Source organism: Lutjanus erythropterus, chromosome 14 (assembly GCF_056507025.1).
Source record: "Lutjanus erythropterus isolate fLutEry1 chromosome 14, fLutEry1.hap2, whole genome shotgun sequence".
Taxonomy (NCBI): Eukaryota; Metazoa; Chordata; class Actinopteri; order Lutjaniformes; family Lutjanidae; genus Lutjanus; species Lutjanus erythropterus.
The window spans coordinates 25,533,880-25,605,968 of NC_139330.1; the positions used below are offsets into that span (position 1 = coordinate 25,533,880).

The 72,089-nt window shown below is 38.1% G+C and overlaps 4 protein-coding genes across 6 annotated transcripts; 1 reads left to right on the forward strand and 3 right to left on the reverse strand.

The window, feature by feature from the left end:
* Positions 1-3,827: 3,827 nt before the first annotated feature.
* Positions 3,828-17,142, reverse strand: LOC146315641 (monocarboxylate transporter 12-B-like). Of its 2 annotated transcripts, XM_084736287.1 has the most exons (10): positions 17,003-17,131; positions 14,133-14,227; positions 13,146-13,499; positions 8,868-8,971; positions 8,327-8,470; positions 7,827-7,922; positions 7,441-7,597; positions 5,991-6,767; positions 5,643-5,902; positions 3,828-4,536 (listed from the first exon to the last, which is right to left on the reverse strand). In XM_084736287.1, the coding sequence occupies exons 3-10, from the start codon at positions 13,280-13,282 to the stop codon at positions 4,367-4,369; spliced, it is 1,845 nt and encodes a 614-aa protein (XP_084592413.1). In that variant the 5' UTR covers positions 13,283-13,499; positions 14,133-14,227; positions 17,003-17,131; the 3' UTR covers positions 3,828-4,366. The 2 variants fall into 2 exon arrangements, with proteins under 2 accessions (XP_084592413.1, XP_084592412.1); XM_084736286.1 differs by lacking the exon at positions 14,133-14,227 and having other exon boundaries at positions 17,003-17,142.
* Positions 17,143-28,695: 11,553 nt separating this feature from the next.
* On the reverse strand, positions 28,696-52,668 carry pank1a (pantothenate kinase 1a). Of its 2 annotated transcripts, none has more exons than XM_084736465.1 (8): positions 51,895-52,668; positions 38,483-38,629; positions 37,982-38,187; positions 37,173-37,426; positions 34,649-34,825; positions 32,791-32,914; positions 30,450-30,575; positions 28,696-29,498 (listed from the first exon to the last, which is right to left on the reverse strand). In XM_084736465.1, exons 1-8 carry the CDS (start codon positions 52,175-52,177, stop codon positions 29,439-29,441), a joined length of 1,377 nt encoding a protein of 458 aa, XP_084592591.1. In that variant the 5' UTR covers positions 52,178-52,668; the 3' UTR covers positions 28,696-29,438. The 2 variants fall into 2 exon arrangements, with proteins under 2 accessions (XP_084592591.1, XP_084592592.1); XM_084736466.1 differs by lacking the exon at positions 51,895-52,668 and adding an exon at positions 51,123-51,337.
* Positions 52,669-55,511: 2,843 nt separating this feature from the next.
* On the reverse strand, positions 55,512-58,491 carry LOC146315643 (uncharacterized). Its single transcript, XM_084735928.1, has 4 exons — positions 58,139-58,491; positions 56,237-56,414; positions 55,968-56,062; positions 55,512-55,887 (listed from the first exon to the last, which is right to left on the reverse strand). Exons 1-4 carry the CDS (start codon positions 58,484-58,486, stop codon positions 55,696-55,698), a joined length of 813 nt encoding a protein of 270 aa, XP_084592054.1. The 5' UTR covers positions 58,487-58,491; the 3' UTR covers positions 55,512-55,695.
* A 1,013-nt stretch (positions 58,492-59,504) lies between these two features.
* Positions 59,505-68,043, forward strand: nphp1 (nephronophthisis 1). The gene is made up of 20 exons (XM_084735875.1): positions 59,505-59,649; positions 60,291-60,352; positions 60,586-60,646; positions 61,021-61,154; positions 61,461-61,650; positions 62,011-62,112; positions 62,543-62,661; positions 62,822-62,870; positions 62,985-63,072; positions 63,372-63,466; positions 63,572-63,700; positions 64,877-64,951; positions 65,165-65,275; positions 65,429-65,511; positions 65,821-65,897; positions 66,105-66,204; positions 66,347-66,459; positions 66,544-66,617; positions 67,223-67,267; positions 67,531-68,043. Exons 1-20 carry the CDS (start codon positions 59,584-59,586, stop codon positions 67,807-67,809), a joined length of 2,052 nt encoding a protein of 683 aa, XP_084592001.1. The 5' UTR covers positions 59,505-59,583; the 3' UTR covers positions 67,810-68,043.
* Positions 68,044-72,089: the final 4,046 nt, after the last annotated feature.

Sequence of the window (72,089 nt, forward strand, 5' to 3'; positions counted from 1 at the left end):
CACAGTCACGTGCCATCACAGTGAGGCAGGGGCTTACTGCCATCACAGATTAGCTGGTAACTAATCACTGATGATATATGTGTGCACTGTGTGCATCAGTGTGACTGCATATCAGGCTGACGCAGTATTGTTATTATTATGTGTATTAGTATGTTATTATCACTAGTACCATAATTTGGAAATCTAGGGGTTTGAGGAAAAATATGTATTTTTGATTTTGGGGTGAACTGTCCCTTTAATTAATACCACACAAAAATCCTTCATAACTGGGATTTAAAAAAAAACAAAAAAAAACAAAAAAAAAACACTTTTAATGTTTTATATAAGAACATATTTATAATTTATACTTCTTTTTTTCTCATTTCAGTTACAGATGCTAATGATTGGTCATAAACTGATCAATTGCCATTAAGAATTTCACAGATTAAAAACTATTAATAATTTACTGAAAGACTGGAAATGGCAGTAATTGCACCTCATTTGTCATCATATTGTCTGGTAGAGCCATGTTTTTTTTAATTAAGGAAATGTAAACATGAACTTAAGACAAGAAAAGAGAAAAAACAAGAAAAATAAAAAGCAGAAAAACTGAGAAAAAAATCTTATTAATAATTTTAATATTGTCAACATTTTCAACTATTGGTTAATGAAAATGCACAGGATTTGCAACCCTGGTTTTACTATGACTGGTCTGACAATATATAATACTAAAATATATATAAAATATATATATATACAATATATAAGACTAAAATCATGATGTATAATTACACTAATTTTGCAGTTCAATTATACAATCACAGTTTAGATCAATCAGTCCAGTAAAGAAATTCTGGCAGTGCATTTTTGTCATTTTCTCTGTTCATTTTCAACCCAGTTTTGTTATTTTAATTTCATCAAGCAGCATTTTCACTTCCTCACAGTCCCAGTCTGCTGGTAAGCCTTGTGTTTTGAATAAACTTCAAATGCTTTTTTTTTTTTTTTTTTAATGTATGAAACCAGTAACTGATGGACTTCACACTCTGAATCTGCAGACATGAATCTACTGCCCCCTAGTGGCTAAAAACACCCACTTCACCCTGTTGTCCCTTCATGGCAGTTTGAGCAGTGGGCCCCAGTCTGGAGGGTGTGAAGGCTACCAGCAGGACGGGGACTGGACAGTGCTTTTTGGGAGAGGACAACACACAGTGACTGCAGCCGTCCTGCCAGATCTGTAACACACATGTACACAAAAAGAAGAAGAAGAAAGAAGAACTACTTTATTAATTTAATCTGCAAAGTGGATATTGGTACTTCCATTTTTAATCACCTGCAACAACAACAAGAAAATAAAACACTTGAACAGTTGTGTCTTTTCCTCTGTATGACCATTGAATGATAACAATGTCACAGCAAATGTTAGCTCTGGAAACATCACACAGCTGCAGCTAAAATTATCTTCATGTGACAATTCTTGTCACAATGACACAGTGACATTGTGACATTGTCAACAGGAAACTAAGTGACACCAGAAATGCTAAGCACATCTCTAAAAGCTGTTTTAATCACTGATAATTAAACAGGGAGATCAATCTGATACATCTTACTTTTTAGGTCAGGTGAGAAGTTTTTTTTTTTCAATGCTGAGAAACTGTAGAATAGAATTCAATACAATAGAAAAAACAGAATAGAACAGAAATGAACAGACCAGAATAGAAAATAATCAGTTCACCAAAACCGAACAGAATGGAGTAGAATCAACAGAAAATGATAAAATGATAACAATAATACAATAGAGCCAACAAAACACAACTGAACAGAGCAAAATATAACAGAACAGATTCAAACAAACAGGAGAGAATGAATAAGAATGGAATAGATTCAATAAAGTACAACTGAATCACCAGAACTGAACAGAACAGAGTAGAATAAAATGGATCAACCAAACAAATTAGAATACAGCCGTCAGAACATAACTAAATAAAGCGCAATACAATAGAGCTAGGAACAAATAGAAGAGAATCAATGGAATAGATTGAACAAAATATAATAGAATCAACAAAACAACAGAATCAACACAACACAATACAATAGAGTCAACAGAGCATAACAGGAATAGAATCAATAGAACAGAACAAAACAGAAGATTTAAAAGAGCAGAGTAGACTAGACTACAATAGAAAACAACAGAATAGAGTAGAATCAACAGAACAGAATAGAGACAACAGAACAGAATGGGATAGACCAGAACAGAACAGGTTATTATTAACACTACAGAAATCCAGAAAAGAATCATGAAAAGAAAAAAACATTTCTGATTAATGTGAAGGTATAGAATAAAACAGAAAATCTCCAAACTTTAACTCTCCACAAATGATGAGCTGAATGAAGATGCTGCTGTGTTTGTCCTTCGTGGGGTTGTTGCTCCTACACCTTCAGGACATCAACACTGGGAGTGTTGATGACAAACACAGGTAACATTGGCACTCCAGTGCAAAATGTAGCAGAAAAATCAAACAGTTATTTTTCTTAACCTGTTCTCCAGCAGCAAGGGGCGTCTTCAAATCAAGGTTCATGATCTTACAGAGCTACAGTAAGGCATCTGACTGGGGTAATAAAATACAGGTGCTGCACAAAACATTTAATATTTCTAACATTTCCACAGACAGCGCCACAACAGCCACAACTGACTTGTTCCTTCCCGTGTCCGCTGACGTCACTGTAAAACCGCTTTATTGGCTAAATGGTTAGTATTATTATATTTTGTTTCATATAATTTGGTTCGATGTAGAACATTTATTTAAAACATTAACAGGTCCAACTGTTTATTAAGAAAGAAAATATTTACAACCAGAATGAAATAGATTTTACAAAACAATTTACAATTTTTAAATATTTCTATTTTAAATGGGAAATTTATAAATACAAACGTAAATGGACTAAAAAGAAACAAGAGATAAAATAATTCAAGGTAGAAATCCCATATTATATTGGAACATTACATGGGCTGAAAAATGGTTATAGCAGGAAACAGAATAGAAATTAATAAAGTAAAAACTTGCATTTTTTTTATTTAATACTTTTATTGATACTTGATCAAAACCAAAATACATCAAACTGCAGTGCCTATAACATGAAACTTACAAGTAATGCAGGCTAAATATGGCTTCCAGTCCGGTGTTTACTCTGTCCAGCTTTCCAGGTATAAGAGAACTGCAGCCATTTCCCCTTGCCTGTAAACTTTAGTTTTTTGTGATGTTTTCAAATAGATTACAAAACATGTAGGGTTAGCGCTGCCCTGACATAAATATGATGCTTTTTTCAGCTTGTCCCTTATGTTTTGGTATTTGTAAATCTGTGAATAACAACAAGAGACATATGGTATATCACAGGTAGGTGAATCGGGACATGAATCATACTCAGCATCAAAATGATAAAATTAAATCACAAGTATACAGAATGTGTGAGAGTTCCAGTTATAAATTCAGTTTTATTTTTCCAGAAACTCACTGATAGTTACCTACATTTTATTTTTTTAGAAAAAGGCAAGATTCTTGTAATGTCCTTTAAGTATACAGCATCACTAATCACTGCATGAATTACTTTTTCCCAGTATTTAGAGACCAGCTCCAGTGTTGCAGGCAAAAAGACAGTTTCATATTGTTACCACTACAAGTTGTGCAATCTGAGGTACTGAAATGATCATTTTATCACATTAATACAGTAAAGCATGTTGGTGAGCAAACATGGTGAAAAATATCCATTATAGATTGTTCATGACTGATCGGTTTATGGTTAATTGAGTATACATACCCAGATATCGTCATCAAATAAAAGGTAAAAGGTCCATTAAAAGTGTGCAGTATGCCTTGTTTATTCTCACTCTGCAGTGTTTTCGTCTTGTGTACCTGCCACTAAGACTTGGCGGTGCAGAAGTGTTAACATTTTCTTACGTGTTCATGAAGCATGCAAATAAATCACATTCCTCTGCTTCTTATAATGGCAACACTTCTATAAATCTGTAATAAATTGATGTGAGCAGTTTGTACAAAACACACAAGAATTCTAATGGCAACCTGCTTGTAAATGTTGGTTTCCATGAAGTGAGAAATCCCTTTGGTTTTCTACATGAAACAATAAGCAGAAAACTCTTTCTGAAAAAATAAGTCACTGTTACATAATCTGTATGTCCCAGAGTCACGTTTAAAAAGAAGGCACAGGTTCAGTTCAGCTTTATTTCTTCTGGGCTCTGACCTTGTTGAACCTGAGTTCAGAGTTTTTTGTCAAAATCAGCGGCATATGATGCACATCAAAATAGCACCTTTTACTATATTCTTTGTAAACCCACATACCAGCAGTGGGAGGAGCAGTATATCGACTGACACGGTCATATGACGTTCTGCTGCTGCTGTGGACTTAATTGTACAGCCGAGTTAGATTTGGACCTCCAGCAGCGTCTGACTAACATGGCTGCCAGGACCACAGAGCTGAACATGAAGGACGCCCCACACAGGAAGAAGGTTGCTTCGTAGTTTCCTGTCTTGTCTACTAACCAACCTGGAGACAAAGAAACAGGAAAGATGTGTTACACCTCAGTGGAAAAAAAAAATCCTACATGATAAATGTAATAACCAGCTTTCTAAAACAAAAACAGCAGATGGAAGAGGAGAAAGAGGACAATGTAATAATCATAACATTTTGTCCTTTTCAGTAAAGAAGTCAAAAGTAGGGTGCCTTTGGTCAAGATGAGAAGATGAGAAACTAGAGCTAACATTAGCTCTGAAATGAGACCGAAGCCACCAATCATCTCAACCCTAGTCTCATTTGTTAATATGTCAGTGATGTCAGTGTTTATATGTTATAATAGTTGACTGAGCTTCTGGGTGTGAAAAATTAAGTCAAAGTAGAAGTGCCTAAAACCTGCATTCCTTCTAATTTCCAGCAGAGGGCGACTCCATTGGTTGGTCGCCTAGAGTATTATGAGAAAATGACTATTTCTCACCTGATTTATGACCTCAGTAAACAGTTTCATAATGAGTTTATTGTCTCAAATGCTAATTTTAAGTGTTCTTCCACATAAAATGATGTTTATTTTGTAAATTCCACATAAAACAGACAATAAAGCAGGGTATACTTCAGAGTGGGGCTAATGTGTGATTGACAAATCATTCTCAGTGAGTCTGTCCAGTGCAACACACAGGGCTCACAAAACTCATGTTAAACTAAAATAGACAGTATTGATCAAACATGGGACAAGATTATGTTACTACATTGCCTATTTCTCACTTATAATGTTTTTGGAAACATAATTTAGTGTACAGTTTGGTTTTAATACAAGAAAGACCACGACCAGGCAGTTTAGTCGTGTCTAGAAGAGAACCCAAGATTTGTGAAACTCTTGCAAGATTCATATGCGTTGTCTCTTCATTGTACATGTTGCACAAAGTAACTGTTTTATAATGTAAAAATGTGCTCCAGTTGCAAAAAAACCCAAGAAGGTAACCTCCATAATCTACTCAAGGCTTCAGACAACAATGTGTGATGTCACAGTTGGTTCACGCTTGGTCAAGATCTAAAATTAATGTAACAGTGGTACCTATAAGAATTTTACAGGATACCTTTAACCACTGCAACAGTTGTTGTATAAATTCATGAACACTTACCTCCAATAGGTGGGCTGACCAGGTAGGGGATGGCATGGAGGAAGTAGACCACACCCAGAGCAGAGGTCAGGTAGGTGGAGCCCGCAACATCAGAAGTGACCACTGGGATGAGCGCTACATACGCCCCGTCAAAGTACCCGTAGACTACGGAAAAAAGCACCAGGAGGGGGAAGGACTGAAGCAGGGGTATGAACATACAGCAGAGGCCCTCCATTCCTATCGCCATCATGTAGCTCAGCATGCGATACCTCTTCAGACACCTAGAGGGTTGGAGATCTGTCAGTGTTGGGCTTAAATGAAATGTCTTCCATTTCTTTCAAACATAGCACACCTCCAGTCTCTACTTACTTCCTGTCTGTGATCCATCCAAAGGTAATGTTGCCCACAATGCCACTAACTCCAAATATGGACATGAGGAAGGCAGCCTGCTGCTTCCCCACCCCCACACTACGGGCATAAGGAACCAGGTAAACTACTGGAGCGCTGCAGCCATATGCCATAAACAGAATGGAAACAGACAGAATCAAGAAGTCGGGTAACATCAGAAATCCAATCTCCTCCCTGGACTTCAGAGGAAAACAGCCTCTGGCTGAAGTCTTTGTGGTCACTACAGGTTCTGGAGGAGAGCTAACACTGTTATCTAAGTGATCTGCACCAACAACATCTGTTGGTTTGGCTTCAATGAGTTTGGAGTCTTCCATCTTTGCATCCTTTTCAATTGCCTTGTTCTTCAAATTCATGATTTCCACCAATTTCAAGTCCTCAATTGTGGTTCCATTTTCTAAGTTATGATCTGGAAATTTGATCTTCCCTAGCACTGTCTCTGTTAGCTTGTTGCTAAATAAAATGCATTCAGCTATCTTCCGATCTGTTAAACTTGGATCGGGCAGGCTCGGGCTTGATAACAGCGCCATGTTCCCCTGACCTAGTTTGTTGTTTTCAAGTACGAAGTTTTTGAGCGCTCTGTTGGCTATGAGAAGCCCTTGGGTATCCTTTAAGTGGTTTATTTCCAGCTGCTTTGACTCCACTTGGCTGCAATCAACCGGTTCTTGTTCAGTGTCTGTGGAATCCAGTTCTGTTGTCACGCAGTCTTTCCCCAGGTTTGCCATGTTGTTCTCCCATATCCTTCAGATGGAACAACAACAGAAAAGAAGAATGAGAAAGAAAGAAGGATTGAGAATCAGTATATTTTAGTTTATAAAGGATTACTTATTACTTATTGTAGTTGTGTGTCATCTTAATTTTAAATTAATCATTATGATTCTTATCATTGATCCTTAGCAGAAGTCAGTCACAATTGGGAGTGCTGAGACAACGTCATAGGGGAGGATGTCATACTAAATAGTGCACAATATTCATGTTTCTTGTACTGATTTGATGGCCAAGATAACTTAAATCTATAGTTATTTACAACAGCTTATAACAATTTGACATAATTTTACTCTATAGCAGACAGGAACACCAACACATTGTATGTCAAAGCAGCCACAGCAGCTACAGTAAAACAGTTAAAACGATCCCTTTTGCAAAGGGAGGTTTAGCAGGTTTAGCAGGTTTGGGGTTCCATTCTAGACACCACTGATATGTGAGACGTTTCATAGAGGAGCACATACAACACTATTCTGTCTGCTTGTTAGTGTTAAGAGAGACTCAGTGTGGTTGTAGAGTTAGGCTTTTTCATTATGTTAATCTAATCTAAAATAAAATAATATTTAATTGCAGTCCTAGTATAAGTCTAATCTCAACTTGATAGACATCACCAATTAGTGGGTCCTTAGCAGTGGAGCTGAGGACTTACCTTTCACCAACTCTTGGTTCCAGCGGCCTCATCAGAGCACCACAGACACACAGGTTGGAAACAAAACCTCCCAGGACGAGCAGAGCTCCTCTCCAGGAGTAATGCTCTATAAGCATTTGGACTGCGGGAGCCAGGATGAAGGTCCCAATGCCACTACCTGAAGATGAGGTGAAACTGGATTTGATGGGATGAAATGAGGCAAAGAGAGTAGAGGAGAAGCACGGGTAGAGGAACTTCAAAACAGACTAGAGAAAAGCGCAGAGGAAAAAGGTAAAGGAAGTAAGATGAAAAGTGAAAAAAGAAGAATGAAGGGGTAGAAGAGAGGATGGGAAAGTAAGGTATGAATGACAAGAAAACAAAGTAACAGTAAGTAAAGATGTCACTACCAGACATGGCGATGCCATAGGCCAGAGCTTTCCTCTCACTGAAGTACCTCCCAACCATCGCTATGGCTGGTGTGTAGCTGAGAGCAAAGCCAAGACCTGTAGAGGATGGATAAAAGGGCTTGGAGTTTGGCAAAATCTGTCAAGTGTTGCCAGATCTGAACCAATCTGATACAGCCTACAATATGACATAAGGAATGCAGAGGTTCAGCTCAATCTGCGTCACTTTCCAAACTGATTGAAGGTGTTAAGGTAGCACAGAGGCACATCCCTGACATCTTGGTTGATTTTTAAAATTAGCTCAACAATGAACAGTGAACCTCTCGCTGCAGGTAATACAGTCAATGTCTGGCTCAAGCTTCATAAGCCATTTAAACTTAGATGAAGATTTAACACAGTTTTTTGCTCAAGTCACCATCAGATCTTATGCTTTAGAAGTTAGATATTTTGATAACAGCATCACAGAGTGCTCGGGTATAATGAGAGGTGAAGTTGTTGTGTACCTGTGAGGATGCCCATGCAGACATACAGATGTTCCAGACTGTTAGCGAAGGAGCTGATGACCAGACCAACAGAAGCCAGCAGACCTCCTAGCATCACTGTAGCTCTGCAGGAGATGCGGTTCCCAAGGAAACCACCAAGAGGAGCTGGAAACACAGTTTGAGCAGATTACTGTTATTTCACTGACTGATGATTGATCACTTGTCCGTATGATCCATGGCAATGTATACGCCTTTCTCTTTTTTAAAATGCACCATTTTGTGTGGAATTTGAATTTGGGTTTTGATGTACTCATTTCCTGTGATTTAATTAATGTTTTATCAGTTCTTATACCCTGTTACTTATGAAACAATATTTAACTATTTTCTAATAGTTAGAATAATAAGTATCGGTGCAGATTAGAGAAAATGCTAAAAAAAATTCACTCTTCAATCACTGGAACCTTTCCTGAACCTGTCGCTGGTTTAAGTTAAATCTGGTAACCTAAATCTGGTTTAAGTGCAGCATTGATCTGCCTTCAGATGCTGATACAGGTGGTCTTACCACAGAGCATGGTGGTGGAGTCGATCAGACTGTGGATCCAGGCGGTGGTGGAATAATCCCTCTCAAAGTGCAGCTGGAACTCCACAAAGAACATGGAAACGCATCTGGACACAGAGACAGGCGGCAATTTGGTTAAGTGAATGTTTATATGTTTAAAGGACCAGTGCGTTGGATTTTGTGGCATGTAGCTGTAAGCTCGCAGATTACCAACACCTCACTTCACCCTCCCTTTCTAAGTTTGAAGGACATAATGTGTCAAACTCAAGGCCTGCGGGCCAAATCCAGCCTGGCACAGTGTCCATTATCTGCATGTCCCAGAATGCAACCCAGCAATAGTAAACTGCTACTATTGATGTTACCTGCAGTAAGCTAGCAACCTTAATATTAGCAGCCTATCAAAACGTCCAAGAAAAGAAACGTTGATGCAGAGGGAAGGCAATTTAATGAGAGACGGGGAAGCGAAAACATGTTTGTGCTTAATTGAGACAAGCAAGTAAGCCCATGTATTCTTTGTAAGGAAATGAATACAGATTTACACTACATTTAATTTAATTTATATTTTGGATTTGAAACCTTGCTTGTAGGCCATACAGACTTAAAACAACCCTTACTGTTATTTTGGTTTTATTACTTATACTACTTCATAAATGACATTTTCTTAAATACACTGTATAATAGTAGTTTTTTTAGTACAATAATAGTACACTCAAATGTCTGCCTGCCATTATTTTCCCGAGACGTCTGCTCTTAGAGCTAGTCACTACTGACGTCAATACTATTCAAATGCAGAGACTATTATGTAATATGATAACAGGTTATACATTTTTATGGTCTTACTTTTACAACCAACCCTTTGACGGCTACCATAATGCTGGCTCTGGATGAAACTGAGTTTCCCACCCCTGGTGTAGAAGAACCTACAGTGGCCGTGAAACTCCTTCATACTTCATACTGTAAAAACCTGTCAGTGCAACATGGCGGCTTCCATGAAAACCTCATTCTAAGGTAACGAAAATGCAATGATTTTTATTTTCAGGTGACACTAATGAAATTAAATATATAGACTAATGATAACATACTTTTCTGCAAATAAATGACCAATAAATCCACATAAATTTTACACACTGGATCTTAACCAGTCTGCAAAAATGTCAGATTGATAAATGATTTTTTAATTACTTTTGCCTATGGCTGACTGATGCAACACAAGAGTTACACCTACTGTACAATCTCTTCATAAAAGCTTTTAAAATAGCTGTTGAAATGCTGTCACGATCTGGAGGCTCTTTTCAGAAAAACACCCCTGCTTTACAAACGTAAGTCACAAGTCAGGCGAGTTTGTCTGGAATAAACAGAAGGAGAGTTAGAGAGGTTAGCATAAGCAGCTGAAACAAAACTTCAGGACAGTACCACTTTAAATGAGGTGATAAACTGGTGACACTAGGTTTTGCAAGACTATGGCATTGCCTCCTTTATGCAACTCTGAAACAATGAGGAAGTCATTAAAGCTAAAGAAGTTGAGAGCTGATATCACAAAGAGTGGATGAAAGTTAATCAATCTGGTTGACTTGGCATTTGACAGCAGGTCAGGAAGAAAAAGTGTCTCATATCAGGAAAGTCGCAATCAAAATGACTGTCAGCCAGTCTGAGGCAATAATTATTGGATAACCTATAGTAATAAACTGGAATGATAAAACCTTGCAACATACTAAATATTCATAAGCGTTTTTTCAGTGTAATTAGGGACACATTCCAACAGAACTGTACTGTCAACTAAGTGAAATCACATCTCATATCTAGACCAATGCTTTCATCTTTGATCAAATCACATTGCCTGCCACTGTATGACAGTAAGTCTGCAGTCATCCACAGACAAAATGTTCCTCTACCACTAAAATTTTGTCCTTTACTGGGTAGATGTGACTCACATATTGTTTTTAAATGGTTAAATAGCAGATGAATGATTTTATTTTAGTTTATAGTACAGTTCTGTTGTAATGCGTCCCAAATTAACTTCTAATAAAGTCTAATAAGGGTCTGATTTCTGAACAAGAAAGAGGCAAAAAGAGTCTAATACTGTCTCATATTATTTCTAGTTTTAATCTCATCTGATACAATGTAGTTTGTTATATGTTATTAGTGTACTGTAAAATAAAATGCAACCTGCTTTTCTATATAAGAAAGCTTTAAGAGGGTTTATAAATGACAGTAATGATGTAGCCTGTCTGACCTCAATAGATGAGGTGTTCAAGGTCTTATTAGGTGTCAGCATCATGTCAGAGCTGATAAACTACAGTTGAGTGTGTTTATCAGTTTATGGCTGTCAATCATGTCCACCATTCTGATGGCTCTGCACTCACTGACCCATTTTTTACAACTCTCATTGTCTATTATATAACCTCAGAGAGAAGTCGCAGGTCCCTTGGCATCCGAACAGAGCAGATCAGAGCTTTGTGAAAGCTAGGCCAACTGGGTAAAAAAGCCACCCACTCATTGCTTCCCATAGTTCACATTAATTTGCAAAAATGACTACAGCCATCGTTTTACTTTACTTACTTTTTAATATCTTTTCTTCATCTTATGCAAACCTGCTCACTCTAACACTTACACACAAACACACACAAACACACACAAATACACACAGACATATAAAGAAAATGTGCCAGAGATGTTGATTCTCCCTCTTACAGTAAGCAGGAGTAAAGACCAGCAAGTGAAAGTGAATGTAGGGGTTTTCTGGCCTAATAAACAAGATTTTATTTCTTTATTGATCAAGGATTATGTTATAAAGAGTTAAAAGGGTATATCAGATTTAGCATCACGTGTATAATGGTCAGACGTGTCATATTTTTTGATAATGATTGGGACATTCCCAATGAATGGTCAGAAAGAATGCTTTTACACTTCTGAAATTCAGGAGAAGAAACTGCACCACAATACATTATCAAAGAATAAAGGATGCCCTTCACACCATTTATCGACCAACTAAAATTAAATTGCTTCCTGTTGGTCTGATCCAGCATATACATATATATATATACTTGTCCTATGTTATCCTATGTCAGAAACTATTATATTTTATGTCTTTAGGTTTCATGATGGCGCCCCCATGTTTCCAGTGGGAACATGGCATATTTTCCCAAAGACAATTAACTCACATTTACATACTTTTGAGAACAAAAAGGGATGATGAAATGTGATTTCAGTTGGCTTTTTAACCTTTGTCACTCTGTTCACCAGCCATTGGTCGCCTGTTTCAGGCAGTGACACAGCACCCACTATCTGCATTTTCAAAGTCACCTGTCGCTACAGGACGCAACAGCAACTTACATGCTGAAAATGGTAAATTAGCACCTGGGAAGTTAACAGCACATAGCTAGCAGCTGTTACCTTTTCGTTTGATGCAACTTAAGTCATTTTAATGCCATGATTTGCCTATTCTGCAGGGGTACTGTCACTGCATCCGGGGTTTAGCATTACTCAAGATGAATGTGATTGGTTTAGGTAAATACAAACATGTCAGACTGATTTCTCGCCTATAGCAGAATAATATAGGTACGGATACCACAACTGGAATTGCAACCATGTTTGTTTCTGCGGAAAAAGCCATACACCTACATCACTGACTACATCTGATGCCAAAAATGATACTTCATAGATCTACTGAATGTACATTATGATATATTTAAATCTAATCTTTTTCTTGTCCTACTAATTTTTCAATGTTCACGTATTAAAATGGTCATGGCAGTGGAAATCAAATGTCAGCTAACAATTCAGTTGTAAAGGCAATGTGCTGACTGTGCAAAGTTGCAAAATAGAAATGTCTCAGCAGGAATTCTTAGCAGTAAGTCTTAGTGGAAAAAATAAAATATTGCCACTGACGCAGGTTAGTGGCTTAAACAATATGAGCTGAGTGGAACTGGAATCATGCCAAGTAATAACATAGAAGCATTAATGATCAAAGCTGAGAACATTTAGGCTTGTTGAGAACAGCTACAGAACTGTGTACCACACAATACTGCAAATCCAGAAGCTACAAATGTCTCTGTTCAGTCAAGACACGTTCAGTAACACGCAGAAACAGACGAGTTCAGCGACAGCAAATGCTGCTGCCTCATGGTGTCATGTTGTTGTTAAATATTATGTTTATGTTTGTTTGAATGTTCCTCTGACAGAGAAAATGCTCACTTCCGTAAGCATCATAAAATGTCAGTGCAACACACACACACACACACACACACACACACACACACACACACACACACGCACAGTCACCTGGTCACTGCCCGGATGCAGATGGTGGCGAGGAAACAGCCGGCAACGACCATCCAACCCCAGCCACCTTCCGGCGGGGTCGTGACCCTCGGCTCCCTCTTGCCTCCCTCGAGCTTCCCCTCCTTGTTGACTGCCATCGCTCCAGCCAATCAAAAGGCAGACTGACATCAGTGTCTCCTCCCTCTTTTACAAGGGGCGTTGGAGGTCAAAGCTCCACTCCTCAGTGTTCTCTTTTTGCCTCTTAACATACAGCAAGTATTCATTAGCTGGGCTTGATCTGTCAGATTCACAGTCGCTTGCTTCAAGAGCTTCAGAAACCTTAAAGGCACTTCTTCTCCTCCTCTTCTTCAGTCACTGAGAAAGCACAGGAAATACAACAGGCAGAAATTAACCCACAAATGTCAGCATCACTTAGAGTTAAAGCCACTTTCCTGTTCATTCATCTACTTTATTTTTCTCTACACCGCATAAGACTACATTTCTGTGTGTTTCTGAGTTGAAGTACAAACCTCATCCAATCTAGCTTAAAAAACTGTAAACTGCTACTGCAAAGTAGTTGTGGGTATGAACATCATAGAATACACTGTAATCATGGTAGAAACTCATAATGGGGGTTTCCAGCTCACCAAAGGCAACCAAATACTGGAACACCAGTATACACACAGACTCTGAATACACAATTGCAACTTGTATCGTTTGTAATAAATGATGTGAAGGTCACAAGCTCATAAGATAAAAAAAAAAAAAAAATCACATGACAATTTGAAGTTTGCTGATAAAGAGGCAATTTTAGAAGAGTCTCATTCAAAAACTTGATATCTGCTGCTCAGAAACACAAACACATTTGTTTGGATTAGTAGAAGAAGTTAGTATGAGCAGTAATGACGTGATTAAAGTAGACAAATCTTCATTTTCACAATCATCCTGCTTCATGTCAGCTGGTTTGCATACACTTCTTGCTGCAAGATAAAAGTAATTTACTGCTACCGATAGTGTGAGCGCACATATCTGTGCTCCTGGTTTTCCTCATTCACATCTGTGGCTGAAACAGTAGAGAGCAGCTTTGGTTGGACATAAGCCTGCTGCATAACAACAGGCAAGAGACACGTGTGGATGTCAGGGTTCAGCATTAATTAGGGCTGAACAATTAATAGAAATTTTATCAAAATTGCAGTATGGCTTTTTGCAATTTCCAAATCACAGGAAAAAGACATCTTCATTTGGGACAGATTCCTACCAAAAATCTCATCATAGTCGTCTTTCACATTTTTTCAATCAAAGTAAGAATAATGATGTAAAATTGATCAAAACCTCTAATATCGCAAATCATACCATAGTGCAGCATCAGTCAAAATAATCATAATTAGATATTTTTGTTCAGCCCTAATGTTAATGTTCTATACATTCAGAAATCTACGTACTCACCTGAAGTCAATTTTTACTTGCCCCTGTACATATTGGCTCATTTATTAATGGTTATCAAATAACAAAGAATAAGATAGACTTAGGTCCATCACAGTGTTTTTAAGTCTAAGATGGTACCTTTAAATGTCTTGTTTTGTTTGTCAATACCAAAGATAATCAGTTTAATATGATGATAATGAAGAAAACAGGGAAATCTCCACATGTGAGAGCCAGGAAACAGCAGTGTCTGCCAATTTTGGAAAAAATACTTTAACAATTACGAGATAATAAAAATAATTTAATAACTCAATTCTCTTATACCACTTGCCTGGTCAGACAAGTGAGTTGGTAGATTGGCTAGGCTGACATTGCAAGTTAGTTGCCTCAAGCAAACAGGCAATCCTTATTATTGAGCCCTGGATGTAATTAAATGCTTGTACAGAACATAAGACAACATACTGGCTTTAAACAATAGCCAGCAGAACCAATAAACAGTAGATATTAATCCTAGACAGCTTGTTCAACACCTTCTGATCCCATCCACTTATTTGCATCTCAAAAAGCTCTCACTGCCTGCTAAAAGTGTCGTTTTTCACTGTTCCCATTTTGAAACAACACCAAACAATTACCATAACAGTGATTAGTTAAATCTCACAAAATACCAGAGAAAAGTTCTGCCTGTACCCCCCACCCCACACATCTTTCACAAAGTCAGACCATCTAGCATCTAACCTGTTTAAAGTTAACCTGCATGTTCTGTGTAAAGCCTTTATCGAGTGTTCATCCTGTATTAACAAAAACAGTATTGTTCAAAACAGTTTACATGAGACAGATAAGGCCACAGTGCTTGAGTTAAATGAAGTTTTAGTATACAAATTAGCTAACTTCCAAACTTCCAAGAAAAGAAGGTCAAGGAAGTCAAACCAACCAGCAGTGATGGGAACACTAATATTCTGGACACACACATACTGTTTTATGGCACTACTTTTTTGCACACATATTGCTATTGCTGTTGTAAGTGCAACAACCGCTATGTTCATGACTTTTTGCATAAGGCCAGGCCCTTCTTGTTTTACACTTAAATGCATGCTGAATTAATCAATACTTCAAAAAATTTGACAAAAGACTCTTTCATAACCATATAAAAACTTCTCGTAGTAGCTTTAATTTCAGTAAAAGCCACATTTCTGCCACAGTTTCTTCATGTGCCTCATCCTCATGCGTGACGATGCAGTGCAGCAGCCATGTGATAATCTTATGGTTAATGGGATTATCGCATGGCTGCTGTGGTAATCTTCTGCTATGGCTAACAAAAGGCTTAAATAGCAGATGAGAAGTCAGGGGTCAGCTAGTTTCCCTGGAGCTGGTATACTGGTTCAGTGTGTCTGAGGTGGGATGTTTCAGTGGTTTAAATGCGAAGAGTTGAATCCTGGTTGTTTGCATTCAGTAATCATGTTCTGGGGCTAAGCTCCACGCTCTTGGTTCATCCCTTTAATGTGACATCACTGGTGTAAACCAGTTGCAGTGAAGCAGGACATGTTGTTTCCATTTGAAAAGCTCCGGCCCACACACCAGCTGTGCAGCTTTTGCATTTCAGGTTACTCTGGTTTAGGCCATAACAAAGGTTCAAGCTGGACTAATCCGGACAAGCAAACTGCATATGTGTGTGTTCTGAAAAGAAGGTTGACCTCAAGGACAGCAAACCTTCAAGCAGGGAACAAAACAATAAAAGGAACAATTAAAACTTTCAGATGAAGACTGATGTATGTGGTTTCACCTCGGGCACCCGTCCAAAGGTTTCCGGCTGCTATTTTTGCTTTGTCATCCGTTGCTCAAAGAAAAGCCTTATCTTGACAAACTAACAGGTTGTAAACTTAGCATTTGTGTGCCTGTGTGTTTGCATCACCAACAGCAGGACCCCCTCCTCCTACAAAGTAAACTGAGCCGTGAGAACAGTTTACTCAGATTCACTGAAGCTGTTGAGCCTCAAGCATTAAGATCCAGTTCAAACAGTCAGAACTGTTTATCAATGATAATCAATTTCATTCAGAGAGTCATAAATAAATGTAAAGCTTGACACAAAAAATGGCCAAAATCTTTAAAACTGGTACTGTAGATATAAAAGCATTAATTACTAATTTATAACTGAAAGAAATGTCTATAAAATATAGGATTTACAATGCACGGCATCCACATGCACATTTTACTTGTATTTAAGACATTTTGTATAATTGAACACATGAATGATATATAAAAAAAATGTACCAATAGTTCTGTTGAAATGTGGCAAGTTATTATTGGAGAAACAAAAATGTTGATAAAGTGACGAAGGCAGACGGGGAGAAAGACAGACACTTCAGTGACAAAAAAAGAGAATAAAAGTCGCACGATCATTGCAGGTCAAACGATAAAAACACAACAAAGAGGTGTACAGAAAGAGCGTGTTGACTTACATCAGCTTGCAGCCAGTGTCTGCTCCTCTGTGCCACCGTTTCATTACTCCAAACACACAGCAGACAACAACTAAATGTTAACAAAGGGAAGCTCTCCTGCTGCTGCTCCTCCTGCAAACACCATGAAGGTGCTCTGCAACTCAAAGTGAGCCCGCAAAGTGAAGATAAGAGGGGAGGGAAGAGGAGGAGGAGGAGGAGGAAGAGGAGGAGGAGGTGGAAAACTTCCCTTAAATATTCACGCAGCCACGGCAAGTGTGAACGTGTAGTAACTCTGGCCCTTTGTTTATGGAGTTATTGCTACAAGTTTTAGTAATGCCGTAATTTCGGTTGAACTGCCAGGCACCATAGAGTCATTTACAGACTTTATCAGGGTTTTGAATTGTTTTATCTCCCGTGGTAAAGATACATTGTGTGGCTGTTTTCTGTTTTGACGTGATAGGCAGTAAATGTTTATCGGACAAGTCAAAAATAGAAGTGACTCTCCTGCACAGATAAAGTACGGTTATTTAAAATGAAGTGTAGAAAGAAATGAGGGTTAATTTCCTTTGGCTTTCATAAAACAGAAAACACTTTTATTTAGCCTGTTTTTCTAGTTTATAAAGGTGAATAAAAACAAAAACAAATTTTAGTTTATATTTGTGTTCTGTGGGTTAATGTTCAGCTCCCAAGAGTTCTCAGAAGGAGTTAGAAAATCTAGTCATATGTCAGGTGACTCTAATGTAAATCTAGCTAACTAGCTGAGGCTAAAATATATCTGGCTACCTAGCTGAAGCTAACATCTAGCTACCTAGCTCTGGCTAACATAAACCTAGATACCTGTCTGAGGCTAACATAAACCTAGATACCTGTCTGAGGCTAATATGAACCAAGATACCTGTCTGAGGCTAACATAAACCTAGATACCTGTCTGAGGCTAACATAAACCTAGATTCCTGTCTGAGGCTAATATGAACCAAGATACCTGTCTGAGGCTAACATAAACCTAGATACCTGTCTGAGGCTAACATAAACCAAGATACCTGTCTGAGGCTAACATAAACCTAGATACCTGTCTGAGGCTAACATAAACCTAGATACCTGTCTGAGGCTAACATAAACCTAGATACCTGTCTGAGGCTAACACAAATCTACTTAGCTGAGGCTAACACAAATCTAGAAGCTAACACAGCTCTACCTAACTGAGGCCCATGCACTGCTCACTCCATTTCAATGAGTAAATTATAGTCAAGTCATAATCCTATTTTGTTTGTTTTCATATAATTATTTTGTTAATATAGTTTTCAACTTAAGTGTATTTATAATTTGGCAATAGACATCACATTTTTATTTAATAAAAATGACGAGTTTATGTGTGTCCTGTAAATTAAATGTGGGTTGTTAACACCCACAAACACAAGAACACACTACTCATGATCAGTGACCTCTACAATCATGATGTTGTCTACCAAAAGTATCACAACAGGGCTGACTCAGTCCTGTGTAAAGACAAAAACATGTTTACAGTGAGTGTAGCGAGTTCCTCCTCAATGCATCCAACCCCATACATGACCTGGGGAAGCAGAGGTTTGTGTGGCCCAGTGGACCACATGAAGGATCAATAAAAAAAAGAAAAATCCTCCATGATCACAGGCAAACAGGATCTCAGAACAACAAGGTCTGGCCTGTTTGATCATTTCGTGGAAACCTCAGTAGTTTTAAGCGATACATTTTCAGTATCAGATGGCAATAAAAAGCCTACAGGCAGATCAGGGAGACCCTAAAATCAGATGAATGCATGCTGTACATTGGTTTTATAGAAAATAACTTAACACTGCTGGACACCCGCCATCTCTTGCTTTCTGCTGCCCCAAATCAAGGTCATGACCAGTGGTGGACAGTAACAAAGTAAATTTACTTGAATACTGTACTTAAGTACATTTTTTGAGTATCTTTACTTGAGTATTTGTTTTTATTAATCTTATGACTTTCACTCCACTACATTTCAAAGACAAATATTGTACTTTTGACTCCACTACACTTTTAGGAAGGTTGTTGTTACTCGTTACTTTTAAGCTAAGCACAGCTTTGAAGTCAGCTGCTGCTGTTTTTTCTTTTCTAAAATGCAAATGGCCACATGCTGTGTTCCTCACAGAAAGAAACCAATCACAGTACCCGCTCTCAAATTCACCATCCAGACACGCTCTGTAACAAACACAAGCAAGCCCTCCCTCTTTCAGTCAAACAAAACTCAGTAACTGTGATAGACCAGTAGTATCTATACTATATATGTACTTTATTCGTTTGTGTGAAGCTCTTATACCATAGAATTTGAAAAGTGTTCTATAAATAAGGATTTTATTTTTCTCATTATTATTATTATTATTATTATTATTATTATTATTATTATCATAATCATCATCGTTATTATTATCACTTATTAATGCTGAAATTAGATTCAGAATAAATGACCTAGCTTTATTTAGATCTGTTACACATTGACTTACCTACTTATCTTTATATTTACCTAGTCAGATAAACTTACATGCAGTACAGTATATACTGTACATATCAATATCTGCAGAAAAAATAAGGGGTGAATTACCTGTACAATGCTTATCTGTGTACAACTATTGACATAAAATAGAATGTAAAGATTAACCTATGCACTGACAGAGTTTGATATCATTCATTTACAGTAATGTTAAGTTGATGCTCCTCCCTCTGTCTGTCTGATGTTAGCTGTGCTGCAGTCTGTCTGTCTGTCTGTCTGTCTGTGTCCTGCTTACAGACACATCCAGGGCTCCTCTGTGACTTTGTGTCTGACAGAAGTGAGAATCAAATAAAACTATTTTATCATGTTTAATAAGCGCCAACCTGCAGCAGCCTGTCTGTCCAGATAATATATGACATGATGTTACTCCTGGGCAGAAGTATTCAGATCATTTACTATTGCAAAACTATTTATATCGCACTGTAAAAATACTTCACTACGAGTAAAAGTCCTGCAATCACAAAACCTTACTGAAGTAAAAGTATATAAATATTATCTGATAAATATACTTAAAGTAAGAGTATTCATGTTGCAGTAAAATGTCCCCTGTCAGTGTTATCATGTCTGATGTGTTTGGATTAATATTATTGCTTTAATATTAGTGCTGTTTACTGCTGTAGATGTTTAAGGTTGAGCTGATTTTAACTACTTTCTAGGCCACTGTTGGCGAGTTTAATCTACAGCAATGCATTGAAACCTAAACATTTTAGTTGCAAGCAATTAGTGCATGAATTTTTCTGAAAATGCATTAAATCATCTCATGTAACAGTTTTCCCAGAATGTGCTGTTTGTTTTTTTCACATTGAATCAAAAGATCAGGAAGATTAACCACTCCTTTCTTTGAAGGTCAACTTTGGGATGTTTCATGTGTTTATCCAGTCAGTCAGGTCAGGTCAGTATGGTGCTCACAAAAAATGAAAACATCAGTACTGGAATCTTGATTAGAATTGATTTCAACAGCTTAATGAGATTGAAAAATGTTTCTAAAACAAATTGTCTCAAATCATCTAGTTATTGAAAGTAAAAAATAAACTCATGTGGCCTCTCTAGTACCTGTTGGTCTTTATTTAGATCAGGGCTGCCCAAAGTGGGGCGCTCAGACCAATGTTGGCAGGATGTTCCTATTTTTAACTTAAAAATATATATGAATTGTTATTGATGTTGTTTTGCACCCATGCGGGGGAATGACCTTTTAAATCTCAAACAGGAAATAGTTTTGTGAAATTGTGAAAGTGAAATGTTTTGCTGACAATCAGTGCATCATAATGATTTTGGAGAATGGTGAGCCATGGTGGAAGTAATGAATGACAACTACTGACATTACCATGTTCTTAACATGCTTTCATAGACTAGGTCTCATTCAACAGAGGTTTTTTTTCTCTCAATTTGAAATATAGTTGCCCACATCCATCTTTTTAGACATGTTTTCTACCTTCATTTTCTCTTCTTTCAGCTGATTTGTGCTGCAGGCATCGTCCAGCTCAGTTCATCACTCAAGAATCTTGTGGGCCTCCTTCTTTTGCAAAGGTAGGCTCTTTTTAATACTATGAGAGACTTAGTTATTGTAGGGCAAGGTAATTATTGTGGTTGGTATTATTTTCAAACCTTTATGTGCATTCTGTGTATAGTCAATCCTTATATCTTAGATCATGTTTCTTATATACATGTTTTTTGCTCTATTTGCATTTTTAATGCATAGTTATTTATAAATACTAAAAATACTTGATAAAGTTTATGGTTTCATTGCCTTCATAATTTCGGACAATAAAGTAAAATGTAATGCCTCCATTACTTGTCACAAATGTTAACTGCTTTTGAGGGATCAGTGCAAAAAAAAATGTTTGTCATTAATCCAGTAGATATATGTGTATATAAAATGGATTCATTATTGTTTATTTTTATCAGTTTACAATTTTGAAGGAACTCGTCATGTCGGCATCGAAGGGCTCTGGCTGAAGTATTCCAATGTTCTGGAAAACTTTTTTGCAACAGCTGCTCATACTCCAAACAACAGTGCATACATTTCTTCATCGTTTAAACTTCATTGAATACAGTTACCAGTTATTTTTGGCCTGTACATGTATTTACAAGGCTGTTAATTACTCTTCGTTACATAGGATTGTTGTGACTAGATTTTGTGCTGACTCACTCCTACACTTCCTACAGCAACGCCATACAGAATAATATTTAGGGCTGAGATGATCTCCTCATCTCTCCAGTCAGTACTACCACAATATTTTGGCCGGGTCATTTTAGTGATTTGGCCAGTGTGAGGCCCCTCACCATTTTGCTCAATGAAATGTTTTAAAAAGTTTTTTTTTTTTTTTTTTTTTATGTATTTAAGTATTTAAAAGTTCAATGAATTGATGAAACAAATTAATTTTAGAAAGTGTTTATAACTTGTAATTACAGTTTCGACGGCATTGTACAGTTATTAATTTATTGTATTAAAAATAACACAGTGATGTCTTTTACATTAGTTGAATTAGTGTTGTGATAAACAATACAGCATGCTGATCACTACTGTGATAACAATTACAGTACTGTGATTATTACTTTACTAACAATTACAATACTGTAGTACTGTGATTAGATTTACAGTAATAATACTGTTACAGTGTAATATTGCCTATTTAAGGAGTAATGGTTGACAACATGTCAATTATCAGAAAATGACATTTTGTACTAATGTACTTTTACTAGTGTAACATATTCAAGCAAGACTTTTACAGTGTGACACTGCTATGCATTTACATAAAGGATCTCAATGCTATCAAGGTTCAAGGTTCATTATTTATAATACTACAACACCCCGCTTTGCACAATGATAGACAAGTTTTACTTCTTTTATACTACAATCTATTTTTTATGATGGACTGCAGAGGATGTATGAAGGAGTCTTACAAACTGAGGAAGCTGGCCATTATTTATGGCAGTAATGATGTTGGTAATGTTAGCTAGGATGTGGTTGAATGCTAACACAATATCAAATTTAGCTTTAGCTTGAAATATGTCCTGATGTCCCTTCAGATGGCCACTATCCATTATCTCTAGAGTTCCTAATTAGTAGTGAAGCGGTGAAATGATAATGATTTGTCAGATTTCCAACGTTTATACGACCTACAACAGGAAACAGAAGTACATTTGAACTTGTGACAGAGGAAAATGGCCAGCCTCGACATATTCATGTAGTCTTTTATAGTGATATTCTAAATCTCAAGTGTTAAACTTTATTTGATATTTAATATTGGATACTGCTAATGGATGTTACTTGGGACAAATTTGAAACCAATGTTGAGTCAGCAGTCACAATTTCTTATTTCCATCATTCTGTGGGATTTTAAACTGCCACAAACCTAAAAATTTCACCTAATGATGTTAAATCCATTTAAGGAAATGCTATTTTGTGTTTTTCCTTTCTCAGCTTTTTTTCTGTCTGTCTTCCTGTCTTTTCATTTCAAACACAGGTGAGTAAAGAAACATACAGAGCACAAGTTTATCATCCAGTTTTAGTTTAATTCCTTTTTAGAAAAAAAAAAAATCTCTTCACTTCAGTACATACGCATTGCACAAGGCAGGGAGCCATTTTTAATTGTCATTTTTTTTTCCTTTTTAACCCTTTCTTTTTTCAACCCAGAGTTAAAAGCAGCAGCAGAACTGACGCCAACAACCAGCACTGGGCTTCCCAAAACCTCCACACCCAAATCCAGATCATAGAGGACGAGATGTGAACAACTGGCACTGAAATCCAGCAGACAGAAAACAGATACCCAGACCTCATGTGAGTTAAACACTGAAACGTCGAATTCAACTTACCACATTCCTCCTTCAGTTCTCCATCATCGTTCAGAATAAGTATGACTTATTTAGTTAGGTCATTTTATCAAAGGAAGATGGACCTGAATGGAATTGAGAAAATGATATTCAAGTGACACATATAGGGTTACAATGAAAGCCAGAAATTTTAGAAAATCACAGAAGAAAGATCTCAAAATGTGTCTAGTCCTCATGAGGAATATCTCATCAATCATTTACCACCACAAATAGTTTAACACGGACTCCTAAAAGTATTTGCAAATACTGTTTATCACAGCTCTGGTTAAGGTGATAACACTGCAGAGGAAAGTGGTTTGTCTTGATGCGTCTTCTGTCTGCTTTTGGATTATAAATCAAGTGCCGAGTTGCGTTTGGGAAACCTGACCCTGAACAGTTGAAACAACTTAATCAACAGACAGATTGCTGGTGAAGAATATATCATATTAATATTATTTACAAACTCTCTGTACAATCAAATACACAAGGGTGAAAAGGTCTGTTCTGCCAGTCAAGCATGTCAGAAGACAGTTTAAAGGCCGGACGTGTTCACGCAACGGGATGTTTGACCAGATTAAGAATCTCTGAGGAAATCACAGGGGGTAAAACATTTGACAAACAAAAGGTCAGAAGGTCACAGGGGTCATTATCTCACTTTGACTCTTATCCAACTTGAGGTGAGACAACAACAAGGTGTTTACAGCTTGATATCTCTCCTAAACATACACAGCTTGGATAAAACAAGGGTCTGTCATGACAGAACCGTTCAGAAATAATGAATAGATTGATGTGTCAGTAACCTTACAATGCCACAGTGCTTGCAACATGCTTGCTCATTCTGGTTCATAATTTGGCCTAAAACATCCCTGTTGCGAGCATCCACCTTAATTAGTGTTAACAACTAAATCAGCAGGACAAACTTCAGGAGGAGAAAATCTCCTTCAAGATTCAAACAGGATCTCTATGATGGGGAGAACTAACAGGGTTGCATATATATTTTTTTAAGAACATTTACAAACAAGTCAAATCAACTCTGGTAGCTTTAGAGAAGAGGTGAGTGTGTTGAAAGGGACAAAGATTTCCAATGGATGAGTTACTGCATAGCCTGTTGGTTTTAGATTTCACTATGGTTGACATAACATTTGTCATTCGGTGAGCGATTTAAACCAAATCTCCCTACAGTACTGAGAAATACATATTGATGTGAGAACAGGTGGTCCCATTGGGAAATGAACGCCAAACAAGTGAGGTTCAAACCCTGAACTCTAAAATCATAACTCAGATTGTTATCAAAGCAGACAAACACTCACATTAACTAAGAAGAGCAGAGCAACTGCTGCGTAATAACAAATTTTTAAGTGACTGAATTCTTGCTTCATATCTGTATATCCGTATGTATCTGCACTGTAACTGACCCTTCCAAAGTCCCGCCTCTTTGCATTCTGTGCTCCAATAACAGTTGAGCAACCTTGGTACCTTGGCACTTTGATCCCTAGTCAATTTTTTTCCTTTACGGATTCTTCTGTTTAGATATGCTATGTGCTAGGCTTGTCTGTGTAACTGTAAAAGTATATATTCAAATCCTAGGTTAGCCAATGTTAGCACAACACAAGCTAGCTTATCTACGTCAATCATTATCAAGCTAGTTAGCTGGTGTTTTACTGACAGTAGCTAACTTAAGATGAGGCTCTATATGTCGCTTTTACAGGAAAACGTGCCCAGGATACTAAACTTCTTCTACGGTTATTGCAGCAAAGGGGTGGGACTTAGGAAGGGACAATTACAGAAAATGTGTGAAACACTTTTAAAATGGTCAAAATGTCACAAAAATGCCAACTACAGTGTAAGATATGACACTACTTAGAATGATGGATTTCATGAGTGTTGTTGCCAGAAACATAATTACAGTTTATGTGAAGAATTTTAACTCCTTCGAGTGTCATTGATTTGGTTGACAGTTTTAGATTAGCTGACTGTGAGAACTATGCTATAACTTGCACTTATAACATCACTGAAAACATACAGGTACACTTTAAAATGAACAACTTTAAAACACATGTTATCTATATTATGCAGAGACCAATGCACCAGCTTGAAAATGTTCCTGTGTACAGAATGTCTTCATTCGTCTAAGGACTGAGCAGCAGATTGTAAAATGTTAAAACTGTTCATGTCTGCTCCTCTACTTGCTCATTCACCTGTTTGGAGATTTCAAGTTCTGCAAGACAATGGTAGCATGTGTTTAAAAGGTACAACTTGTAGTGAGACACTATTGTAAGTGCTGCAAATCACAGCATGTTTGAAAAGGCATCCTCAGCCTGACAGACCATGATGGCAGGGATTTACACTTCAAGAAACAATCACACTGGTTCTTTTGTGCCAAACAAAAACAATAAAAAATCATGAAAAAAGAAATTCAATAACAGAACTTTCAAATCACAAGGGAAAAAAACTCACATTCTTACTCACTACTGGCCACAAAAAACAAAAAACAAAAGAAAAAACAAACAAACAAAAAAGAAAAACAAGCAAGTTAACACTAATATAGGACACACCTTTAAAAATGTTCCCAAGCCAAACTGTTGCCCAAAAATGAAAAGAAAAGGTTAGGGAAACAACAGTTTTCCAAATCCCAGATCCAAATACATTTTATTACCAAGACCGTTGCAGTGGTAGTGGAAGGTAATGTTGTTTTTGTCCTATTACACACTTGGGACCAACAGGTGAGTTGGGAATGCTGAACAGTGTGTTGGTTCAGCGGGTAAGCAGGTAAGAAATTGAAATTAAACCACAGAGGAAACGGAAGGGCACAAACATGCTGTAACACAGTGAAGGCAACTGATCGGGGTTTTCAGATTAAAAGACGGGGTGGCACGAGATAACCAACAGCAGCCTCATTTTAAAGCTGAGTGGCACCTGACAGGTCGAGGCCACTATTAACATCCAAACATCAGTTGGAACAAGGCAAATAAAAAACAAAAACAGAACCAAAAACACCTGAAAAGAACATTTGCAGTGTCGTCACACCTGAAAACAAGCAGGATCGAACATACTGATCATTCCATGTTTTCAGAGGAAATGGTTGCAAAACTCCAAAACACTATTACTCAAATAGTATTTCACCACAGTTTTAGTTTTAACACTTGAATAAGTGTTTACATTTGGATTACTGAAGCAAATAGGTGGTTAATGAATGTTTCACTCCATGTATCCACAATAGAAAAATACTATTTTTTCATTTTTAGTATGCACGAACTACAGAGATTACCACTCTGTAAATATCTAATTATTCTGTTACTTGGTGAGTTAAAACTGTTCATTAAAAAGGACCCTCATCTATTTTCATTCTGTTCAATCGATAATTTGCAAACATTTGCTTAAAATGGTGCATATTCGATTTCACAGCAAAACTTTTTAAATGTTAGTATATTGTGAGTTGCTGTGGATAAAAACAGCCTAAAACAACTTCTTAACAACTATGTGGCCTATAATCCAACTGCTCTATGTTATGTCTTTACAAATGAACAAAAAAAGAACTGCATAGCAGCAAACTGGTTATTCGTCTGGGTCAAAGTACAGTCGTTCCACGGGTGCGTTAGACGGTGAAGAGGAGATAACTGCAATCACTTAATTCTGTCAATAAGATGTTCATAATACTTGCATAACATTCAACTAGCTGATAAGGATTTTACAGTTGTTATTATACTATAGGTGACATTTAAAAAATTGCAAGGTCCTGTCAAGAAAATCCCCAGTGCTGAACTAACACTTGTACACCAGGCTCAGAAACACAGAGAACTAACTGACCTGAAAGTGTTGGTAGTGATGGTATGGAGGTATTTTAACAACAAATAGTCCAGTACAAAAACTGAGAGATGGAAGTAAACTACACAAAGAGTGGTTCCAAAAAGGAAAAAGAGCACAGTTTCTCTGATGGAGAGTAAAGGCATGTAGAAAGTGGTACTAAATCTATACAGCAGTAGACAGTGGAGACTGTTTCAACTGCTTTGACATTAAACAGAGTTGAAAGGCTGTAAAGGTCCAGGCTGAGAGAGGGGGTACCATTACAAGAAACTATACACTTGTGGTCCATGTTTCTCCGAAGCAGCTATGATCTAATCACTGACAGTGTCATGCATAATAAATTAGAGTTATAGGATGAGATCTGCATGTAATTTACAATTCCAACTTTCCCCAAATTAATGCAGATCAGGTAATACTCCTTCAAGTGTCAGAAAGAGGCAATTCAGGCAAGTAAGACCTCATCCTAGGTGACAGACAGAGGCTTGCAAACTGCACAACTGAGCGATAAATGAGGCCCATTTGTGCTTGTGCCACAACTTGGGTACAAGTGTGGTTAATTCTGATCAATTCTTCCAATTTGCCCTTTAAACATAAGCTTCCACAAGGTTTCATGGTTGCTTGAAATAAAGCAGAACATATCTAAAAAAGTCTCAGAGGAGTAAAAAGTGATTATCAGCATTATAGCAGGGGGATGTTGGCCAACTAATATAACATATATTTCACTGATTTGTGAGAACAAAGTGGGGGGGGGGGGCTTCACCTACCCGGCAGAACTTTGAGAACAAATAATTGAATAAATAACCATTAGACTGTAAAAGCAGAGTCAAATCTGCAGAAGATGAACTGATTCTGCTGCTAGCAATTTTGCATTAATGTATTTTACATGAGAGGTGACTCTTGGCTAAAAGCATCTTGGTCCATCCTTATAATGCCAGGACTCACATGGAGCAGATTAAATCACAGCCTGCATTAGCTTAGCCAGAACACCTTATTCAATCACACTGCAACATCCAAACAAGGTGGCAGGGTGGCAGAAGAATCAGAGGGTGAGGAGACCGGCTTCCACCCTGCTAAAGTGTCCTAAAGCTCGACACTGGCAGACAGGGAGGGGCAAAGGAAAAGTTGATTCCCTAAAGAGATTTAAAAAAAAAAACAACAAAAAAAAAACATCCTGTAGTATTTCACAAATCACACAGGTTACCAAGCCAGACCGAACAGTAGTTGTAGTGATGCTAGTCAACAGAAATCAACAATGCAGACATGGCTGTAGCACTATCTGTTGGAAGACAATGTCTTGGTCCCATCATCTAACACTAAAGTCACAAAACACTGCATGCGTGGCAATATGGTGTTGTTAATGTTGTTTACATGTAGGCAGACGGAGGAAAGACAAACAAAAAGCAAAAGGCCATGAGCAGTGGAGCAACAGAAAGAATTAAAGACTGTTTTTCTGCTTCCCATCTGAGTTGAAGGAGGCAGGTATTGTACGAATCTCAACTGGATTTGGCTTCAGTGCACTCCTTAGAAGACTGGAGCGTGGTGGGCAACTTTTGTGCAACAAAACAGGCAACAGAACACCTCCCACACCTCAGCTACTGCCACAGCTGCTGTCCAGCTGCAGTTTTGGAGCTGTACTGACTGAGACTAGCTGTAGTCTCAAGTTAACATCAGCTACAGCTGCCTGTATGCACTAACAGATGAAGGCAGGAGGTGTTGGTGGTCACATGATGTTTCTGTGGTCACAGAAAAGGAATTATCTTGAGTCCCTGCTGGTAAAAAAAAATGACTCATTCAAGAGTAAGGTCATTTCTGTGCAGACATCCTATCTCAGAACTGTTGCACAAACAGTCACCCGGGGCAACACAGCCTCCAGGACATAATGCTACAGTAGCTATTCACACAAAAACACACACTAACAAAAAACACTAAAATACTCTGTCTCTGTGCTTCCTGACACAGGACCGATTACAAGAATCGACAGACGCGATTACAGGAAACCATAAATTAAAGATTACAATATTAAAACCTCTATGATAGGGGGACTCTGTTTGGGAAATTTAGGAGATGAATGTTAGAGGTTATTATTATTTACAAGAGTTAAATTATTAAAATGGCTTTTCTCAGTTTCTGTGTCTCTCTCAGTGTTCCTTTAGCGGCCTCTTGTCAACGAGACCTTTCAGCAGCGTCAAAGTTTGATGACGTCACAGCATTGAGAGTTGATGACATCACAGCGTTCAGGGTTGTGTGACATCTTGTCGAGGGGTTGATGATGTCACAGCGTTATTTCCTTCATGGGTCCTCTGTTGTCTTGAGCAGCTCCATCAGTGCCCCGACAGCTCCGAAATAACCCTGGTGCAAACACACACACACACTTTTTACACAGACTGCGTGTCATATCCAGTCCAACACTAAGATCAATCTCTAGAAACAAGAAGTTTTCCCCGTCTTCCTACAGGTCTAAGTAGAGGCTTACACCTTAGTTAAAGGAATAGACTGAATTATTTGTAGTGGGTTTGTACTTACTACCTAAAGCAGATGGAGGTCAACATGTCCTCAGTTTGGAGAAGCAGAGACTAGTACCACCATGGAAGCTAAGCAATGAACTACTATAGACAGGATTAGCAGCAAAACATACATTAGCCTCTTAAAAAAAAGGTCCAGGTCAATATATTTACAATATTTTAATTTAACTTTAATTTTCTCTGCTACCAGACAGCCTTTTCCGATGGGAAACTGCAGCCCTTATATAAGCCCAATATCACTCTCTCGCTCAACCAGACTACAGAGGCGAAATCAGTCATTTTACCCCACAGAACACAAGAGTTGCTGGTCTACTGCTGCTCTGTTTGTCAAATTTTGTGACTCTGGTGAATCTGAACCTTTTTTAACACAGAAGACACACAATAACACAAACAAACGAAAAGATGGAGGCAGTGGTAGACCAGCAACTCTCATTTTCTATGAGGTAAAATGACTGTTTTTGCTTAAGGAGTCTGGTTGCTTTGCTTTCAAAAAAGGCTGAGTGATGGCAAAGAGAAGTAGTGAAAATATTCTACACAGTGTACACTTAAAATGATATATATTTTTTGAGTAGACTCTTTTTTTAAGTGGCTAAAATACATCTTCCATATGACACTGTCCACAGTACATTGCTTAGGTCCCTTCTCTGGTAGGGCGTGTTAACTACCACCTACTGTAAGTAATAGATTGACTATGGGTAAGTGCCTCATACAACCGCACTTCAAATAATTTGAACTATCCCTTTAAATTAATCCTACAATTTATTAGTCGAGCTCTCACCTCATGTTCCAGGAAGAGCGCCCTTAGCTGTCCTTTAGACCAGAAGTCCATGGCATAGGCTAGCAGTTTTGTGGACACTGTGTTGATACGAAGGAAGTTCCCAACAAACACCACACGCTCGATTTTCTGATATGAAGAGAGACAGAGAGAAAATTAAGAGAAACCAAGCTCCACTATGTGTGTGACAACTATGTCAAATGCAACAACAATAACATAGATCCTCATTTGAAAATATGAAAGATTGGGGTGCCCTAATTGCAACACTCTGACCCTAAAAGGCACACAATGCCCCAAGAAAAGGTGAAAGACCAAATGTTGGACCACATATTTACACTCTACTGATCACACCAGATTGTGCTCACTGCTCTTTCTATTAAACAGAGAATGCAAATGTCTGTTTATAAAAGTTTGTGAGAATTTTGATCTGTTCACAAACACAAATATAAAAATGAATAAATAAATTAATAAAAATAATTCCAAGCATATACATATATAAGTGCTTGACAGATGCACTCTTATTTAATCTGAAACATATCAGAAATTGTAATTAAAAATACAAACCACATGGTGGTGCTACAGAACTGATAAACTGATTACCAGTCAATCTCTGGCTTTACATTTACTTGGCTTTGACACTTTTATCCAAAGCAACTTACAATAAGACCATTCAGCCATGTGGATTCAAGCGAACAAATTGCATGATCAAGGCAAATACATCAACTTCATCAATTAAGCTGAAGTTGCTACATTTAGAAACAATAAGAGACAGAAAAAGTTGTTTCTCTTTTGCTCTACAATGGAAAAGGTAAATGGTCAGCAGTACAGACCATCTTATCTTATCTTGATCATTGTATGTTTTTCATTACTGATGGGGTAACCTCAGAGCGCTAATAAATCAGCTGTCAACCAAATAGTGATACATTTGGTATTAAATCAAAAACCGCAAAGGTTTAACAAATTTATACCTTCAGTTTAACATCCACAGTGTACAAATATAACATTTGGCAAAAGCATTTTTGCAAAATTATAGTAAACAGCCACAGTGTTTGGTGAATTTGGGGAAACCGTGAATAGATAAACCACCATGACCAGAATTATAAAAAGGTTTTCTGCTGTTAAGGAGATGATTATTTGTGCCATATGTTATCTTCATGCTGTAAAATGTATTATGCAATTTAATACTCCTGACTGTACACTTAGAACAGGGTAAGTGTACATTTGTGTGTTTATGTGCGTGTGTGTGTGCGTGTGTGCTAAAGCTTGGCTAGACATTGATATTATGCCTTTATAATGGGCAAGTACAGGACACTGATATCCAATTATCAGGTCATCTACCCCTGATAGGATGGAAGTCCCTTCCTCTCCACAGCCAGAGGAAAACACTGATAGAAAATACTTTTTCTCATGTATTTATTTGTTTAACAGCTCAATGATGATGGAAACTTAATATTTTTTAAAGTCCTAATGTATATTTACCAAAATTGCAGAAAATTGTAATTGTAATGGTTATTTCCAAACAAAAATATGAATATCAACCCTAAAAAACCCACGGTCACGTGCACGACTTCGCTGCAGCTCTGTGTGCAGTGATAGCCCTGTACAATGCTGCTTGATCGCCATGCCACAAGGCAACACTGTAAAGAAGCTCACAGCACACAGAAAGACTCCAGGCTGATCCCGCACTCCAGAAAATAACAAGTTTGAATTTGTCTTTTGCTACTAAAAAGACTTTCAAATCCTGCCTTAGCTCCTGTTTTGTTTCATTTAACTATTTACTCATTAATGTCGGAGTGTTATTATACTACATTAAAGTATTTTTCACTGTTTGTTATGTCTCTGTGATACACACTGATTTTACTGTGGCACCAATTAGCACTCATTCAATCACACTCAATTGCCTGGAACCTCACAGTTCATTCATCAAACATCAACAACAGCAAGCTGGTAGGAAGAATTTAAGGATTTTTGGGGGGCTGTAACACAATCTGTGTATTTTTCCCTCTAATTTCTCAGATTCACTTTATGTTGTTAGTCATGCTAAGTGGCTAAAAAAGCTCTAAACCCTGGTTTGTGTGTGTGTGATTATAAGTATTTCAACACCAACATGTGCTAATGGAGCATATCACTGATGAAAGTGTACTATAATCACTCATGTGTTTGTCTGTAAGTATAACATAAACCATACATTCCTGGTTAATAAGTGGATATTAGTGACCAGGATCTGTGTGTGTGTGTGTGTGTGTGTGTGTGTGTGTGTGTGTGTACGTGTGTGTGTGTGTGTGTGTGTGTGTGTGTGTGTGTGTGTGTGTGTGTGTGTGTGTGTGTGTGTACGTGTGTGTACCTCGTTGACAGCACACATCCGTGCTATTGATCCTATGTTATTAGTGATGGTGACCAGTGTGGCTCTGGCCAGGTCTTCCTTACTGATGCTGTCTCGCTTCTCTTTGCTCATCATATGACCAAAACTGTAAAAACAGACGAAATGAAACACAGCACATAAGCAAATTCTCTAATTTTATGTGTAAACATAAACACACAGACGGACTTTCCTCATAGGTTGTAGTAGACTTTGATGCAATCTTAAAAGATTAAAAGAAAATGAGAAAGCCAAACAGGCACAGGGTGTGAACTTCTATAAATGTCACAATAACCCCCAGAAAAATAGCAAACAAGTGCTGGTTGTCAATCTGTGTGTGTGTGTGTGTGTGTGTGTGTGTGTGTTTCAATAAATGACAGAATGTAATGCCATAATAAGAAACAATGATTATAATCTGTGATAAAAATCTGTTTTTCACTTTATGGATCAACCTTTGAACACAGAATTGCAGGTTTACTATACACATGCTAAACCCAGATTAGTTGCAAAAGGTCAGAGTGTGTGCAAGAGAGTTAGTGTGTGTGTGTACTTTATGCTTATTATGACCAGTTGGCTATTCTGCTATAGACCTTGTGTTTGTGCAGCCATACATTCACACAAAGCATGAAACAGCACTGCATCCATGCACAAATTAAGCCGTTAAGTCATTTTGGATAATTCATGTTCTCACCGTTGTGTTTTGTGAACAATTTCCTAATGAATGTGAACAAATAAATCAGCACTTTAAGCTGATTTTACCAGGTTCCAAGCTGATTCATCCACTTCACATGCTTAGTTTAATAATTTCCATCAAATTACTTAATTAGCTTTATATTTTGTTGAGTTAAAATCAATTTGGGTTTATCTAGTGTTTTATGAGACACTGCTTTCTGGCTTCTGGCAAGTTGACTATGAGTTGTCAGTTGTAGCTAAATATTGAACTTTTTATTATTATTTTTTTTCATCAACATACCTCACCCAAACTGTCTCATCCAAGATTATTAACACATTAGTCATGGCCTATGCCCAGTTACAGTACAGAATAGGCCACCAGCACAGCTGCTGTTACTTCTTCTGTAACAGCTACATGAATTACAAGATTCACATTTTAGTGTCTGTGATCAACATCATCTTTGATGTGAAAGCATCAGATTTAGATCATAGTTCAGTAATAAAATTCTAACTTACTGCAAAGCATTTCTCTTGATTGGCTCCTTGTCTGCAGAAGTCTTGACCACACTGGATGCGAGAAACAATGCCAGTTTCTGGTTTAAAAGTAGTTTTCTCAACTTGATTATCTTACAGTACTGAAGCACAGAGCATTGGAGCAGCTAAGACAAAACAGTTTGCTCTGCCCTCTGTTTTCATCACTCTTCTCTATTTACTATTTACCGTTACACTTTTGTAGTTTGGTAATTTTGCGACAGGAGGTTTGCAAAGGTTTATAGCCTGCCATGCCTTTATCCTGTGTTTCTCTGTGTAAAATGACAGAAATAGTGCAATAATTCAACTTATTATATGTGGTTCAACTCAACTTGACAATCGGGACTAAGAACAACACTATTTAATCAGTGAGCCAACCAGCTGATGTTTGGTTCTCTACATAGCACTGAGGTTCCAAGAATCTTGAATGAAGTCTGTTAGACATAGTTTGGTGAAAAAGGGGTGCAAGAGTTCATTCTTCATTATCACACATTACAGGCCCTGAAGTTACACAGTATGATCACACCTTTTTATTAATGGTCTTTGATGCATTTAACATTGAGTGGATTAAGTGTCCTGCTGAAGTTAACTGTGGAACCGTTGTTGACTCTTCAGGTGATGAAGCCTTCATCACACTCACCTGGATGCCACAGCGGAGCCCTGTAGGCCAAAGCGCTCATAGTCCCCTCCGTATATATCTTTCACCAGTTTGTCCACATTGGTAGAGTCACCCTTACTGGCCATTTCCAATGCCTCCTCAAACGTTTCGCAGCCTGTCAGCAGACAGCAAAGGCCCAGGAATGTACCACCTCCCAGACTGAAAGAGGATTTCGCCAGAGACAAGAGTGTGAGGGAGATAATAATAGAGGTAAAAGAGGACACAGAGAATGTTAAAAGAGGGGAGAGAAGAAAGAATAAGATGGGAAAGACAGGGAGCTGTCCTCAGCTCTAAAATATCTTCCTAGTACTTTAGTCTCTAAAGTCTTTAGTCTCAGTCAATAAATAAGTAATAAAATAATAACATGAATAATAATATAACATGTAATAAAGAGAGGGAATAAACAGGATGAAAGGGATTTACACAAAAAAACAAAAATAAGCAAAAAGAAAGGATTAAACACCAACACATCAGCCCTCCCTCACACGCACTTGACATCTGACACACCTACCCTCTTGATTTGACCTCACTACTCACACCCACAACAACTAAGATTGGTGTGCTTATGTTTTTCTGTTCGTGGAGCAGTGTGACAGATTAAAACTGCTCACTGAACTGCACTTCACTCACCTAGTTTAATGTGTGAATGACAGATCATGAGGAGGCTTGTTCAATTGTTAAGTAACATAAAATGTAAATGTTTAACAATTCTGGGAGGGATTTTTTTTTTGTATCAAATTGTTTCAAACAGTTCAATATCTAATCACAATCTCGTTCTACTGTTACGCAGGTACTAAGGTACACAAGGTGATCGGAGATAAAGAATGGCTGGAATTCAAACAACTATCGGGCGGATCTACTGAAGCTATAAAAAGCATTCAGCCACCTTCACCTTTTGCACATATCCATACATGCAAAACAAGCTCAAGTTCAAAACTCACTGACTTAGTCTAACACACAGCTTTAGTCTTTCTATTGCTTTTTAGTTCTGAACTCATGGGAACTGACCCTACTAATAACATTGTGCAAAATATCTCTGTGCAAAGGCTGCAGCCCTGTTTCCCAACATTAACATTTTTGTATCATTAATTTAGTACCAATGTTTCAGTTAATCTTAGAGAGAAAATTCACCACTTTTCATCTGGATGTCCAGTCAATGTTGATGGTAAATGTTGTTCTTCCTGCATCCAGTGCTGTCACAGTGATCTTGTAGGTGTTAATTAAGGAAGAACTACAGGCTATTTGACTTGGATTTCTAATCGCTTCCTCAGCGAGTCAGGCGGTGTGCTATATGAGTATTTTTGACACCTATTATTATATTTTGGCCAACCAAGTAACTGTTATAGGCTAAGGTGGTGATACATAGCAACATGGGAGTGAGAAGCTTGCATGCAATGCATCCTGGTACATGCAGGCACTACTGGCATGGCTTCATGAGAAGGAGAACTCAGCTTTTTTGGTCAGTATAGCATTACTGAGGAATTTATTCCCTCGACTGACAACATTTCCCATCAATACTGACTAGGTGTCCACATTAAACAGGGTGAATTTTCCCCTTAACTTACAAAGTATAAGCCTTTGTAATCAGGGCATTATTTGTGCGAAAAGCTGTTAAAAGGGTTGACTCTGATATGTTTTTTTTGTGGTGTAGCTTGTTTTGTCATTGGGCATCCCCACAGGTTTAATTATACTGAACTAACTAAAACAAACTTAATGCAAAATGATATTATGTTCACCAGATCATCGTCACCTATTGTATGGTATAATACAATATTATCTTGTGTAACTGACTGTTGCATCCCCTTGACTACTTCTATTATTAGTATGGACTGTTTTGCTTTAGAAAAACATTTTTAGTGTCTAATTCTGTCAAACCATCCCCTCTGCTCTGATGACACGTTGCTGTACTAGTAATATACAGTATTGTACAAAAATTTTAGATAGGAGTGAAGAAATGTTGTAAAGTAAGAATGCTTTCAAAAATATAAAATGTAATTATCTATTTTTTATCAATTTACAAAATGCAAAGTGAGCGAACAGAAGAAAAATCTAAATCAAATCAATATTTGGCGTGACCACGCTTTGCCTTTAAAACATTCTTACTTTACAACATTTTTTCACACCTGCCTGAAACTTTCACACAGTACTATATATACTGTTTGTTGTTTCCGCTAGCACCACTCCTGTCAGCTAAACGTCTTATCTTTCAGTCTGCTGATTTTCAAAAGCAAGACTAGAAGCTCAGCAGTATGAAAGTCTTCTTTTCACTCCAGATAATATTTTTGTGAATGAAACCTGCCCACAAAATGAGCACAAGCAGCCTGTTGAGGCAATTTTAAGGGTGTTGATTATGCTAATAATAAAATCTCACAACCACACACCTTTGAATTCATCACTCTGAAATGAAAAATGGAACTCTGACTTGAAACACTCATTGTGAAACTCATAGTGATTAATGTTGAAATGTTAGGATAAGCATGCAAAAGTATTTTTCATTCCTCCTCACCTGGTCCCAGTCACCCGTTTGTAGTTGTCTTCTGAGTACACAGCCAGTATAGAGACTCCGGAGCCGATGTTGACCAGCAGCATGGGGAAGGGGTTGTCCAAGGTGCAGGGTTTCTTCACGCAGCTCTGGGTGTCTGATGGGTTCTGAAAGTAGTAGCACTCTGGGTGCCCATTAAAGCCCACCCGGTCAACATACAGCAGGCCGCGGATCAGGCAGTCCAGCTCATCAAGCTTCAGCAGCTCCAGGTCGGCCATCTGCAACGCAAGTGGAGGAGGGTTAAAATATTGAGATGACACTTTTCAGCTGCTAAACACTCTCAAAGGGGAAATAAACAGAACTCCCTCTACACAGCCAGTATCAGGAATCAGGTGCTGCTTGGTTGCAGGAACATCTTAGCAACAATTAAAGGGGTTTTAACTGCTCAAGATGATTGAAAGATTATCGCATTCCTTGGAAACATCGATTTGTCAGTTTTATGAAGCTAAAATGATTTTCAAAGCACTTAAAAGACTCAAGTGTGTACAGGGTCTTGGTTCAGCTTAGTTCATGCTGCAGTGCCCAGGGAGAGTTCATTGATTCTACTGCACTGCAGAAAGGGTCAATGAACTCAGGTAAACAGGAACTCAGATATCAAGTGCACTAGCTTGAAGTCATATTCAAGAGTGACCAGATTAATTTTTCTCTGATGGACTAATGGATTTATCAACTATTCATTGTCGTTCTATCAGCAACCACATAATCACAGTGAGAAAGATTAAAATTCTGACATTTTATTGCTAATCAGACATTTTCTCTGGCTATATGCTCACCGTCCTGAAGTCATTCTCAAACTTGTATGCGCCGCCTCCGGTGGCACAAAGTGTTGTGTGAAGGCTCGAGAAGTTCTTGTCGTGACCCATCTGGATGAAGCGGGGCATGGCCTGTGTTGGGAAGCGGATAAAGTGCAGGTTCCCTGTCCTGCCACACATGGTCAGGTTCCTCAGCTCCAGGTGGACATCACGGACGCCTGTTTTACCTGAGTGAGGAAGGACCAAAATAAGGTTATTTGTGTAATTGTGATGCTGTTCAGCTTCAGAACTTTAGAGACAAATGATCTGGTTTCTGTAACAACTGAACCTGAAGCCAAGAACAAAACCTGAAAAACACTCACACACAACAATACACAATAATACAATAGTGACACACACACTTTAAAATATTTTCCTGGTAACTTCTTGTGGGGTAGCCTTGGCCTAACTTGACCTGGTTCACTGTCTTAGATGCATGCAACATATGAAGGTGTGACCACATGTGTGGGCGGGTAGACATACCATAGGCTACGTTTGAGGTGAGGTAGCGGCGGATAGACTTGAGGTTTTCCACTTCCTCCTGTTCTTCCTCTGCAGTTATGTCAACTGGCTCAAAGTACACCAACTTGACCAAGGTACCACCAATATCCATGCCAAACCAGGGGAACGCTGGAATAAGGAGAAGGAGAAAACTCTAATCAACCTCTTCACTTTTAATCACAATCTTAATGTAATTAAGATCAAAATGACAGAAACACATGATCTGATGGATGCCCGTAATGAACATCTTGAAAGCGGACTTGAGTTAGAAAAGAAATATGTTTTCAGACACCTAACTTTAGTCAGAGCCATACAGATTTATTTACACACACCTAAGCTTACATTTAGCAGTCCCTAACTGAGCTGTGACTGTTATATTGTAACTGTGCTTAGACAGAAATTAAAATGTAATAATAAACTAAATGTGACTTATATTTTAGGCTTGTATGCATCGCAACATAGATTACAATTTTAAGTTAAAAATGTAAAGAATATGTTTGACACAGTTTTTTAAAGTAGGTTAAGGTTCAAGTTAAGGTATTGCTGTCACCAAAATACCAACAAACTTGCTAAGTTTTCTATTAGAACAAGAATTTCTGTTTTTTGCAAGGCATTTTTCAGACGCACTATTGTCACACCATCTCTCAGCGTCCATCACATATTTTGCTAAAGGTTTACTTGCAAATTTTTCTTGATTGATCAATGAATCTCTCAGTCAGAAAGCATTTTATTTTCCAAGCATGTCTTATTTAGTTAGAACCACAGACCAAAACCATCATTATAAGTTCACTTATAATGACGTAAACCTCAGAAAAGCAATAAACACTCACCTAGACCATAGTCTCTGCTAACAATTACGATAGATCAACCTGTCATTCATATCTGACACCTGTCTGTTATGAACGACTCCAATCCGGTGTCCTACAGGCATTCGCTGTATGAAAGTGGTGTTACCAGATAACTCTATTGCACAGAGGAGGTAGGAGAGAAGAGAGGAAACAGTCTAGTCTGGTTAGTTAGTTGGGTAGAACATTGAGTTCAGCACAGAAAAACCCCTCCTAGCACAATCGGCTAGAAAAAAGAAAAAAAGACAACCACAACTCAACGAGAGCCACTGTTGCCATGGAAACAGACACCCCCCCTTCTCTATCATCTACTCTTCTCTCCATCTCTCTCACACACTCTTCTCCTCATCCTATTTTCTCTTTCACTTAGCTTTGCCTCTCCATCTCTCCGCATCTATCACATTCTCATACACACTCTGCGCGTGTGCGCACACACACACAAATTTATCTTTCTCCTCTCTCCATCTCCACATCTCTGTGCACACCAACTGCATCACCCTCTCCCATTTTCCTTTTTTTCTGCTCCCTCTTCCCGTCTTTTGCTTGCTTCTTGTCTCTTGATCAATTTAATTGAATTCAAGTACGATTAACTGGCATGGATGGAAGTGAAGGGAACTGATATTGCAAGACATTTGTAATGCAATGCAAAGTAACTACTATATTTAACTTTGATGTAAATCAGCCTGTCTTAGTTTTTCAATTCAACTGAGTAGGCTTTATGTGCATAATTAGATCTGAAATGATTAGGTGATTAATCAATTGACAGATAATTAATCTGCGACTATTTTGATCATCCATTGATGTATTTTATTTTGATAGAAACTTCTCTATTCTAGCTGTGCATATGTTGCTATTTTAGATTATATTATTATATGTATTGAGCCAGTTCTCTTTACATTGGCAGTTCAATAAGCACCAAACACAGCAAATGCTAAAGACTATTGAGACTATTTGAGTAGCCTTTACTTTTTACATCATTCTTTTATATTATTTGAAACCAAATGTTTGTTGTCCAATAGAGGTGAGAAAAGAACAATGCAATGCCCATGTTTATAGTTACAGTTTATAGTGTGTAACAATGAAAACCCTGTGAGGCTGTTTAAGACAACTGAGTTTTGTTCACTGAAACATATGTTGCTGCTGTCGACAGCAGCAGCATTTAACAAAAGAATGTGTTGAATCCAAATATTTAGTGCATGATGACAGGTTAGCACAGTGAGCCACCAAGAGACCACAAACCACAGTGCTTCACACACAATCAACTTTAACTTCCTCTCTTAAGCTGGCTAACGTTTTATATGTTCATCTGTAAAAAATACTGACTAAGCAATTCAAGACTAGATTTTGGTTCACTGAATGCCTGGTTGGATGCCTGTTAATTGTTCAACCAATTTAGATATATGACTCTAAGTTACCTGCATGGTAATAAGACATTTAGATGTCATGTTTTCACATGAATTCATGTGTTTTTTTGTTTTTCCCTATGAAAAAACTAGGTCTAATTAAGACAATATATTCCATTACTGAACAAAGATCAACATGTTCAAACAAGCCCATTTGTGTGTTTAATGTTCCATGGTCTGTAAAGACAGTACTGGACATTCAAATGCAGGGGACAAAGCTAGAGGTATATTTACAGTGAGGCAACTGGAAAATGGACTCAGCTGTGCTTTAAACACTGAAGTTCAAACAGCTAACTCTGAAGGTAAGTTTAGGGCTTACAAACATCTATTTTCACGATAAATTCTGCTAATTATTTTCCTGATTTATCAATTAATTAAAATGTCAGAAAATATTAAAAAACATCCATCATCACTGTTAACAGTTACCACAAGATAACATCTTCAGATGTCTTGTTTTGTCTGACCTACAGTCTAAAACCAAAAAAATATTCCATTTACTGTTATAAAAGTCAAAGAAAGGCAGCAAATCCTCACAAGTAAGAAGCTGGCAGTAGAGGATGTTAAGCATTTTCTTGAAAAATAATTAAGTGATTATCAAAATAGATTAATTTTCCATCAACTATTTGCTTAATTATTGGCTCCCCTCTAGTTAAGTTAACCAGATAAGCAACACTCTTGAGATTTTTGGAGATAGTTTTCCTTTGCTTAAGTGTTTCTGAATAGTGAAACATATGACTTTGGGATTTACCCGTGGCCCTTCTATGACAATCAGGAGATGTGACTATTTCACAACAGACTGTTAAAGGGAACAGAACAGAGTGATTCTGTCTGGCTTACTGAGGCAAAGTCCACTTTCAGTTTACAGCAATAAACTTTGAGCTTGGGATTTCAGGTCATGGGTGAATCATATGTCAATGTATGTTATGCATTTGTCAGCCTCTCTTAGTGTCAGCAACATCAGTGTGTATTTACTTCACCATCTCTGCTTTCCAAATAGAGTATGGTAGCATTAGAAACCTGTCCATTTTATGAACAAGTCATTACAATAGATAGTGGTGGCACATACAGTATGAGCAGCAAGCATAACCTTTAAGTGCTTAACTGAACTTGAACCCACAATCTAGTGTTTACTGTGAATCATTTCATGTGTGATGTGATAAAGTTTGTAAGACTGGTTTGTAGTGAACAGTGAATGTGTGACAGCATCCTCCTGTCCGTTAAACTACTCGTCCTTAATACTGGGCTGCAGTCAGTTAAAAATCATCTGACACCAATTTCTCTGTTCTTTTCTTTAAGTTTTAATTTATATAACAACATAATAAATTCTAATGCATAATCCCTGTGAGAAATAGCACTACATAATGTTCTTTTCTGTTGAAACTGTGCCATAGTTCGAGGTGGTCTTGTATTGAACTGCATTATATGTATATTCAGTTAGACTCGGTCAATGAAACCAAATTTATGACAGCTAGAACTACAACCATCATATCGTCATCTGTTGATGCTACAATAAATACCTCTACATCTGCTGCTGCTCTACTACAGTGGTTGGTGTTTGGTTTCATTCAGGAGGAGTTACCTATGACCTCCTTTATGGCTGACTGACTTTTTGTTACCGTTCCCCTCTCACCTACTGACCTGCTCTAATGTCTGTAAACATGAACTATTATGTGTAGATTTTGTAGTGCCCTCTGTGGAAAAACTACTTGGGTCAAAAAAAAAAGTCAAACAAACTGCTCTGAATAGTTTTTGTTGGTAATAGCCTTGAAAACAGATTGGCCAATACCAAATACTAATTTGATAACAGTAAATTGAAAAAATGATAATTATCACCATTTAAGAACAGATGTATACTACTAATGCTGTATGATGTACCAGGGTTCTGTTTCAAGGTAATTAAATCAGTGGTATCGGCTTGGTGCACCGCATATTAGGCAGTATTGGAGGCATTTGCCGATACTAGTATTGGTATCAGGACACCCTATTTCTTATTAAAGTGAGCTGCTCCACCCTTGAGGAAGTGGCGTAAAATTTTCAGAATGGCAACTAATGATTATTTTCACTATTGATTAATCTGCTCATCATTTTGTCAATGAATCAATTAGTTGTTTGGTCCATAAAATGTGAGAATAATGTTGATCAGTGTTTTCCAATCTTCACAATTGGGAAGCTGAAATCTGAGACTATGTTTTGGGTTTTTTTTTAATTAAAAAACGACTCAATATGCTTAGGCTAATTAATTATCAAAATAGTTGGTGATTAAATTATAAGTTGATTAACAATCAGTTAGTTGCAGCTCTAAACATTTTGTAGCAAGCACCAAAGCACAGAAGTGTAGAACACTGGAAACAGAAATATGATCTCCTTCTCTGATATAATGAGAAGTATCAGTTCAAGCAAACGCAACACTGTTAGAGGCCAGCTAAGGTGCATGACTGTGTCGGCCTCAAGTGACAATCACATTTTCCTCCACAGACTGTGCCAACAACATACTCACAGCCAGCATGATTTAAATTTCTCTATTTTGACTTCACAATAACACGTGTGGGCTTGTTGTGAAATAAATAACCAAGTATTATACTGATATTTTGAGTTGCTAGGAGACAGAATTTTTTGTTAATGCTAATAGTGTGACTTCAAATTGAACCTTTTAGACATGTATGTTTTGCCTTTCCCTTCCTGGAATTTAATGTTGTCATAGTGGAAGTTCCTCAAATTGTAAGGACACGGGTCGATGGAGGTCACCATACAGAATCGACAAACCAAGCACTGGCTGTAGCTGGCCTACTGCCTATTGTGTTTTTCACAAGTTTCGGGGGCATCATAAGTTCTTCAACAGACTTAGAACAGGAGGGAGAGACAAGGTTTTTGCAATCTGCAGGTCCACCTCTAGATGCCACTGAATCCTACACACTGGTCCTTTAATCGGTGACCAGTAATGGACCACTGTGATGCCAAATAAATACAATCAAACACTGCTTTTAAGGAACATTACACAAATGTATCATTGACCTTGTGTTTCTTGAAAACTAAAGTTTTCCATAACATATAAAACATTTGACAATAGGTTTAACCTTTACCAAGTATATAACTTCTTAAGCTTTGAGGATGAATGCTTTTAAATAAAATGTTGTGTTCACTCATTCTTTCAGTACTGTACAACATTTAGACACAAAAACTGAATTACCCTACAGCAGGGGTCCCTAACAGGCGGACCACGGTCCGAGTCAGGACCCACACGCTGTCCTATACGGACCCGGACCTATAACCAATAAATTATTAAGAGATTTTAAATTTTGACGGGAGGCTTCTATTTTAACTGGTGCAACTTTTCTAGTCTTTCCGGCGCTGGTTTAGCAGATCAGGAGATGCACAAACCAACTGCAGAGAAGCTGCGTGTGGAGGAGACCGTTGTTAATGACGGAGTTTATTACAACAGTCGAAACTAACGTGATGGTTAATGACATCGACACCAACCAGATGCACTTAAAAATTAAACAACTGTATAAGGAGACCTATACGTAAAACAGGAGAGTCTGTGTTTCTCTGTGAGAAACTTTCAGATCTTTTCACAGCAGAGTGAACAGGTGAGGGAGGAGAGGAGGGCAGACTGATCACTGATCAATCACTGATACCATCGTTCTCTCGGACTGATTAAAAAAATAAAAATGCCAAAATTGGTGACAAACCAAACCTGGGTGTCCACACAAATAAAGTCTTTGTGTAAAACACTGCAGAGTGTAACATCATGCTGTTTACAGACAGTCTGCTGTCATTAGTTTGACATAGAGACAGAGAGGGTCGTGTCTAGAAAGGGAACCCTAGACCCATGAAAGATCGTGCGAGTTTGATTATTTTAATAGAAATAACGAACACAAATCTCGTGAGAGTTGTTCAAATAAAGAGTTACCATGTAGACACGACTGAAGAAGGTGTGCAGCTCCAAAAATAGAAAATCATGTCGTTGTGCTGATGTTTTTAATGTGGCGGGCCGCCATAAATAAAACACTATTCACTGATCCGCAGAGAGTCACCGAAACACTGATCACTGACCTGCTGTGATGGAAAAAATACTCAGATTCTTTACTTAGGTATTTTTACATTGTGGTATTAGTGTTTTTACTTAATTACAATTTAATATTTTGCATGTTATTGTTTCCATTTTTGAAAAATCAACATTTTTATTGCCGTTGTACTTTCATGGTATTCTTATCGTTGTTTTTTGATTACTAAATACAGACCTGCAAACTCATAAGAGGAGAAAAAGATTACATGTTGGTAAACCAGTCCCCTGTCCTCTGGGGGTCTGGTAGTGTCTGTCCTGCTCCAGAAGAAAAATGGTGTGATTTTAACATGTTAACAAAACATTCTGGTGACTGTTTCAGTTAAAAGAGTTAGTTCCATCTTCTGTTTGTGGTTTCTGCAGACATTACTACCTTTACTTTTACCTTTGTGCTTGAAAAAAAAAAAGTAAAAAGTAAAGAAAATACAGTAAAAGTAAATCTACATTAAAAGTCTACACCACTGTGTCATCAACGAATTTGACAATGGAGGTTGCTTGCTGAACAGTTATGTATTCAACACACTTTTTAAAAAAATACCGCGATAATACCGAAAACCGTGATAATTTTGGTCACAATAATCGTGAGGTTAAAATTTCATACCATGACACCCCTATTACAATGACAGTCGTCTTTACATAACCTATGTAGCTTAGTGCTTTTGAATCACCATCACTCCTGTATCTGAGCCTGTATTTGTAGCACAGGCGTCCTATGAATCTACAGAATAATTTGTCAAGCTTTGTCATTAGTCTACTTGACATTTATTGACTGCATTTCTTCCATGATGATTACCTTGTGTATGGAAAACAACAAACACTGAACACACAACAAAATTGATACAAAATGCCAGGGGAATCATCACTGCTTCTGCAAAGTCTGGCTGTCACTGATGTTAAGAAACATGGCCACACTGACTGAAAGACATCATGGGAATACAATATACTGGCCTACATTCTGTCTGTCATTCATTCACGGGGGCCCTGTGGCTGAATTTACACATACATTTCCTACAAAAAAAACCCCTAGAAGTATAATGGAGCCAGCCTTCAGAAATTCCTGTCAACGTTTCCTTGACTGATCCATTTAAATCCCCCACAGTCATCAATTGTTGTTGTCCGAAGGCCATTTAGTAAACCATTACTGGCCTGTGCAAAAACACAGGTTGTTCAACCCTCAAACTTATAAATTAAGTGAACATTTAAAAAAAAATCAAATTTCTCCCTTTCTTGTGGGTGTCCTATAGTGGTCATAGGTGCTAACTTATCCAGGGTTCCCATTTAAAAATTGCACAGACACATAATACACACACACGCACACTCTGTGGCCAGCCAAAGATCAGTGTGACAAGGAGCAGGAGCAGGATTGATTTGTGTCCATGTAGGTGAGAGGTGTCTGGCCTCCTCTAACACACTTTTACCTTGCACTCAGCACATGATAGGCACAGTATGTACGGGTGTGTACAGTCTGACTTGAACTACAAAGCTTAGAGGGCCTCATAAATAAATATTTATATTTCCTGCCATGCTTACTGTTGAGATTTCTAACATGGCCTCAGGGATTATCGGTACCGTTTCAATTAAATTTCCTATTGCTTAACCTTTAATCTCAGGTTTCACAGATGTGAAACTGGTGTGTGTGTGTGTGTGTGTGTGTGTGTGTGTTACTCAATTGTGCAGAGAGCACAGGACAAAAACAACACTTACACAGCATGTTGGTGTGATAAGACAATAAAATACATTAACAGCAGCTGAACACTGTACAGTGTATACAATAACATGCACTCATTATACTAAAGATAACATCACAGGAGGTTCTGTCCTCTGTTAGTCTTACCACTGACTTCACTGTTTCACCATTATTGTCCATTGACATCTCTACACATCCATTTCACTTACACTTACTTGATTACTTACTTACTTACTCTGATTGTTATCACAATCCTTCCACAGCTACTTCTCACAGTACTTTAGCTATCACTAACTTCACAAATACTGATTTTATGACTATAACTGTTATTGCTACAATTATTACGGTAGACCACCTGATATGATATGATTCCTGATATAAAGTCGATTAATTGGTAAATTTACAGAAAATGCACGAAGCAGAAATGTCAATTATTCTCTTGTTCCAGGTTCCCCTGTAGTATTTCCAGCTCCGAAATCAAAATATATTTGATTCAGACTTATATAAAACAGGGAAACACAGAAAATTCCACATTTGAGATGCTGGAACCAGACTTTTTTTTTTTTTTTTGCTTGAAAAATGACTGAAATAATCATCTGAATATCAAAATACATGCCAATTAATTTGCTGCTGACCAACTTGTCAGTTAATTGACTATCATATATATATATATATATATATATATATATATATATATATATATATATATATATATATATATACATATATATATATATATATACATATATATATATATGTGTGTATATATATATATATAAAACACCTATTAGCATTGGCACTGCAGCAACTACTACTACTAATAAAGTCTTTATCTGAATAAACCAGTCTGCAAATTCACACAGGCAGGTTAACATGCAAATCACTGGGCTTTAGGGAATTATATTTTATATATTTGGCAAAACAGACAATTTGGCTACCTTCCCTTCTTTGTATAGAATCCCCAGTCTCACACACCCTTACTGAAACCTGCACACCCTGATCCAATGGCAACAAACCTCTTTTTATAGGAGTTACTTATTCACTGCATTAACACACATACTCAACACGTTGACCAGGGTTTCAACCTTTCTGTGATTCTATTCTCAAAAGCTAAACTGGAATATAGACCTATTATAATACCCCTCCTGTCCCACCCCACAAAAACCACCTTGCATTGCCAGCCAACGCCTTGTCTCAACAATAGTCACTATGAAATCTCTTCCAATAGAGATTCTAAGTAAAGTATGTTTTCTCCTTGTCTCCCTGCCCCATAACACCCTGGTGTCTGTGACAAAAATGTGAATTTCAGTCAAAACACTTAGTCATACAGTATTGTTTTGGTCAAAGTTTCTCAAAAACTGAGACCAAGCACTGGAAACTGTGTATCAATCTGACTATTCTGCATATTCTTTTTTGAAAAGCTTTGGCAAAAACAACTGTTGGTGGTTTATTTGTTGGCAATTTGACATACTGACATATTCGTGCTGTTAATGCTGCTACCAATACTGTATGTAAGTGCAGTTGCACTATGATAAAATCTGAATTGTACATCTTCCTATGCAGCAGGTCTGGTAGTGCAGCCCCTCTAAATAATATACTGATAATAATATAGTGTATACCACTGAGCTTTCTGTTTTTATTTTAAGGTGACCCCACACAGCAGATGTGATGGTGCAGCATGCATGTCTTCTTCAAAGCCATGTGTTTCACTGACACATGGACACACAAACAGCAGTCTCCTACAGCTGTTCATATTGTAGCCTATACAAAGTTGGTGGACTAAAGGAGAAAGTTTCCCCCACTGTTATTGTTGCTGTCAAGCTCAAATTGACTACCCACCCACAGCCACAACATACGGTATAACTTTAGCAGTATAAGCCAAAATGTCCACAAACCAGTTTCAGTTTAACAAGGGGATTGAGGTGTGACACAAAGGCATAGCATATAAATGTGCACAAAAACATAATATGCTGTGCATTAAGAATGAAATAAACCACACTTAAACAACAGAAGCTGTGCCAAAACCAAATCTAAACCAAAATTTTAGTCTAATTACAGGTATATTTAAACAATTTCTGTGTTGATTCTTCCTATAATCATGGCTTTTGCTCTGTGCTGACATATAGCACATTTCTCCGAATGACCTCATTGGTCATATATTTTGGTCAAAACATGTGGTAAATATTCATCAGGGATTTTAAATGTAATGTTAACTTGTACAAGTAAATGTGACAGAGCTGGAAAATATGACTACAGTTTATGAAAAATGAAAACTGCTGCCAAGTTGCTATTGGTGTAAACGACAGTGTACCACAGGCAGGGTTTCCAAAAAGTAAGCTAACACTGGTCCTACACCACCTAAACACAAAAAAGACAAAAATCTGAGGACAAAAGTGAAAAATCACATCCCCCAGGGGAATACATTCCAGGGTTGGCCCTCGGTAGGGAAAAGCTTAGAGGGTTATCCGGGTTTATCAGAACGGCTGGCGTCCATCCAAGGATAAGTCAGCCATAAAGCAGAGGAGCCGTGACTGGACATTTCAAAGTTTACTGATGAAATGTTCCCTAAATTACATAATCTGGGCCAACTGTAATGTAGGGCCTCTGTTTCTCAGGGTACTAAGCATTAGAAGGCACCACTGCAAGAATCAATGCATTTTCAGCTATCTATTCGTGGCAGCAATATGTAATCACAACAGTATGCACCGCATTATGCCACTTGAAAAGTCACTTTTATGTATGGTGGAGTTTTCTCATGTCTCATTGTTGTTTTATGACTGGTTTATTTAGCTCTCCATCACTTCAGTGCAGCTTACTAAAGAAATATCTCAACTCAGTCACAGATACAGAATCAGGAGTACATACTGTATATCTAAACTGGTGTGTCTAATACACTGTCAACATGTCTTTACTACCAAAAGAAGTTCTTGTACATTTTAGCACACAGTGATTCTACTTTATCTTGTGTATTGGACATTTAATTTTTTCAACAATTAAATCAATGATAGCAAAACAACTCATCTATCATATTCCAGTGAAAGGAGATAGCCACTGCTTATGTTAACAGTGAATGCATTTCCACTCTTAACTACAAATGTTAATATCGTTCTTTGATACTCAACATGTTGCACATGGTTCACCTGTGAAATGATACACAATGCAATATTAATGCAACAGAGAATTCACATGCTGTTAAAGTTGGACTGCAAGCACAGGTATGACCTGTCAGAGTATATACTGCCTAAGAATAAACACTTAGCCAAATTCAAAAGGTTGTAGCCTAAGGAGGAGACTAAGGATGGACCATATGGATATTTTCAGCTGATACTGATAACCGATAATGGCCTGCTCCTCAGGATGATACCAATAACATAACTGAGAATTTTGTTCATATTTTAAAATTAAGTTCATATAACCTATACTTTATGCAGATGTGAAGGTAAACATTGCTACATTGTAATGAGCAAAGATGGATGATTTAATATTCCATAGTTCTGTCCTATGCAAACCTAAATGATGTTGCTATTATAACAGAAACACGGAATATTTCCAAATCTTGTTATTTATTGTGCATCCCTAGAGGAGATGTTTTAAAAACACAATAAATACTCACAAAGCATTGTAGATGTAGCCACACAATACATTAAACTGCACTCGAAAAACAGTATACACAGTATAGCTCTACTTATGGGTAAGTGATGTGCAATAAGTGATGCAGCAGTAAACACAACATCATCACAAAATTGAAGTTACTGTATCTACACAGTTAAATGTTGAACTGATCTCCATCATGTGTTAAAGTGATTTTTTTTATGTTTTGCTGAATAAAATCTTACAGTATTCAAAAATATGTCTACTCTCATGTATTTAAGGCCTCACACTGTGGCAGATTTAGTTAGAAACTCATGTTGTTCATTTTTTACAAAAGAATGATTAACCACAATATCTCCATATGAGAATTCTGTCATTATAAAATCATAAGATGAGAAAATAAAATATATAATTTAATTATAAGCCAGCTCTGCTTCTGATTAATGATGCAGTATGTAGACTTCTTACAGAAAATTTCCCTGAATACAGAAACCAAAAGGGATGCCCCCGCCTTCTCTCCCTCTGTCTCTCCCATCTCTGTTTGTCTCTGTCTCTCCCATCTCTCGCTGTCTCTCCCTAACACAATTACTGATAGATGTAAGGAATGCTGACTAGATGACTTAGCAACAAGGCCTCTACACTTAATGCAGCTGGTCTCTCTGCAAACATTTCCGAGAATGAGGACAAGTTTTACCATGACAGCCACTTGCAGCCACAACAAATCATAGTGCTTTGACTAAACTGACCTGAAAAGGAGCTGTGAGGTGAAGTAACACTGAAAGTTACCAAACCATCATCTGCAAAAGCATGACTTTAAGCAGTATTTAATTTTTATCCTTTTTATCTTTTCTGTTTTAAATGGTCAACATTCTGATTAGAAAAAATAAGAAACTTATTTGGTGTACAGCCTAACACAAAGGTAGAAAGTGAGACTTAAACTCACTAAAAGAAAATAGCAGTAAAGTAAAGCAGTAGAGTATGTATATTTCAATACCTTCTCAATACAGTGAGATACAAATCATCTCACACTTACCAGGTTTCTTTTCACGTATGAGCTTCATAGTGATGTAAAATAGCAGCTCACGGTTGCATACAGGAAAGAAAAAAAACTAAAATATTTTAAAAAGCTTGTGGAAGGAAAGCTTAGAAGGCTTCAGTCAGTCTTGGATATCTGAAGACTCCAACCAGTGAAACGACACTTTTCTACATTCTGCGCTATAACTGCAAACTTTTCCTGGATGATCTTTACTCACATCATCCGAAACACTCGGTAAATACGGGGGCGGGTACCAGCCATTCACCGCGCCTCCTGAAGACAAGAGTCGGGTGGTGGTTGGCTGAAGCAAGCCAAGCCCACTTATCAGGAGCTTTTTCACCACCGGGAAGCGACCAATCAGAGCGCACCAAATGCAACCTGAGGGCTCATACAAACAAGAGGGGGTCTCCCTAACGACGGCAGGCTTGCAGATTGGACAGATCTGCCAAAGACACTAACCATCTAATCTAATCAAGAAAGGAGAGCTGAGGAGATATAACGCTGATCTGAAACACATATTAAACAGGAAACTAATAAAAAGGCAGTGAAATGAGAATTCAAGCGGGTTGTCAGAGGTTGCAACACGGCATGCTTGTGCAAACCCGACTGATCAGTAATATACAGCAGACGGCAGCAGTCACCGATTTACTTGTCATACAGACAACCTACCACTGATTCTGCCATCGGAATAAAATCATGTCAGACCATGTGCACAATTTAACGATAGTAGGTAATAATCTTGGTTTTACTCAAGCTGGTTGATACTCACGGGGTCTGCTCCGTCTCACCGACTCCGTCCTCCTCCGTAGCCTGCACCTCTTGGCCGGGGACCCGTTGCACTCCGCATCGTCTGCCCGGTGCAGATGATGCATGTTCTCAAAGGTGCTGCTGTTGTTGGGTCCGATGCTCGACCCGAATGCATTGCCGCTGCAGCAGCTGCCGTTGGCGGCCACGGAGACGTGGCCGTGAAACCCCCTCTGACTCTGCCCGTTGTTGACGTGAAAGGGTCCCGACGCTCCCTTCTTGTCCATCATTGACTTGGCTTTATCCATGGCAGCAGCTAGCCTAGCCTAGCCTAGCCTAGCTTAGCATCTGCAGCTCAGCAAAATGGGAAAAGCCCGACCGCTAGCAACGAGAAACCCGGCTGCTGTAGTTAGCTTAGCTCGCTAATGTTAGCTAACTGCTTGCAAGCTAGTGAGACAGTCGCGCGAGCAGCGAGCGTTAAATCCTTTTCCGCAATTTAACGTATTTTACTCTAAAATGTCTGCTCGAAATAGACATTAAATTTCCATTTAATGTTATTTAAAATAGAAATACACGCAGTGGCTAAAATACAGTGTTTCCTTTGAGGTCACTCGCGGTCATTTCCCCACATTGAGACTGTGGCAGTCGGCACAGCAGCAGCCGGTGAGTTGGTGGAGGGCTACGTCACACCGCCACAAGCTCCTCCAGCCGAGGCCCGAACCCGTTCACCTCCTCCGACCGGTTTTCTCTCCTCTATGCAGTGAAATTACACGGTAACTCTACACATTTCAACACAAAGGAATGCAAGAGAGGACTCGTCTCGTGTCGCCTACAGTACAACAACAATGAGCCGCAGTGGCTCCCCACTGGAATATTAAACAAAGTCTAAACAGACACACGCACAGTACCAGTCCGTGCAGCTGTGGGCGCTTTATTTATAAAAGTCGCTGTACGCTGTCATCCTCGTTCCCCGCAGTCATGATGCTGCCAGTCGATATGTCAAGCGTATGAACTGTAGTAACACTGTAGCTGTGTGCGAAAGCAAAGCCAGCTATAGAAATGTTTGTCTGTCAGGAACAGCCAATCTTTTGTTATCCCGCAGAGTATTTTAAATTGTTGGATCAGATTTGTGTTTAATCTGGGATATCTGTCTCCCTTCAGAGATCTTTACCACAATTCAGAAGAAGTTAAATTAAAATGTAATGATAGAGCAAAGAAATAGTCCTTTATTTATTTAAGTGTAGTCAAATTTGATTTATTTGATTAGTTTTATATTTATTGATTGATTGATTGATTTCTGAAAGCAGCCTGAGATAATATTATTTAAGAGAAGCTTGATATCAACAGAGGAAACCTGATATCAACAGAGCACTGGATAGCAAGCTCAGTTCAGTCAAGATACAAAGGTCAAGTAACAACAATCTCAGCTTGATAAGGGAAAAAAACACCTGAACCAATAGGCCTACAAGATGTTTCTGACTTTCTTCCTTGTCAATTCATTCTGGATGTAAATCTCAATTTTCAAATGCTGTATATAGTTTTCAAATGCTCTGTAGCTGAAGCTATATATGAATAGGACACAGGTTTTCAAACTTTGAGACTGCAGGTCTCCCCTCAGGATGGGAAAAAGATGCATTTCATTTTCTTGCTTGCTTGTTTCACCCAGTTCCTTGATATGTATGAGACTGTGATTATGTTTATTGTTCCCACAGACACTCAGCAATTGAGACAAGATAGACTAATATTGTTGCAGTTCAGACTATACCAAATACCTTAAAAATAAAAAGGTCTGTCATAACGCATTTATTAGTTTCTGACTCTGGGAAAAACAGTACAATTCCCCAATACTGTATCTCTGCAATATTTATTTAAATAACACATTTAGGCAAATTGATGTGATTTCCGCTTGATAACTATTGTAATAACTAATATAATATTTTTTCACTTCCATTCACTGAACTTCCCCTGAGACTCTCTGCAGCCCCCTCATCTTGAAAACAGATTATGCTACAGAAAGAAGAAGTCTATAATTTATGTTATTACAAAACTGATTGACGAAACAGAAATGAGGAAGAACTTCCTAGGACTTGTAAATGTGGAAAATGTAATGCAGATATGTAAATCGATAGGAAAACTTTTAAAAAACAACATAACCATAAGGTTACGGTAATACCTTAAGAAATACTGTATAGATAAAATTAATAAAATAATTTTATTTAGTCTACCTTTTATCTAACTCTATTTTCTTGTTATTATTATTGTATTTCATTGTCATCATTTTTATTAATTGTTTTTCCTTTTAAATCTATTTTACTTGATTGATTAATAAAGTGTAAAAATGCATTGTCCTCACTATTAAATCACAATACAGAAACAATTTCAATCACTGTATGAAACTCCAATAATTATTGTAAACATACTGTAATGAAGTCTATTATACCACAGTAGATGAACAAATACCAGAATTTGCATAATGTCACAATAACTCACTTAAGAGAAAGCCATAAATGTGAAGACTCAGGGATACTTCAGAGGACTCTTTAGCAGTCATGAAATGCTGCCATCTTCTGCTTAAAAATAATTATTGCACCAAGAGCCATTTCTGCACACTGTAACTGAAAGACATGATATTTTTGTAACTATAATTTAAGCAGTGGGCTGGTTTCCAAGGTAAAGTAAAACATTTTTAGTAACATTTTTAACTTTTTTTTTGCACCATATGGTTATAATTGTAAGAAATTAACCTGGTAACCTGGACTTGGTAAGAATCAGGTCAACGTTGTTCAAAAATCCCTTAACAAGATTACCTTCAGTCATTACCAAGCCAATTAGTCATAGCCTACTGTGCTTTAAGAGTGTAAACTGAAGATAAACATTGCTCCTATAATCCTGTTTAGTCTTGGACAATGATTTAATGTTACTGTTTAAAATATTACAGTGAAACCACATTGTGATGCTTCGATAGTTTGACACATAATTCATTTGTCAGATGTCATGAAAATAAAATTTATTCAACAATAAGGTATGAAACACAACAAAGAATACCTGAAATCGTTTTTAGACATCACACTTAAAGGAACAGTTCGACATTTTGGGAAACGTACTTTTATTTGCTTACTACTACTTGAACAGGTTACTGTACAAAACTAATGAGAAAAACAGACACGGTGTGGTTTTATGGGGGGATGTTATGTATATTTCTTAGCCAAGCCCAGCCACTACTGAGGTTCTTATTGTCACCCTGAGTCCGAGGAAGAAGTCACTGGGCCTGGCTAAAAAATAGTGTAAAACCACAACTTGACATTTTTACTCTTGGGTGTTTGTACAGATTAACCTAACAAGGTATAATATGTTAATTTATGAGCTTTAGAGGTGCTGTTCTGTGTCCCTGTTCCCAGACCTTACGGTAAGCTAAGGTAACTCTCTCTAGCTCTTCTAAGTTAATAATGAATGGACAAATATGCAAGTGGTATCGATCATCTCATGTAACTTTCAGTGTGAAAGTGAGTAAGCATTATCTCCCCAAATGTCAAAGTATTCCTTTAACATAAACCACTCAGTGATATTAATTGATACTGCAAAAATCTTCAAAATTAGTATCATACATTATCTCTACCACCAAAAGTGATATTACATACATTTATGTGATTGCATTAACATAATCACAAGTACTAGAGGAAAATCTAAGCACTTTGGCTGGTTCTGAGGTAGTGCAGTGTTTAGACTGAAACAATTCGGATGACTTTTCAGTGTGAAATCCAACTTCTTGCACAGTCTAAACAAACAGAGGTGAGTAAATCCACCTCTCTTTGTCCATTTGCTGATTCTACCATGGAAGCTCAGTCCCGTCCCAGCTGTACGCCTTGCCAGTCTTGTCGATATTAAGCATTTCTATGATGCTCATCAGACAGTTCACAGAGTGTTCGGTACTGAACAGCTTGTCTTTTGGCACATTCCTGTGATACGGCCGGGAGAGGTCTGTATTGACTGTTCCTGGGTGTAAGGACACACACACCACCTGGAAACATCAGAAACAAGTCCATCAAATCTCTGTTTTAAGGTATATTGATGGTATTTTATGGTATCGCACAAACAAACCTTCGGTCGACTACGGCCCAGCTCTATAGACAGATTCCTCGTAGCCATGTTGAGAGCTGCTTTAGACATTCTGTAGCTGTACCAACCACCAAGACCTGAGAGAAGGAAACACGGAGGAACACAAATTAATCATACCATGCCACCGTTGTACATTAACACACACACCATTTGTTCTCAGCTTGCCCTGTCCTCACAGTGGTGTACTCTACATGATGTGTGTACAGTTCTACGAGAAGGTGTCTCTGAACCACCGGCAATACAATACCTACCATTGTCGCCAATAGATCCCACTTTGGCTGTGATGTTGACGATGATGCCGCTGTGCTGCTTGGCTTTCTCTGCAGGCTGCTGACCGAAACCACCTCCACCCTTCTGAAGGAGGGGGGCAAAGTACTTGGCCATGACCAGAGGACCAACTGTGTTGGTCGTCAAGGTGGAAATGATGCCCTGAAAGGAAAATAAGTCAACGAGTACAGATCAGTTAACATATGTAGTGGATGCTTGAGTATCACACACATTCAGTCATGCGTTTGTCTCCTGAAACTCTGCCAAAGTAATTAAATGTTCTTCCTTGTGTTCTTATTATTTCCATAAAGCCATAGTATAAGGCTATAATTAAGTGCACGAAGGAACAAAAATGACACAATGGGGGGAAATTAATTAATTACTCAACAAGTCAAGTAAATTATTAGTTAAGTTTATTCTTCCTCAAATAACTTTTAGTGGATGAGATCATTTTGTCAGACACTCTAAGCAGCATCTACAAAGATCACTGGGCCGTTCCTTGGATGTGTGGATGGACACACCGGTGGCACAGATACTGGAAGAGTGTCCCTTTAGATGGGCGGGTGGATCCTGAGGGATCGATACTCTGATTGTCAGAAGCTACTGGCTGTTTGAATCAATTCCTTTAGAAAAATACTGATAATAAGATGATGAATAAAAACTGTGTATGGCTCCATCACTTCAAAATGTTTTTTGTTTTATTTTACTCGTATATGCTTTTGAAATAAATGTGTTATCCCCTGGAATGTGTAATGTGAAGTGTGATGATCTTTTCTCTAAAATTGATTAATGTTTTGAAAAATCACATATCTACTTAAGAAATTAAAAGTATCGCTGTTGTTAAAATTATGACAAAAAAACATCAGTATTTCTATCAAATTAAAAAAAAAAAAAAATCAGTATCTTCCATCCCTATTGAGTGGCTGGAAGAGCAGTTATGTTGTGTGGACCAGTACAGGATATTATCTTACTTAACTGAAGAGAAATGGCACAAAACTCAGTACAGAGACTTCGGTTTAAAACATACACACCAATTTGAACAGTCTGGTGAAGTTAAGAGATCTTCCAGCACTTAATTTCAGTACAATATAGAGATTTCAGGATTAACTGTTTCCTGCTGTCCTTAAATGAAGAAACATTTAAATGCTACTGAAATTAATTTGGGCTGGGCAATACAAAAATACTATGTTGATATCATGATATGGGACTTGATACGCCTTAGATTCTGGATATCATTTTATCATGATAGGGCATAAGTGTTTCTGGGTTTCAAGGCTGCATAACAGTAAGGTGATGGCATTTTCTGAATTTATCAGACTGTTCTGTTATTTTATTTGCACTAATTTAGTCATTATATCCACATTGCTGATGATTATTTATCAAAATTTCATCATGTTAATATTTTATGACAGCACCAATGTCCATATTGCCCAGCCCTAACTACATTATATATTACATTATATATTGTTGAATGGTTTAATTTACAGCAATGCATCCTATTTTATAATATTACTTACACTCTTTGAAACTGTGTGGTATGTTACTTCCTAGAAAGTGTGTATATTGAGCCATATCGTCCAGCCCTCACAAAGATCCATTTAAAGTGACAGACATTGTTATGAGAGTGTGGAGTGGGGATCAGATGTACCCTGACACTACAATGACCTGTCCACAGTCCAAGGACCCCTATGGCAATCAGTGGTGTGGGTCCTCAGCTTTTAAAAAACCTCAGTTTAAACTGACTCGTTTGACAGAGTAAGATAAACTGAATTAAATGTACATTAAATAACTTAGACATCCCATCAGACAGAGTCATCATATTAGATTTTTATTCTACTTTTTCTTAACTGAGAGTTCAAATTGTTAATAATGACCCCATGCTTTACCTGAGCAGAAACATCTCTCAGGCTGGTCTCTCCTTTCCCCGAGGGGTGAAGCATCGCCGAAGAGTTAACGATCAGATCCAGCCGACCGAAACTCTCCTTCACCTGGTCCGCAGCTCCGCGGATGTCCTCCTCCCGGTTCACGTCCAGCCTGAGGACCGTCAGTCTGCCCGGGTGTTGGCCGGCCAAGCCCCGCAGCTCGGCCGCTCCGTCCGGGTTTCGACATGTCGCTATGACCGCAGCAGGGCTTTTACTTTTCAAGATGTGTTTGCAGAATTCAAGCCCCAGTCCTCTGCTGGCCCCTTGGATGAGTGCGATGGGAGCAGCCATGACAGTTAGCGTAAATGACATAACACTGCAACGAGTGAATGAAGAGCAGTATTTGGTGCGTTCAGGTCCACCCGAAAGGTCGTGATTTTGTTTCATCGGTTCAACATAGCAAGGGAATTTTTCTGATAAGTGACTTTAAGAAAAACTGTAGCAGACTTTTGCTATGTTTATCTATAGCAGCGCCAAAAATGTTTTTAAATCATGATTTTAACATTATATGAAATTCAAAACAGGAAACTAAGCAGGTGAACATGAAGGCAGCATGTTTCACAACATGCAAAGTACGCCCTCTACAGATTATTACAAAGGCACTTACACAACTCTGCGCACGTGTCTGCTTTGGCCCTTTAATTTACAGTTTCTCATTTTTTTCTTTGCTGAGGATAGAAAATATACCAGGGACCACTTCATGCATGTTCCTTGGAATAATTTGGTGTAGGTTATTTTTTTTACACCTCAGTCAGGTGAAAGAATGTTACAAGAGAAAAATATCTTGAAAAAAATCTTAATTATGAATTATGTATTAAAAATATTTGCATCGTGTCACCACAGAGAACACACATCATGTTTCACTCTTATTGCGTTCAGGAAATAAAAAAGAGATGTGATAAAAAAAAAAAAAAGAAAAGAAAATATAAGTAACAAGGCCTAATAAAAAGACTAAAATAAAGAACAATAATAGGCCTGGTCTGGACTCGGGGCCTTTAGAAGATGAGAATTTGGATTATTAATTTCTTTAGTTGGAGTACAAATCACCACCCTCTCCCCTCTAGGGTCAGAATTTGACGAGTTGCAGGTTTCACTATGAGAAGAAATAAGTGTGTCACATGCAAGACAAACAATATCACGCAGCACTAACAGTAGAAATCTATGGACAATATTGTTTGTCATTCAAATAACCACTTTGAAGAAGCAACTTTAGCAAAGAGGGTTTTTTTCCCCTCTAGCTCCTCCAATCCAGTAGGTGGCGGCAACATATTGCGAACCGGCAGGAAGAGCACGCGAATACGTGAAGAAGAACTCGGTTGCCTAGCGACCACTGGAAGTGTCCCGTTAGCTAGTTAGCTAGCTCGGCGATCTGCTAACACATGGATTATGTTCTATAAAACAGCGTACAGATGCCACCAAAAAGACGAGGACCTCTGCAACTTGTTCAGAGGGAAGTGGACGAAATCAGAAAACAGGTCTGTCACAGAATGGCGCTTCTCGATGTGATGTTTAACACTGTACAGTGGCTGCAGAGCAAACAGTTTGTGAATAGGGGTAAATGTCAGTTATAATGGTTCCACAAAGCGACAGCTCTCCAGTACGTGCCATCTGCTAGCATAAATGTCCATAAATATTTGGTCGTCATCGGCCACTTTTCAGCAAAAACACCGAGCAGTAATGACATTTACAACAACAAAGTTTCAACGTTTCAATTTGGTTAGCCTTTAATTCCCATACATTTCAGTAAGCAACGTAAACAAAGGCAGAAGTTGAGAATCTCTTCAAAGTCCGGGCCTTTTGGTTAATGAAAGGCATTCTAGAAAACATTAAAAGAGAAGTCTTATGAATTGTTTAATGCTATGCTTAGTCAAGAAGTAGGGAAACATTAAAAGGGCAGAACATTTGTTTTCACACAGCACATTCAAAGGGCAGGCTCATAGGCTGACATTTAGTTTGGTTGCCGATGAAAACATCCAATGTGCAGAATAGATCTGAACGGGTTTACAAACCTGCATGATCAAACTTACTGTTAAATGCACAGATGCAATTCAACCTGCACACTGGTGTCAATACCCTTGTATTCACTGTCTATATTATTGTCGTTCTTCTAATCCAGCTTGACAGTCTGGTGAAGGATGTTCGGAGTAAAGGTGGATCTACTGAGGAGGCACTTCGTAGGTAAACACCCCTGCAGAGCCACAGCAGTGGTTTGTAAGCTAGTATTACTCTCTGTAACTCCAGGCAAAAGTTGGACACTCCTCCAGGCTAGCATTGAAACTATTGAAGGGGCACTGCTTTTATTTTGCTTCTTTTTTTTAGCTTGTAGTTTTGTATCCTGTAGTTGATTTTGATCGTCCTCTTCAATTAATACTCTGAAGTTTAATTTTGTCTTAATGTCCAATTCCAAACAGGTGTCAAGAACTACAATTGTGGGCAGAGAAGACACTGAAGGCACTGATGAAAATGACGAAGGTTAGTTGTGTACTTTACTGTCAGTAAGCTCCCAGATTACCAAAATGCAACCAATAATACTGTTATTTGACCTATATCAGTTGTATCCTGAAACCTTACATTATTTATGATCCCAAATCAGTTTACATATAATGATTCATGCAGCATTTGATAACAAATTACAAAATGAACACAGTACTGTATTTTATTGATCAAATAATAGAAAAAGTACATTGTACAAATAAAGTCAGATATCACTAACAGGCCAATAGGGGATTGAATGATGTCAGATAGATCAGTCTAAACTTATTGTATGTTGTGTGTTGTTCTGTTCTTTTAAAGTAGACTCCTAAAGTAGCTAAATTAGCGTAATAAGTTGTTGATTGATTTTCAAGGCTGATGAGCTGGCTCCAGTGGGGAATTATGATCAGAGGAAGCAGGAAGAAGAAAGACGACTGCAGGACATTTTGGAGCGTGTGAACACACTCTCTCTAGAGCTTTCACCACCAGGACCGAGTACTGCTGGAGGGTCAGTGGCCCATGTGAAGATATGATTGTTTATTTGTGATTGCCTTATTATGTGCATACTCTTTTCTGTGTTATTCAGTTATATTGATCATATTTCTTGCAGTAGTGGTGGCTCAATTTAACCACAATAATTACTACTACTAATTACTACCTATGTGAAGGTATTGCACAGAAACACCAGTTTCAAAGCATCAGTTAAATTTGGCACATGAACTTTGATGCTCAGTGTTTCTTTAGAAAAAAACATCAGTATAACATCTCATCCAAAAAAAAAAAAATCTTCATGCTGCTATGTTTTGATCCACAGTGATGTTTCAAAGGAAGATAGTGAGGATGACGATAACGAAGATGAGGATGATGAAGACAGTACCGATGATGATGTTGATGATGATGAAGATGAGAAGCGAGCTCTGAAACCGCCCTCTCAGTCAGGCCCTCGCATCTACACAGCGCTCAGTGATTTCAAAGGAGAGCAGGAGGGAGATCTGACTGTCCAGGTGAAGTATTTCCTGTTTCAGAGATAAATCACAGACAGGCCATATGTCAGCAACATGCAGGGCTCTATAGAAGTGCTTAAAGCTTAAAGTTTTTCGCTATTGCACAGTACGTTGAGTATGACAAATTAAATAGGGATCAAGTGATTATCATCATGGTTGATTATCAAATCTCAATTTATTTACAGAAGAGGGTGCTGTTGCTGTTGCAATAAAAATACACTGGTCTTTTATTGACAGGCTGACAGGGAAATCAAGCTTGTCAATAATACTTCTTTAATTTTAAGATGGGAAAATCTGTTTGTTACTAATGCATGAATAATGTGGAGTTACATGACTTAATTGTGTCTATGCTGTTTTCAGAGAGGGGAGGTACTGAGGATTATCAGGGTGACAGCAGATGGATGGTGGCTGGCTCAAGACACTAAAGGCAACAGAGGAGTGGTTCCAAAAACCTACCTGAAGGTAGGTCTAACAGTTTGACTGCTACTGTTCATGTAAACAAGCATTCAGCTAAAGTGTTGTGGTACAGCTTTCCTATAATATGATTGTGGAGATGAAAATACAGCTTACTATGGTGAGTGTTGAGGATGCTATAACCTTTTGCAGCATATTTCCATATTTGAACCCAAAATGTTACAGTAACAAGTCTGCTACTGTAGTTCCTGTGGTATTTGTTGTTATCTCTATTTTCTCCACACACTAAACACGGTTTATACAAAAGTATACAGGGAAAAGACGTTAGAAATCACTTTTTGTAAATCACAAAAGCCCATATATAATTATACCTACTACATCTTCTTGTTCTGTGATTTTTTTAATGTAAGCAATTGTTGTGTGACTATAATGTGGAGAAACTCTCGATCTCTGACAGTTAAAACCACTCACGTTTCAGATTGGCGCTGGTGTTGAAGATGATGATAATGATGAAGATGATGATGAACAGGAGGAAGAGTCAGAGGAGGAGGAAGAGCAAGATGGTGAAGAACTGACTGATGACGGACAGAAACAAAGGTTCTAATCTACTTTTCGTAGATTTCATAGATTGAGTTGTTGTTAAAAGGACCCTTGTCAGTGGTTCTCTGTACAGAAGTGGAATGAGAAACAGCTCTTTGTCTGCATGACTAACACTCATTAATTATCAGTCAGCTTAAATTCCTCTGTTCTTCAACAGCGGTACTTCACATTCCAACTGGAGTACTGTCAGAAAGGCTTTGACTGAGGTAAATATCATCTTCTGCTACTGTTAATTTCACTATCAATATTAGTTGTGAATAGTATGTACAATATATGTATGGTTTTCACTGTGTGTGTGTGTGTGTGTGTGTGTGTTACAGATTGATACAACAGATGTGCTCTCTGCCATGGGTGCTATACCTTCAGGATTTAGGCCATCAACTCTCAATAAACTGCTGGTGGAGGAAGGTCATTATTACACACACGTACACACACACACACACACACACACACACACTACTAAACAGAAACATGCACATTCACACTTCATAAGGTAATAATGTAAGTGAAGTCTTCAGTCAAAACTTAAAAGTCATGACAGCAGAAAATCCTCACATTTGAGCTTCTGGAACCACAGGGTGTTTTGAAAGAAAGGAGACATCGCTGTTGCGTTTGAGTGTCAGTCACTATCAGTACTAGCACTTCTTTAACCAATAAATATCATGTGATTAAAATGCAATGCAGTAACCATTTGTTTCTTTTTCTAGGTGTAACATACAGAGGGAGTCACTATATTCAGCCTCAGCTCAGCCAATCACAGCTCTCCTTTAGTGACCTCTTCCTGGACCCAGTCACTGGCAGGGTGAGACAGTCGCTGTGTGTGTGTGTGTGATGACTAAAGATGATGGTTTCAGATTGCTCACACTGCAAAGCATGCAGGGATGAACAAAGTCATTCTGTCTCATAGGTTCGTGCTCGCCAGGTCAGGACTTGTGTTTGTTTCACTTTGTGGAGCTGCAGGATGATTCCCACTCCTGGGGTTGGAGTTCAAGTCCTCAGCAGACACATCCGTCTCTGTGCCTTTGATGGAACTGAGGTGGGTTAATTCTGTTGTATATACAGCTTTTTACCTTGCTGTACTTCCTTAGGCCCAATGTCTGTAGAGCATATTTTTCTGGGGAGAGCTGGGATGAGTGCTTGTGCAGTGAGAGGAAGGAACATGAGTGGGTTTGACATAAGGATTGACATTAGCTAGGTAGCTAACTTAAGGCAATGACTGTTCACCCCAAAATTAAAAATATGTATTTTTCCTCTGGCTTGTAGTGTTGTTCATCTAGGTCTGTTCATCTAGGTCTGTGGATTATCTTGAGTAACTGGGTCAAGATTTCTGTAAAGAGACACTGCTGCTGAGTTTTTCAAATGTATTTATTGGCACTTTTGAGCTATACAAGCCAAGTGCCAGTTCCATTATATTCCAGAGGGCAGACATCTCTATGGCCAATATCTCCAAAACTCTGCAACTCACACCAAAACTGTCTAGTTAGATAAATAGCACTTCAGGCCAGAGCAGAAATATGTGTTTTGGATTTTGGGGTGAACTCTCCCTTTAACAGAGGGCTGACTACAGTGCTAACAAGAAGGTTATAATGTGTAAGGTGATAAAAGCACAACACTTAGCAACTTGGCAAGATTCAGTGTTCAGTGGCCGATCTGCTCGCACAAATGTGCTTCTCTGTCTCTGCTCTGATGATAGTGTCTGTCTGACATAAGTTCAGTCAGTATGCTATTCTCTGAAGTAAGTTCTTCCATTTTTTAATTTTTTGGAGACATTTCTTCGAAGGTCATACTTATAGATATGTTGGGTTTTAGCGCATTTCTCCCTTAGGCTTCAATAGAACTGGTACCAAAGTCTGGCACTAATCATAGCATTGAATGTTCTATAGTGTGATGTCTCGTTCTTCTTCTTTAGTTTCCTTGAGTGTCTGCAGTGTGAAAGCGATTGAATAAATGCCGCTGATGTATTAATTGACCAAAAATTAGCAAACCATCTGGAGAAGATTTATAGTATCAGTTTCCTTGATTTGTTAGGAAGCATTGTGTATGAGTTTTGCTTTGTCACCTTATTCAGCTGTCGCATGTTGTATCAATTTCTCAGACAATACTTATTCATTTAGGACCCAACATATTATTTTTTAGGCTAGACCTTCACACTTTTAATTTTTTTTGTTCTATCCTAGACTTTTTTTTTTCATGAGATATACTTGTATTTCAGGTGTTGAGTAACATCCACACAGTGAGGGCAACCTATAACTCCAAGAGCCCCAAGACATGGAGCTTCTCTCCAAGGGTATGTTTACAGCGTTGTTTTCTTCTGTTGTCTAGTCATGTAATGTGAACCTGGCACAAATTACTTCTTAAACTCAAATATTGCTGGTTGAGATGCAATGCTAAAATAATAAGAATTTGCATCCTAAAAAACCAAAAACAAAAATATTGCATGAAACTTATCTCATGCTTAAGGCTGACCCTGCATATGTTTTCATGTGTGTCTTGGCTCCAGATGACAGGTATCCTACCCACCCTCCTAGATGGAGACTGTTTTCTACGCTGCAACTCTGCATCTCCTGACCTTGGTATCCTTTTTGAACTGGGAGTCACCTTTATAAGGAATGTAAGGACAAACACACAAACATACAGATACACATGTGATATTGATGAGGTTAAGTCTGTGCAGATAAAATGTAGAATGACACAGGAAATGGAAAACCACTGTTGAGACTTTTTTTGGTAAACCACTGTGTCCGATCCTCTTTGTATGTTTCAGTCCACAGGTGAGAGAGGAGACCTGAGCTGCGGCTGGGCTTTCCTCAAGCTGACCGATGACACTGGAAATCCACTCCCCAACAGGTATAAAAATTACAACACACACATGCAAATACAACCCTGATTCAGAAAAAGTTGGGACACTGTAAAACATAAACAAAAACAAATGCAATGATTTGCAAATCATTTTTACTGATATTCAATTGATTCAGAAAATCTGGTGAAATCTCTGTTAGATGTTAGATTTGATTACACTCAGTTTTAATGTCATTGCACACAGAAGGCCTACTGAGACAATAAATGCAGTTAATGATGATGTGTACAAAATAGGGTTGGGCTTTAATAATTCTACACTAAAACTTTATAATCTTATTCAATCTAACCTGTGTGTAGGACCTATGAGCTGCCGGTGAATGGAGGCACTCCGTATGAGAAGGAGGTTGAGCTGGAAGCATCAGTCACTAGAGGATGTAAGAGGACACAGCAGCTTCACTCAATGCCACATCAAGCTCAGTCACAAAGTTTGTCCTGAGAGCAATCTAACAATCAGATGTGACAAAGTACTTGAATGAATAAACAGCAGATTTGAAAACTTACTCAGTACATGAAAACTTTTGAAAAAGGATTAAAAAAAACAAAGAAAACAAGATAAATTGGAGCCTCTTCTCTCCTCTCAGCTCCAGCTGGCGTTTTCCAACAGATGCTTCAGGCTAGGCGGCAGCCCAAACTCATCATAAAGTTGAAGTCAACCAACAGCAGGACCAGAACCCAGCTCAGGTAGGAGCAGCAGCTAGGAAAAACTACCACAGAGCTTTTGCATGCAGAAGACTGCGGAATCGTATTCAGTCACAATAAATCAATCATAAAGCATTATCCTGTATATGTATCCTGTTAATGACAAGCATGTTTTCCTCTTCAGTGTCCTTCCTGACACTCTGCTGCACTGTCTGAGCTGCGTCCACCTGCTGGCTCTACACAGGCAGCTGCTGGCTGACACACTACTGAGGGACAGGCCAACCATGCAGAACGCAGGTAACACACACTGTCGGTGCCTCTTGTCCAAACTGGAGATATTCATAGTTCTTCTAAATATAAAAACATGTCTCTTTGTTTCAGATCTGATAAGCAGTCCTATACTTTCCACCTTCCCTGTGCTGTTGGACCAACCAGACCTGCTGGATGCTCTCAGGGTCAGTAGGGAGTGCATCATCATTAAACTTACCCCTAGCTGACTTTCAGATAGGACTAACTGCAAGACCACAGCTTTTTAAACAGTGTGACCCATCTTGTCCTCTTAATAACAAAAAAATACAGCAACTCTTTTAAAGAGACCGTGTGCCCCAAAATCAAAAATATATGTATTTTTCTCTGCCCTATAGTGATATTTATCCACCTGTTTTTTTAGTGTCAGTTGCTGAGTTTTGGAGATTTCGGCCATAAGTGTCTGCCTTAAAATACATTTGAGTTGTGTCTCTTCCCAGAAATCATTACCAGGTTACTCAAGATAATACACATACCTTGATGTGAGCAGTTTCATGTAGGAACTACTTTCTTTCTGTAGTAGAATCTACTAGAACTACTTTCTTCCTACATTTTAAAGGTTTTATTTTGGTGCTTTGAGCACCACAAACCAAGTGCCATTTAGGCCCATTTTATCGGGCAGAAGGCAGATATCTCTACGGCTGATATCTCCAAAACTCTGCAACTACTGTCCCTTTACCCGATTGGATTTACAAAACAACACCACTCAGTAATTGTGCAGAATTTTAAATCAGTGTAACCGGTTTTCTCTCAGACTGCCTGGCTGGATGCTGAAACCAACATGAGTAGAGCACAGAAGGTTAGTGTATGTCTCTCTCTGTCTCTGTGTGTGTGTGTGTGTGTGTGTGTGTGTGTGTGTGTGTGTCTGTGTGTGTATGTAATACCACTAATGACCTGTGGAGGGTGCTAACAGTTTGAGCAACCTTGTTGCTCTTCTCTACCAAGAAGGGGAAATGTGTGTGTGTGTGTGCATCCCTGAAGGTGTGCCTAGTGTACACTGTGATTGGCAGACTGCTGACTAAGTTTGTATATAAACTGTTCTTTCTCTGTGTGTGTTTGCAGAGAGACGCATCCTTTATAAAACAGGAGTTTGTTAAGGTCTACCTGTCATCCGTCTATTTCCTCCTCCACTCACCCTCGCTGCCCTGTTATCGCTGGGCCGACCCGCCCTCAGAGGAGCAGCGAGCCAGATTCATCTACACCATCCTGGATGGTCTCAAACACAACCAGCACACCACCGGCCAATCTGGAGGCCCGGAGGTCTTTATCGACCCCTTGCATCACCATCTCGCCTTTGATGTCTCAGAGCTGACCTTTGACCTGCTCTGTGTGGCGAGGTGATAGATGAGAGCAGCCCATCCAGTTACTTTGCTCCTGTGTCATGACCCAGCATCTTTTTGGGTAAAAACAACCACTCTAAACTTTGCCAGTTTAAACACAAAAAATAAGAAAACTGTATGGCTTTTTAGCTATACGAGCCCAAATTCTGTCAGTCAGGTGAACATCAAAGTGGATGAATCTGACATGTACAACTCCCTTATTGAATCTTCAGGTAATGTATTTCACATATCTGGCTCTTTTTTATATTGTTTACTATGTTAATACTTTATTTTGCTGTTTTGGTATTATAAACTAAATTAATCTGCAGCAAAGCCTCAATTTTGATATCCCTTTGGTACAGCAACAGTTCTTTTTATTTTATATATATGTTTTGGGGGGCTTTTATGCCTTTAATTACAGGATAGCTAAAGATATGACAGGAAAGGGAGAGATAGTCGGGCAATGGCATTCAGCCCATGGAGTCACAGCCTGAGTAAATGGGACAAGACTCTGCCAGCTGAGCTACCAGGCCACCATGGTGGCCAAACTCCATTCTGAAAGCAGGTGTTTAACATAGGACCATCTTTTTACACAGTAAAAACTTTAGTTACACCGTCACTAGGACTCTTTTACTGATTCACTTTGATCCACAGGCACAGTCAGCACACGTCATTTACACAGTAACACCATTTACTAACCTGTGGTGAAGTGTGCACATGCTGACTGGCTGTTTTTCCAGTGCTTGTTTTCACCCGAAGTTGGGCGTGGCTGTTCTCAAGACAGGGATGTAAACGCATGGCTTCTCTCATCCATGGTAACATCCCATCACTCAAGAGGGGAGGTACAATTTGAAGTTGATCAATTTAAATGAAAAAGTAGCAATGAAATTTACTCTAGACATTACTGAAAAGAATAAAACCCTTAAATGTGCCATAAAGACACTTTAGAACATTTTTTAAATTTGTGAACGTAAAGGATAAGGCTGGTTATAATCCATATTTCTGTTACTGTCAATTAATTCCATTAAAGTCAAAAAACAAAAAATACATCACTGTTTCTCAATACTTTCCCAGTCATCATTTGAAAATATGAAGAAATAATTAAAAAAACAATTTTTTTTATAAAATACGTAGGAAATTGGCACTGTGTTTTTAGCAGACTTTACTCAAACAGGAGTAAATAGTATAAATGTATTTGTTGTAGATCATTTCCAGGCGTTGGATACACAGGCAGCGCTTTTTGGTTTTGGTCTTTTGTTGGGATTTGTTGACAGTAACATAAATATACATATAAATATGGACTTAGACTTTAAGCAAATGTGGAAAAGCTTAATGCCAACAGACCCCTTGCCCCTGCTCTGCATTGTGAATGTACAGTACATACACAAAGACATCTTGTGTACTTTGTGATTGCATATGTGTGAATTTAAAGGTTGAGCAAAGGTGAACGTCTTTAGTGAAATGTTTGAGTTCATGCTCACCTTAAAGCAAACACTAAATACAGTTATAAAGGCGGATCACTTTCTACTGATACCAAAACAAACTAATTACAGAACCAACAGTGACATTATTAGCATGTTTTTTATACTGCTATTTATTGCCAAATGTTCTATTTTTGAATAAACATTCTACTTGTTTTCATGTACCAAGCTATTTTTTTTTTCAACCCTGTCATCTGACTGGTCACTAAGCTGCTCCATTCATCTCCACCCTTTAGTTCAACATTAGTCATATGTGTGTGTGTGTGTGTAGTGTAGAGTTACAGAGTTAATAATTAGTCTGCTGTCGTCTTTTTATAGCGTGGTATAAAAGAACAAGAGCAGTGAAAAGTTGGATCAGTCAGGGCGCAGACTCCAATTATCCATCAGTTGTGGTTTCACTTCAATTAACATTTGTTAAAAGGATGAATCATAACAGTAATACAGCTTTTGTCATGTATATTGTAACTAGTGGTGTCACAATTTCAATTCTAAATCGAAAACTGATCAAATTTAGCTTTTGTGTTCAAGAATCAAAAACAAAGACAGGGTCACAATTCTCCCAAGTATTTATTTTTTTTATCTGTGCACCTCTGCTCTGCTTGGCACATGTCAGAGAGAGAGAAAAAAAAAACACTTAAAAGAGGACATAATGTAATTTACTAGGAGCCTGTAACTGTGATGTACTGCAACTGTCTAGTTGATCGTTGCTCTTCACCTTCACTATGATTATGTAGTCATTGCTGGAACAAAAAATAAAAGTAAAAGTAAAATCGGGAGAATCGTGACACCCTTAAATGTAACTTAATTAAATTCATGGCCAAAAGCGCGCTAGAATCTTTAAAAGGCATGCATGTTACCTAATACTTTATAAAACTTGGGTCATGACTCAGACTTTTAAAAAAGTTCAGGTTATTTATGGCAAGAAATGATGCTTTAAACTCACTACACAAACCCCCGAAAAACTGACTACAGATGCAAAACAGAATATTTTGATTTGTAAAAGATTTTTTTAGTTAAATCGTAGGGTAGTGGTGTGGCTCAGTTCATAAAACGTTTAGGAACTTTTTCTTAGGTTAGCTAAAAATAAAAGAGAGGGAGATAAAAAGTACAGTATGAGGGTGGATATTCCTAAATTATTATATGCCAACATTATATCAAGTTGATGCTTTGAAGACACATCGCCAATGAATATTATGTCAAAAAGCAAAAACAGTTGCCCAATTTAGTGTGACTCTCAGTGTAGACTGCGCCCACCTCCAGTCTTCTATCTGAATACAGATACAGAGATATTATTTTGTCGGTTGAACAGATACAGATTATGACATTTGTGCACCCCTATTAACCTCCACTAACTGCTTGCACTAGCTCTAAATTAACCATACAGACATGAAAGAATGTATTGATCTTCTCATCTAACTCTTGGCAAGAAAGTGTATTTCCCATAATGCTGAACTATTGCTTTAAGAGTGCAGAACAGAACGGAGTGAGTCACACCACCAGATTATGTAGACCCATTAACACTATTCATTCTCAATAGATTTAACCGACAGTTTAACCTCTAACCATCAAACGGCTTCTCGCTTAACTGAGGACTGAATAATAAAAGACTTCAACGTCTCATGTCCAGAACTTAAGTGGTCTTCATAAGTGTGTACAGTCTTTCGTGCAGCATTAGTTGGTGGATAATGAATATCCTGTATTTCCACATTCCAGGGCTGTTGCTATGGTGATGGTGCCCGTGGTGACTGGAGAGCGTTGTTTATTGTTGAAAAAACAGGGTAACCATCAGGGTAATAGTAATGGAATATCTAAAGGCAGTAGTTAACAAAGGGGAAAAACCTCTATGAGTACCTGAGGTGGGGCAGGAGTTTGCTGTAGTATTACCTCACCTTAATCACATAGAAACATCATGTTGTCACAGAACCGTGAAACAGATCTGTTTGTTGCCTGTTGATTAAAGCTTTGTCCGCCTACTTACTGCACATTGGGTTGGTTTTAGGGCTTCTTCTTTTGCTTCTCACTGCTTGTCTGCTACAAACCATTTTTGTCCAGTCTACAAAAACTGAACACCTAAAATATGACTATGATAAACTGCGAGAAGACAATGAACTGCAAATAAGGATTTTACTGATACAAGCATATGAAAGAGGCACAGATAGTGGATAGATAGTTTTTCAATTATTACTTTTGAGTATTTTGTTGGTCAGAGAAAAGTAAGATGTAATTTGTATATAAAATGTAACTTAAAACTTAAAACTAAACGACTAAATGTTGACTTTTGGTTTATAATGGGACATAAACCCCGGGCCTCCTGGCTGACAGTCTTGTGTTTGAGCCATTCCTCCCTACACAAGCTTTCTCACTCTTCATACTGCTCCCATCATAAGCTGCTTGTGAAGACGACCTATACAGATGTTTTTTGGGTGAGGTAGGACTGAAATCACAGCCTCCCACCTCTAATATCCTGATGGGTCACTTAAAATCTATGATGTGGGAAAATAGCAGAGCTCATCTTTTCAGTGTGGAGGAGTTAAGGTCAGACCCATGTTCACCTGAAATGTGATAATATCAATTGGTATGGAATACATTTTTTATTTTCAAATTACAAATTACATGTATTTTAATTAAATACATTTTCCATACCAGCATTTTCTATTCTATTTAAATACATGTGATGAGCATGAGTATTTGTAATTTGTAACAAGGGGCTTTTTAATGTATTTATACCCATCTCTGCCTGTGACCTGACGGTGGGAGGGTCTCATACCGAAAACATGTAGCCTCGCTATAAGGATTAGCATTAGCGTCAGTTTCACAAGTT

What these genes read in the sequence shown, in the direction of transcription:
- nphp1 (XM_084735875.1), top strand. Translation starts at nt 59,584, where the DNA reads ATGCCACCAAAAAGACGAGGACCTCTGCAACTTGTTCAGAGGGAAGTG. An exon ending in AGGGAGATCTGACTGTCCAG is followed by an intron (nt 61,651 to 62,010) that starts GTGAAGTATTTC and finishes TGCTGTTTTCAG; the next exon opens with AGAGGGGAGGTACTGAGGAT. An exon ending in GGAAATCCACTCCCCAACAG is followed by an intron (nt 65,512 to 65,820) that starts GTATAAAAATTA and finishes ACCTGTGTGTAG; the next exon opens with GACCTATGAGCTGCCGGTGA.
- pank1a (XM_084736465.1), bottom strand. Translation starts at nt 52,177, where the DNA reads ATGGATAAAGCCAAGTCAATGATGGACAAGAAGGGAGCGTCGGGACCC. An exon ending in CACCTCAAACGTAGCCTATG is followed by an intron (nt 38,188 to 38,482) that starts GTATGTCTACCC and finishes TTCCTCACTCAG; the next exon opens with GTAAAACAGGCGTCCGTGAT. An exon ending in GGATGTGTGCTGTCAACGAG is followed by an intron (nt 30,576 to 32,790) that starts GTACACACACGT and finishes TCTTCATATCAG; the next exon opens with AAAATCGAGCGTGTGGTGTT.
- LOC146315641 (XM_084736286.1), bottom strand. Translation starts at nt 13,282, where the DNA reads ATGGCAGTCAACAAGGAGGGGAAGCTCGAGGGAGGCAAGAGGGAGCCG. An exon ending in CTATGGCATCGCCATGTCTG is followed by an intron (nt 7,598 to 7,826) that starts GTAGTGACATCT and finishes CCTCATCTTCAG; the next exon opens with GTAGTGGCATTGGGACCTTC. An exon ending in GGATGGATCACAGACAGGAA is followed by an intron (nt 5,903 to 5,990) that starts GTAAGTAGAGAC and finishes CCAACCCTCTAG; the next exon opens with GTGTCTGAAGAGGTATCGCA.
- LOC146315643 (XM_084735928.1), bottom strand. Translation starts at nt 58,486, where the DNA reads ATGTCATTTACGCTAACTGTCATGGCTGCTCCCATCGCACTCATCCAA. An exon ending in TGAGAGATGTTTCTGCTCAG is followed by an intron (nt 56,415 to 58,138) that starts GTAAAGCATGGG and finishes TTTTCCTTTCAG; the next exon opens with GGCATCATTTCCACCTTGAC. An exon ending in TGGGCCGTAGTCGACCGAAG is followed by an intron (nt 55,888 to 55,967) that starts GTTTGTTTGTGC and finishes TGATGTTTCCAG; the next exon opens with GTGGTGTGTGTGTCCTTACA.